Below are 72089 nucleotides of genomic sequence, written 5' to 3'. Positions count from 1 at the left end.
TCCTAAAGACAAAATTCCACATTGAATTATCCCACCCCTGCTCTACACTTGGCTAGACCTTACCATTTTCTCCTGTTTCTAAGTATTCCTCATCTCTTCAGCCAATCAGAAAAATCCCTCAGGATAAGGACCAGGATCCCACAACACCTAGTATAAGGACAGCTGCATCATAAGAATTAAAAATAAAACACAACAAAAAACACACGCAAACCCCCCAAAACCTCACTGCTTGATTGGCAGGTTGCTAACACATTAAATCATCAACATTAATTGTTGTTATTGTTTGTTTTCTCCTTGATGGCGGTACTCATGAGATGGTTCCTAGACCAGCAGCATCAACGATGCGAATGTGTTAGAAAAGTACAGACTCAGCCCTGCCCAGAGCCACCAGTTACTAACTGTGGGGGGAGGGCGGCCACCTGTATTTTAACAAGACCTTCAGGTGATTAGGAGGCACACTTGAGTTTGAGAACCATTGCTTTCTACAAGGCTTGAATCCCAAAGTAAGTCCAGCTGGCTTATAAAGGCTTGGAAACAGTACTGTGTATTATTTAAAATCTATTTTAAATTATAAAATTTCATCTTATAATTCTGTTTTATGCAATTAAATAAGATATATACTCTATCTAATATATATTATTAGATAATATATGTTAATTAGGTTTTATACAATACAATTCTATTTTAAATTAAAGATAATTTAAGTAGGAACAAAAGATAGCATTATGAGAAAGCAAGGATAGAACTTACCAGAGCCAGCCCTGTTCTTGCTCAGCAAAGCCAGTACCCCCTCACCCATCCTTTATGTGTGTTAGCAGTGAGCCACGGACGGAGCCCCCAGCCTGCTGTGTGCTGGGGTGCAGCCTCGCCCACCTGAAAGCCCTGGGTGGGGGAGATCTTATTTATTCCTGAATTCCTCCCCCCTCAACTTAGTGAATGTGAAGCTACAATGGTAATTAGACAGGCTGCCTTCACAATTTTTTGCAGAACAAAGTTCTCCAGAAAGAATCATTCTCTCACCCCACTGACGAGCTACCCTGCTTGCTACCGTCCTCCTTCTAAACCTATGTCCCAGTGTTGAAAGGCACGACACCTAAAACCCTAATCTTCAGATGACCTTTCCTTAACATTAGCCATAAAAATAATTAAGTGGTTTGCTTTTATTATTTGCTCTACTGAAGGGAAATTTAAATTTGAGGACTTCATATTCACACTTGGGATTGCAATGACAAATATATATTCAATGTGAAATGTAAGAAAGTCCTGTGAGAGGCTCCTAACTGATTTCTAACATTTTTCTCCAGCCACATCATTTACAGAATTCCATGGGAGAACAGGCAAATAGAACACAATTTTATTTTATTTTGTTTTGTTTTCATGTGGGGGTTTTTTGGTTTTATAAATAAATAAACTCTTTTGTCAAGAAAGCTTAAACCTTATAAAAAGTACTACGTAAGGGGCACCTGGGTGGCTCAGTGGCTTAAACCTTTGCCTTCGGCTCAGGTCATGATCTCAGGGTCCTGGGATCGAGCCCCGCTTCGGGCTCTCTGCTCAGCGGGGAGCCTGCTTCCTCCTCTCTCTCTCTCTCTGCCTGCCTCTCTGCCTGCCTCTCTGTCTGCCTCTCTGTCTGCCTCTCTGCCTACTTGTGATCTCTATCAAATAAATAAATAAAATCTTTAAAAAAAATAAAGTACTACGTAAGCTCCTAAATCCCAGGCCCAAGAGCAAAAATATCCATAGTTTTTTTTTTTCCCCTCCACAGAAATTATCCTGGAAAAAGAGGAATCAGGTGGAATCAAATGTTTTAGGCAGGAGGAAGCAAAGTTTCTCTTTTAAAGTTTGAAGGAAACTAAATAGTAAATACGTTAGGCTTGGAGGGTCTTATGGTCTTTGTGGCATCTACTCACCCCCGCCATTGCAGCAAGAGAGCAGACATAGGCGATATGTGAGCAAATGGGAATGGGTGCGTTCCCAAATAATTTTATTTACAAAACCAGGTGGCCAGAGTTTATGACTGCATGGTTTATGGAATCCTAGAACTGTCCTGATGCCTAGCAGGAAAGTACACCACAAGCACAACTGAGTAAGTGACCCAAGTTAGGAAATTCCTTCTTCACGAATCCCCCCGTGTCTTGTTAGAAACTAATCCCCGCCTTTGAAACAACAGAGCGAGACTGCGGAGAGCCGTTCTCAAGATATCATCAAGTACTGTCTGTCTAGTGATGGAATGAAGCCGGGATAAGAGGGTTAGGGAAGCCACCACATTCTCCCTGCCCCTCAGACCAGAACCCTCAGTCACGGTGAATGCCCAAGCCTCCACCTCCAAACAGCTACCCTCCAATGGTAGAACAAAAGGAGGTATTTGGCTTCTTGAGGACATCCCAAGTCAGTTAAATCCATCCTAGATGACCTACCTGTAGATTTCATGTCACGTCAGAAAAAATAAAATGCTTTCTGAAAGTCTAAGCCACCATTACTGCAAGTCTCCGTAGCCAGTCACCAAATGGAATCCCTACCTGCTACACAGTCTCTTTGCTCTCTTCTTGCTACTCAGTCTCTTCAGAATGTCCTTCTTTCCTCCACCTTCTATTAAATAACTATGTTTAAAAAATATATCTGGGGGCGCCTGGGTGGCTCATGGGTTAAAGCCTCTGCCTTCGGCTCAGGTCCTGATCTCAGAGTCCTGGGATCAAGCCCCACATCGTGCTCTCTGTCAGCGGGAAGCCTGCTTCCCCTCTCTCTCTCTCTCTCTCTGCCTGCCTCTCTGCCTACTTATGATCTCTGTCTCTGTCAAATAAGTAAACAATATATATATATATATGTATATATATATATATATATACATATATATATATGTATATATATATATATATACATATATATATATATATCTGTCAATCATAAAAATGAACAGTAAGTTACCCACTAATTCTAATGGGACAATAGGCATCTATCTACACATACAACACAAAAGAAAAACACCTGTTCGTGAGAGCTTGCCTCTCATTTATGGGACACATCAGGTCTTTGAGGATTCAGGTTAATAACCCTCAGCTTTTAATTTTACTTATGATTGTGGATTTCAAAGCCCTCAATATTTTTATGCTGTGAATGCTGCATTTTTTATCTTGTGCTTAATGACGTCAACATTGTATATTAGGCGGGAAAGAGATGCCTAACTAACAGAACAGGAACACCTGGAAAAGGACTGGTTCTTGGCCAAGGTTCCCACTTCACTAAATCCTTTGTTAAGACACGTAATTACTGACTACCCATATTGAAAGGCATTTTCACTCAAATTGCCACAACTGTGCTACAGCAATGATCGTCAGGAAAAGCCTGAAACCCTTACCTGGCTTTAGGCAATACCATTATTCAAGCCTCATCAGCCTCTCCCATCCACCATGGCCTACTCCCATCTAGTCACCAAATGACATTCCTACTAGAGCAAGGTTTGTCCCATTTGGGGTTTTTCAAACAATGAGACTAGCATGTTGATCATTCATGCAGTGCGTGGGCTGGCTACCTTGTTTTCCGTCTCCGAATCTCGAAGCACAGTCTTACAAAAGACTTTTTCAACAGATCCTAGAAGAAGAAAAGAAATTTAGCACATGAGACCCATGGGAGGAAACCAAACAGTGACATAGCCCCCTAGTCAATGAACAGAGTCCCCAACCGCCCCAAGAAGGCTGTAAATCATGCTCAACTCACAGAGAGGAAAGCCCAGCCTGGGAGGTTGTGATGCTTCTGTGGGTTTTGAACTTTCCGTCACCAGGAAAACCAGTGGGCTAACAAACACTCCAGCAATGACGAAGGCCTTCCCCCGGACGGAGGGCACCTTAGTCTGATAATAGTTTTCTGTTAGAGAGTGATGAACTGGCAGGCACCAACCACAAGACCCTATGGAAACAGCCCCATTCATGTCACAGCTTCCCCTTTATTACTTCTTGACAGGCCAAGACTAAAAGACTATCAGGTGAGGAAAGCAGCATGGTCATCGGTTGGATTCACTCATTGCATCTGAACAATTTTCAGCCATCATTTTTTTTTTCATTTTTTTAAAGATTTTTATTTATTTATTTGACAGACAGAGATCACAAGCAGGCAGAGAGGCAGGCAGAGAGAGAGGAGGAAGCAGGCTCCCCCCGCTGAGCAGAGAGCCAGATGTGGGGTTCGACCCCAGGACCCTGGGATCACCACCTGAGCCGAAGACAGAAGCTTAACCAACTGAACTACCCAGGCACCCCCAGGCATCATTTTTTTAACACTTGGAATCTATGGAAAAGAACCCGTGGCAGGTGAGGGCTTCAGACCCTTACACACTATCCACTGGAACTTCCATTTGGAAGCCCACAATATTGAGAAGACTTAAACTTGATCATTCTCCCTCTTTGATGAATTACTGACTTCAAAGTATCAAACCTTTATCTGCCTCTTCCCACCCTCCCTCACTCCTATCCAAAAAAAAAAATGTTTTCTTTGGCAATGACTTGGATTAAAACATTATTCAGAGATGGTAACATTAGGGAAAGTTGGTTGAACGGTATATGAGACGTTTGTACTTTTCAACTTTTTTGGAAATATAAAATTATTCCAAAACCAAAAGGGATTCAAAGAGGAATGGGTTAGGGGGCCACTGGGTGGCCCAGTCGGTTGAGTGTCTGACTCTTCATCTCAGCTCAGGTCTTGATTCTGGGGTCCTGAGTTCAAGTCCTGCACTGGGCTCCATGCTGGGCATGGGGCCTACTTAAAATAAATAAATAATAAAATAAAATAAAAGGGACTGGTTTAGATAAGGACAACAGTGGTAAACACAGCTGACTACATCTGGAGCAAGTAAAGTCAATTTTTCCAGGTTAACGGGAGCAATGAAGAGTGCAATTTTATCACCGTGAAAGAATAAGTAGTGACATCATCCGAAAATGCAAGCTGTTTCATTCCTATTTCTTATTTTTTTAATACTTTATTTATTTATTTGTCAGAGAGAGAGAGAACACGAGCAGGGGCAGAGGCAGAGGGAGAAGCAGGCTCCCCACTGAGCAAGGAGCTCAGTGTGGGTCTGGAGCCTGACCAGACCCACACTGATATGGGGCTTGATCCCAGGACCTGGAATCATGACCTGAGCCAAAGGAAGATGCTTAACCAAAAGAGCCACCCAGGCATCCCTCATGACTATTTCTTATGTAAATGTATTTAGTTTTGAAAACCCATAAGAAACCACATTGGATAATGTGCCCAGGATCCTAGCAAGAGACGGATTATAATGTCCAGCAGTTAAATGGACACATCCACCCCTATGCAAGGCCTTTTTGAGGTGCAGAGTATAGAATATGGAATGGGTTTGCTGTGTGGAGATGCGGGATTCTCTGCTGCTGGGACCCAAATGCAAGCAGAAGTAGTGGACAACACTGCCAAGTGAGATAAAGAGGAAAGGCCAAAACCCATGTGCGTGCCCATCCAATGGGGCTCCCACCTCCCTGGGGGCAGCCCCCACGTGCCTTAACCAGGACCACACTCCACAGCCAGACCTACAGGAGGGCAATACAGAAACCCAGTCTGGTGCTATAAGCTGAGAGAGAATGGAGAGTGGGTTTATTCCCTTGTCCACAGTATAAAAACCTACAGGTATATAAGATCAGAGAAAATTCAAGTACTACGAATACTCACCCTATAGAATGTCTTCCTTTCACCCTCATTATGATGAACGGACTTCTTCTCACAAAATTTGTATGCCAATTATTCTAAGCATTTAGAGAGAAAAATCCATTCTTGAGGTAGGCAGAATGCAAACCTCCTGCATTATTTTGCTTGAATAAAACCGCATCTAACGCAGTGCTTGGTACCTCAGAAGTATCCGATAAATGCTAATCTCCTCCTCCTAACTGGTCTCATACATATGGAATTACATATTAAAATCGAAATTGATATTTCTTTATGGTAGTGCATGTGATAAATGAGACAAGAAGAATCCTACATGTCTAAAATCAAAAATAAAGATAGAGAATGTAAATTAGGCAGGAGGTGGCAGAAGAGCATCCGGGGGGTCAAAGGGAGAGCGCATGTGTATAAACAGGTGAAACAATTATACTGAAGCCTGATGACATCAAAGGCATTTTTTTATATTGGTCTCTTTGGTCACGTCTCCAAGCATCAAGGAAGATCAGCCTACAAGGTTCTAGGCTGCAAGAGCTTGGGTGGCAGCAGATAGAAGTACTTACTAACTCCTCATCGCTTTTTAGAATAGTTTTAGATGTACAGAAAAGTCACAAAGGCAATAAAATAAAAAAGGAACTCTCTAGTTCCTATATCCCCTCCCCTTTGTTTTGCCTGTCAATGTCTTATATTACCATGGAATATTTGTCACTAGTAAGAAACCAACACTGGCAAATTATTATTAAATAAATTCCATACTTGATTCTGAGTTTAATAGTTTCTCCATTAAGGCCCTTTTTCTGTCGCAGGATCCCATCCAAGACACCACAGTACGTTCAGTCATCAGATCTCCTTAGGCTCCTCTCACCTGCGAAGGATCGAGGGATTCTCAGACTTCCCTTATTCATGACCTTGACAGTTTTAAGGACTACTGGTCAAGTATTTTGTAGAATGTTCATTGATTTGCGTTTATCTGATGTTTTCCTCACAGTTAACCTGAGTTTCTGGCTTTCAGAGAAGAAGACTATAGAGTTGCAGTGCCTTTTTTTTTTTTTTAAAGATTTATTTATTTATTTGAGGTGGAAGACGGGCAGAGGGAGAGCATCTTCAAGCGGATTCCTGCTAAGCACGGAGCCTAGTGCTTGGCTTGATCTCATGAAATCATGCCTGAGCTAAAATCAAGAGTCAGATGCTTAACTGTCTGAGCCACCCAGGCGCGCCAGTGAAGTGCCCTTCTTAAACACCTTGGACCACAGGCTATCACCATGACTTATCACTGATAATGCTGATCTTGACCACCTGGTCAAGGTTGAGCTTGCCAGTTCTGCTACTGTAAGGTTACTTTCCCCCGCCCCTTCCATACTCTGAAGTCACTAAGTATAGCCCAGTCTTGAATTGGGGGAGGGGAGCTTACTCTCCACCTGCATATTATATAAACTATTAATACCTAAATTATTTGAAATTCTTCTGTAAGGAAGATGTAATCTCTTCTCCACCACTGATTTATTTATTCATTCATTTCTATCAGCATGGACTCATGGTTATTTTATACTTTCAGTTCTAACTCGAGGTTATTGATTTTCATGCTCAAATTGTTCCTGCTTTGGTCAGCTCTGGTGGGATGGCTCCTGTATTCCTTTAAAGTGTCCACCCTTTTGTTTCTTGAACAATTCCTTACCCTCTGGTGCTGCAGGATGTTCCTGACCCCCCTTCCCTTCTGTGCCCCAGCCCTACAAACAGTCATCTCTCCATGGAGACTGGCTTCCTTTGATCAGAGAACGGTGTCAGACAAGAAGAGCCATGCACTGGGTTCCCCATTGGTTGGGTGCTCAGAGATCACACTCCAACTGTCTGTGACAGGCCTGGCCTCCCGTGGAGGCTTATCCTGGAGCATGGACTTGGTCCACCAGCATCTTCTTACTGAATTGTGGTAGTCCCATGTCTGGGACCTCACACTTCTGTGTGGTGGGACTTCAGTTTGAGGAATTTTTCTGCCCTGGACATGAGTACGAGCCAAGGTATATGGGCTTGCCTGGACCCTGAACCATTCATTCTACCACTCAGAGGCAGAATGAATTATCTGGTGATTTTGAAAGAGGGAACTAAGTTTCCTCAGCCCTGTCAGGGTTCTCTCTTTCTAACATGTCTGACAGAAGAGCAGAGGCAGCAGTCCCTGATGCCTTCAGGAGGGTGTAGGGTGGGAACAGCTGGTTTCAGGATGAGGAGGCGCACCCTGGCCATGCTGCTAAGTCGTGTCAATCATTCATTCATGCATTTGTTTGTTCCTTGGGTAACAAGTATGTATTTACCTCATATACAAGTTGTTCCAGGCACTGGTGATACAGCAGTGGAAAAACAGGCACACGAAGACTTCCTTCCTTCATCAAGCTAACATACTTGCAGGGGAATAAGGATCACAAGCAGGAACCAATATGTAAAGATTGGAGGGCTGGCCGTGCTAGAAACACACAAGGCAGTCTACGTAGAGAGAGCCAGCAAGGAGGGAAGGGGGTCCAGGAGAGGATGACCCTCTGAATGAGGGGACGCTCATTAGTGGGCTTTGAATGGAGGAATAGTTCCTCTCCTTTCTCTTTTTTCTTAGGGGCTACACTGTCTGTCAAGTTTAAAGTGGCCTATTGATAGGAGTCTTGGGCAGTAGGAAGATAAAGGGCAAAGCAGGAAGGCTAGCTGGGTGGCTCCCACAGTCACCGAGGCCAGAGATGATGATGGCTTGGACCAGAGTGGTGGCAGAAGGAGTCGCACACGGAAGAGAGAAGGACCCATGGATTCCCAGGTGTTTGGTCTGCACCACTGGCTCGCAGAATTGGACTTGACCGAGACGGGGACGGGTGCAGGATCAGTTGGGGTGGAGAGGATCAGTTCAATCAGAGACAGGATCCATTAGTAATGGTGAAGAAAGTATGAACGTCAATGTCAGAAAGCACCACACAGATCTGGCCCCCTCAGAACTACCTGACAAACAGCAACGATCAGTGGAAACTCCTTTCCCACTCCTGTGACTCTGCACCTGGATCAGACTGTAAGTCTCAGCCTGCACAGCTAGAATGACCTAAGTCACGTGTAGAAAGTGGAACTCTGGCTTCTGTGGGTCCAGGTGAGCCCCCACGCCCTGCTCGCATTCACGTCCATGTCAGCCTTACGCAAGTCCTGTGGGAGACAGGGCAGAGAGCAGTCCTTGGCCTGCTGCCGGCCTCTCGAGAACGTGGAGACGCTGTACCTCCTGTACCTCCCATTTTGTACCTTTCTGTAAAGCCCCCTAAATGCGATATGGGATTAAAGCCTATCTGCGTCTTGAGTCTGAGGCCAGCTCGTACCCATAACCACAGCTGCGCTACTGCATAATAAAGATGGTTTTTTCATCTCTCTCTGCCTGACTCCTGTCCTCCCATAATTGGGATGGGAAAAAAGCGGTGTTAATCATTGCCTCCCTGGATCTCTGACATCCCAGTGGGAGTTTCCTCGAGGTGGTGATATGTGCTAATCAGTCTTTATCATAGCTGAGAGGCCAAAAAGCAAACCACAGACCTGGAAATCTAATCCCCTACATCAATTAAATCTTCACCAGTTCTTGGAATGACAAAAATTCTCAAGAGCTGCTCCTCAGTGAAGAACAGATTGTTCCCCAGACAGGAAGGGGTGAGCTGCAGTTCTGTGACGCTGTCACTGAAAACTGAGTGAAATGGCCCCAGTCGGCCTCTGGGACCCAACACTCCCGGGTCACAAGAGTCATTCTACCTCTTCTTGAAGCATCTCCTGATACTGAGTAAATGCAGCCCTTTGGAGCCACAGAAAGACCAACCTGGAGAGGGGTCTTTGGCAAGGTTCTGATGGGCACACGGAGCAGCTGGTGAGCCTGTCCTTTGTTCCCTCGAGTGGTGGCAAGAGGAAGAAAAGCGACAGAGAGTATCCAAGCGATGCTGGTGGTGTTCAATGGTGATTCCCTAATAAGGAATTTCTGAAGGAAAGGTTTGGAAATCATTTTTGAGACCACAGAGTTAACGAGTGTTTCTCTGAACACTATGCTAACATGCAAGCAGTTTGCATGCCATGCACCCAGCTCCCCTTTCTTCACCCCTGCCTATCAGGTTTTCCATTCTAATTGGGTCTGGCACATGCAATTTCTCTCTTTATTCCCATCTGGCAGATTTGACCACTTGGCATATTCACTACTTGGCCATCTACCAACCGCATAAGCACTGGCGGGGCGGAGGGTCCTGGTGGAAAGTCTCTCCTCTGCTTCAGCCCCGCTGGGTCTGGAAATACTTTGAGATCTTCAGCAACAAAAGGACAGGGAAACAATTCAGCCGGTTGATGGGGGCACTGCTTTGTTCTTGTGTAAGAGAGAGAATTGTAGTTTGCAAGTTCACGTGTACACCGTGAAGTCATCGCACCCACGCCGACCTCACAAAATCTCTCTCATCTCTTAGATGCCCCAGGAACAAATGACCTCTTGGACCTATTTATTTATAATGAAGTGATCACAGTTCATCATTCCTTTCCTATGTAATGTCAGAGTTAGGGTCCGTGATCAAAGGAACGAGACTGATACAAAGCGAAGGTCAAACAAAACTTTATTTCGTGCCAAGCATCAAGAATCAAACTGACCGGTCAGGGCTATCTCTTACGAAAAGGCGATGATGATGATCCCAACAAGGTCACTCCCAAGAAGGCCGCTCCGGACGAGGCTGCTCCGCAGATGAGGCCGCTCCAGGATCGGAGCCGCTCCCAAGAAGAGGCCACTCCCAAGATGAGGCCGCTGCTCCATGAGGTTGCTCCCCAGACAAGGCCGTTCCCAAGAAGAGGCCATTCTGGACAAGACCGCTTCCCGGACGAGGCTGCTCCCGACGACAAAGAGGCAATGATGACAGCGACGATGACAAGGAGGACAACCCGGATGACAGAGACTCTGCTCCCCACGATGCCACTCTGACAAGGCTGCCACCCAGAGGAAGCCACCGCTGCGGACAAGGCCGCTCGTGGCTCGGGGTGGCAAGGCATTTTGCAGTGAGGCTGCTGGTGGCTAGGGGCCATTGGCATCTCAGGGCCACTGGCGTCTCAGGACCGCTGGCCTCTAGGGGCTGCAGGCGTCAGGACTGCTGACCACTGGACCACTGGTGTCTAGGGGCTGTAGGCGTTGGGACTGCTGACCACTGGACCACCGGTGTCTCTGGACCGTCATCAGCGCAACTGCTGGAGGCTGCAGCTCGGGGCTGCTGAAGGCGGGGCTCCTGGAAGCTGCAGGCGGCTGAGCATGCAGGCGGTGGTGGTTCGGGGCCACCAGAGGCAGGACCGCCGGAGGCGGGGCCGCAGGCGGCTGGAAGCTGCAGGTGGTGGCTCAGGGCCGTCGGAGGTGGGACTGCCAGAGGTGGACCGCAGGCGGCTGGCAGGTGGCTGGAGGCTGCAGGCGGCGTCTCAGGGTCGCTGGAGGCTGAAGACTTCTGGCGCAGGGACTGCCGGTGGCGGACCGCTGGCGGTGGTTATAGCTCTTACAAGAGTTGTTACAGCTCCTCCACTCCGCGGACTCTTCCCCCGCTCCCGTGGACTCTTCTGCTCCCAACCACTCTTTCTTCTGCTCCCAACCACTCTTTCTTCTGCTCCCACCACAGCTCTCCTCTTCCTCTGCTAGCCTCCTACAGCAACCTTTATGCGGTTGGTTGAGCCCCACCTCTATACAGGTGGCCAATTGGATCTCAATTCACCCTAGTGGATATACACCTGCTGCACCGATTGGACATCTCCACCTGGCCTGCCCCACCCCTACATCCGGGGTCCACAAGCAAGTTCCTCTGGGAGGGCAGGCCCTTACAGTCAGGACTCCGCAGAAAACATATTCTTCGCTAAATCCCTCAGACATATAATTTGGAAATAAGGAGCCACCTGAAATCTATGAGTACATGACACTTATATATTTTTTAAAGATTTTATTTATTTATTTGACAGACAGAGATTACAAGTAGGCAGAAAGGCAGAGAGAGGAGGAAGCAGCCTCCCTGCTGAACAGAGCGCCCCATGTGGGGCTCCATCCCAGGACCCTGGGATTATGACCTGAGCAGAAGGCAGAGGCTTTAACCCACTGAGCCACCCAGGTGCCCCAACGACACTTATATTCAAAGCAAACAGGTAACCTAACACACAATTTAGGAAAAGATAATGTAAGGGACTTCACCCCTTCCTCTCTACTGTCTAAAAAATGCAATGCCAACAGTTTCTGCTTCTTTTATTATGCATAGGGAAGCTTCCCTATGCAAATTTGGAAGGTTTTCACTTTCCACACCCTTTACATTTTTATAGGGGATGGACCCCCATGCCAGGCGCCCTGCTGGCAGACCCCAGACAGTGGCCCCAATTCATTAGCCCACTGGACCAGTTAATGTGACACACATAGGGATCAGGAAGCAAATTAGTGGATCTCAGGTTCCATCCGGCTCCTACTGATGAGGGAGCACAAACCAAAAAGTCTCCCAACTATCTTAATGTTAATGGCTGGTCTAAAGACAACATTGATCAAGCCGCAAGGGCAAAGCCTCCGGTAGGCCTGGGACATCCTGGCACCTTGTAGGCCCTCTTTAGCATATGAAAACTCCATTGAAACCTCCCTTCCCCTCACTTCCCCCAACCACAGGGTACATAACCTGCCATCCCTCACAACCCGGGGCAGCAGCAGCTCTTCCTGCCCACGGGTCCTGTCCCCGTGCTTTAATAAACCACCATTTTGTACCGAAGATGTCTCAAGAATTCTTTCTTGGTCATCGGCTCCGGACCTCAGCCCACCGAACCTCACCTAGGTTCTAGAACTTCATCACTACCACCCACCACTCACCTCAATCCAGTGTCTCAGGCAGAGTAAACCTGCTCGCCAGGCCTGGAAGCTAAAGCCATGCCCCCCTCAGCCCGCCCCTCCCTGAGCCCACTGTAGTTACATGTGTTTGGGGGCCCTGTCGCCTCCTGTGTAGACAGGGATGGAGAAAGCAAAGTCCAAAGGATGAGAAAAGGCAGAAGGGGTAGCTCTCTATTCCTCTACAGTTTAAAAACCTACAAATAGGCAGAGGAGAGGGATAAACAGAAAACACTTTGTCATGGAAATAAACACCCAAAGTATTTAGACAATGAAAGAAGCAAAGAGGATTGCCACACGAAGGGGTCAGCACACAAAGAACTCATCCAAAAGTTACAAACTTCAGACACCTGGTCTGAGCCCTGAGAGGCTTTCATCTCAAATTACTCTGCTTGCTGACTCCCCAACTATTTCCAAGACCTTCGCAAGAGAAAATAATATCCAACCCTCTTCCAAAGTTTGGCAGGATTTTAGGTCAGGAAACAAAACCAGGTTACACTTTTGCAAGTTGGGGTCTGGGAAGTTATCACTCCCCCACCCCCACCCCATACATTTTGGAGGCACCTGGATAGACTAAACAAAACAAAACAAAAACAAAAACAAAATAGCAACTTGACCCCTGAAAACATATTAGGGCAAAGTCAGTTTTATTTTCCTGTTAGAGATCTTCTCTCGAGAGTTCTGCACTGGGGCACCTGGGTGGCTCAGTCAGTTGAGTGTCTGCCTTTGGCTCAGATCATGATCCCTGGGTGCTGGGATCAAGTCCTGCATCGGGATCCTTGCTCATGGGAGAGCCTACTTCTCCCTCTCCCTCTGTTGCTCCCCCTTCTGTGCCTCTCTCTCTCTCTGAGACAAATAAATAAATAAACAATATCTTTTAAAGAGAGAGAGAGAGTTACACACTTCCAGCAAAAGCAAGCATGCACGCAGCTACTGACTGAGGCCGCTGAGGCCGCCTGTCTAGCAGGAAATCGCTCACCAATATGGGCAGCCTGCGTGTTGAAACAGCGTCATCCACTAGAGGTCAGGACGAGACTGTCGTGTTCAGTGTTGCTGAGGCCCCCCCTGAGATTCCAGGTGAGTACAGACTCAGGGAGAAATGAAGCCCAAGACGTCAGAGAGTGACACCCACAGCCATGGGTGACAGGTCTGCACAAGGCACTTCTGAATCCTCTTACAAAGAGTTTCCTTCCACGTCTAAATCAGGGAGCAAAGGAGACACTGACAGGACAGCACCTGTCAGCAAAAGTTGACACAGAATGAAGGACTCAGAAGGTAGCAGGACAGAGGACAGGTCTTTCCTGAACCGAAGGTCAGAAGGAAGGATGAGAGCAGGTAGGACCCCGGAGTTGGCAAGAGAGACGCCAAGATATGCCACGTGGCCAGTAGGGGTGACAGAAAAGGAGAACAAAGAAATGGGCAGGGAAAGTGCCTCTCTAGTTCTCAGACCCGGAGGTGGGCTGGGAACCAGCCCTAGCCTAGTACAATCATGGGGAACTGATTACAGATATCACCCAGGTGACGTGGAACACGGTAGAGCTGCCAAAGACTGAGCCATACCTGTCTGTTGGTATGGAAGGACCTCTAATATGTGTTTAAGTAAGAAATAGCAGAGAGTATGCTCTTTAATGGTGGAATTTGTGTACATGTGTTATGGATACACACACACACACACACACACACACACACACATACGTACCCACATGGATGCAGGAAAGTCTTCCAAAAAGATTCACACATACCCAACCAAAAAGAATGTTCCCAATCAGGGCCTTCGTGCTTGTGGTTGCCTTTGTTCAGCTCCTCCCCAGAGCCTCCTCTCAGTTCTACAGTCAATCCTCATCTCAGTAGGACACCCCTGGCCGCCATATTTAAAATCCCAACCCCTCCAGCACTCTCTATCCCCTTTTGCTGCTTTATTTTCCTCTCAAACACTTACTGTCAGCTGCCACATTTCATGGTTTACTTATTTGTGTGTGTTATTTTTGCCTCACTCCCTAGATTATCATCTTCATGAGGGGAGGGATGTTTTTATCTGTTTTGTTGTGTGTCCCCAGTGCCTGAGGCAGTGTCTGCTCATAACAAGGACTCAATGTTTGTTCCATGAATTAGTTAAGACGAAATGTTCCCCTTACTGATGTTCCCTGAAGTACAAAGACCTAGAAATTACTTAAGGGCCACCAAGGCAATGAGACAGGGACGAAGCTGCCCTGGACATGATCTCTAGCTGACTTCACACTAGAAGTGGGTCCAAGGAATCTGGGACTCCGTCCTTTAAGGCTTTCACTCTTTTCATGTTTGAGGCCAAGTTCTAATAGGGAAATGCAACTACTCATAGACTTTTGATAAAAGGATGTCCCTCCTTTTCCTAGAAGGTCATTGACTTCCATCAGTTGCACAGGTTTGGGACCATCCTGGTGAAGCTGGGGAAGAAAGACACCTACCCGCTGAAGTTAAACCAGCTAACTGTACCCTGACTTTGATGGGATGGCCACCGGCCTCAGGTCTCTGTCTGGAATGAGGTTCTTCTCCACATAGCGTACTTCCTTCAGCCTCAAACTGCACCAAAAACACGCAGCAGAATGCTAAGAAACGGCCCATTCAAGAGTCACAGCAGGGAAGAATGTATCTTCCTAGCATCGTATCTTGCTGAAATAATTGTAAATCATCATAGCTTGGGTATTCTCTTTGCAGAGGTCTTGCTAAGGGTCGTATTTGCTACCTCCAAATACTAATCAGATTCCAGGGCAACAGGGTGGGGGGCAATTCCTTAAGCAATCCAGCTCCATTTCATAATTTTAAAAAAACAGAATTCTAAGAATTGTTTTTGGAATAAAACGTGAGTTGTCATGTGGGCCAACATGTAGCAGTTGGGTAACTGTAGATATTAATGGGATCTTTTTTCTATTTCCTCATTCCTAACTACAAATTAGTTACCTCCTGAAGATCTAGCTCTACTTATTATGTAGATAGGGAAAATTACTTGGTACAATTTCATGCTTGGTTTGTGTTCTCTTCAATTCCATTTTTCAAGTGATTTGCATTCTATTTTAAATACTCTAGCTCCTAAATGCATGAATAAATATGGTAATATCTCTCTTCCCAGATTATCAGACCTCGGATTATTCTGGGCATCCGAAAGCCAGCCCAGGACATACACGGAGGAAGCTAAAATCACTCTGCTGCATAGAACCATGCACTTTGCTCCTTAGGTTTTCACTCAAAGCCTTATTAACTCTTATTTAATGCACAAGCTTAACAAGTATGTTTAATTAATTTCTAGATCTAAAGCAGATTGGAAGAAAAATAAGGCTAGGAAAAAGACATAATAGTAAGACTGTTAAAACGATTCAGTGGTGAGAAAGATGATAATAATAAAAGGGCAAACAGAACCATAGGTAATAATGAAGATTAATTGTCAAGTATTTAACTATGACCAGCATACGTTGAAATGACAGAGAGCTTTTGTAATGTATTTTAGAAAAATTTTAAACAGAAATTGCTTTAAAAAGAAGCAGTATTTAAAAGAGGAAGATATAGGGCGCCTGGGTGGCTCAGTGGGTTAAGCCGCTGCCTTCGGCTCAGGTCATGATCTCAGAGTCCTGGGATCGAGTCCAACATCGGGCTCCCTGCTCAGCAGAGAGCCTGCTTCCCTCTCTCTCTCTCTGCCTGCCTCTCCATCTACTTGTGATTTCTCTCTGTCAAATAAATAAATAAAAAATAAACTAAACTGCCTCTGACATTTATGTATTTAAAAAAATAAAAATAAAAAAAATAAATAAATAAAAGAGGAAGATATTGTTATCTGGATTATTTCTTCAAAGGACCCAACTTTTAATTCTTTAAGCTAGCAATGGAAATGTATATAGAGATGTATATGTATATATAGTCATGTGTGTATATATTACACATTTAACACATAGATATATTAGAGATGATAGATCACAGCAATCCACTAAAAATGAGGTCAGCTTTCCACAAACTTTACATTTATTTACTCAGTTATTTAATAAATAAATACTGAGCTTTTTTTAAATTATTTTTTTTCGAAGACTTTATTTATTTGACAGACAGAGATCACAAGTAGGCAGAGAGGCAGCGGAAGAGAGGGGAAAGCAGGCTCATGTTGAGCAGAGAGCCCGGTGTGCGGCTCTATCCCAGGACCCTGAGATCATGACCTGAGTGGAACACAGAGGCTTCAACCCACTAAGCCAGGCACCCAATTATTATCTAAATAGGCTCCACATGGAGCCCAGCACAGAGCCCAACACGGAGCTTGCACTCACGACCCTGAGTTCAAGACCTGAGTCCAAATCAAGAGTCAGATGCTTAATTGACTAAGCCACCCAGGCACTCCTTGTGCTCTTATGAAGTGCTAAGCACAGTGCTAGTTCCAAGTGAGGACAGACTTGACCTTGGCCTTGTAGACTCTCCTTACATTCTATTTCATTCTGTTTTAGATAAGTTCCTAGAAAGAAGAAAACTTCTTTCTAGGGTGCCTTGAGAGCAAAGAGACTAATAGACCTGATCTAGTCTGGGGGTGGTGGGGTGGGGAGCGGCCCTGGGGCTTTAAGCTCAGCTATAGAGTGGTCATCCCTTAAGTAGGTGAGTTGCTCCTGGTGCAGAGGGAAGTGGAAAGGCATAGGGGTGGAAGAGCACTGTGGCCAAGGGACTGAATGTACCGAGCACGCACTGTGGCTGCAGTGAAGAGGGCAAGAGGCAGGGATGGGGCCATGCTGAGCCCAGAGGATGTGTTAGCGAAGGTCACCTTCAATCTAAGGACAATAGTAGTCCATGGCAGAGTGACCTTTTAAGATGTTTGAAAAAAGAAATCACTCTGATGGCAGTAGGAGGAATAGATTGAAGTGAGAGTCAGAGTATTTATGGGGAACAAGGTAGGAGGTTACTATAGTCCTCCAGGGAGAGCAGAGGGTCAAAGTATGAGTGGAAGAACAATAGCCAGAATCAACAATATTCAGGAGGCAAAGACTCCCGGGATTTGGAAGGCACCACAATGGAGGGTAAAGAAAGGGGCGGAGTCAGGACGGCCGTCAGGGTTCTGACGTGGACAGCTGGGTGTGCAGGGGTGCCAGGCACTAATGGAAGACACTACAGAGGGGGAAGGTCTATTATGGGATGGGGAACAAGGACCCATAGATGTAGTTTTAGACTTGCCTACTATGGAACTCCAGTGAAACATTTGGGTGGCGTGTCAGTCAGGAGGATGTAGGCCCGTGTTTGGAGTCCAGAGACCAGATCTGAGGGTAAGATATAATGTTCAAGCCCTGTGCTTCCACTGGTTGTGGAACATAAGAGCTGAGGGGGACAACAGATTTTATTGGAAAGAACTAAAACTTCCCAAGGGAAAAATTTGGGGGGTTTTGATACATTTGATTTCAGGAATTAAATCACTTGCCCTCTCCAAAGACATTGGATGAAGAAAGAAAAATGGATTCTACATCAGGAAGCTCAAACCAACCATGGGAACATACAATCTAATGGAGAACAGTGGCTGCAGTTTAACATAAGGATATGTCAACATGGCACAACATACAACTGCTTTCATATCCAATTATATTCAACCTAAAGTTCATGGTCACATTCTAGGGGTGGTGTTCAGGACAACTAGAAACCAGAAGAGTTTACTGCTGGCTCCTTCACACAGGAGTTTAAAGCTGTGGTGGCATGGGCGTACACAGGAACCGGTTAAGAAATGTGGTGTTAATGACCTACAGGACTATAGAAAATCAGTCTGCAGAGAAAGTAGACTGGAGGGATTCAAAGCAAGAGTTCTCAGATGGGGCTGGACACTGGCTCCGCCATGTATTAACCAGGGGAACCTGGACGAGATCCTCACCTCCCTAATCTCAGTGACCTCTTCTGTAAAATGGACTGCTGGAAGGAATAAATGAAACACTGCATGAAACATGCTTAGCACATACAAAGTAAGTACTTTGTAAACATTCACTGTTTTCAGGAAGAGGAGGAGGACTGTTAAGATAGTTGTGGGGCTATTTTATAAAAGGGGTATAAACATATACTAAAAAGATAAAACAGTTCTAGAAGTTGGGATTTATCAAATACACATAGTATTAATATTACTTTTACTAATCCTATCTTACATGTACACAGCACTTGGTAATGTTCAAAGTACTTCCATACACTTCATTCAATTAACTTTTACAATAACCCTTTAAGTAGACAAGATAATTATCATACCCATTTTACAAGTGATGAAACTGACTCTCAGAGAGTTTTAGTAACTCAACCAAAGCCACTCAGTCAAGAAATGGCAGGGCCATAGTTCCTACTCAAGTCTTTGACTTCAAGCTTCTGTATTCCGGCACTGGTTCAAGGTCACAAAACAAGTGAGGAATTCTTTGGAGAAGTTTGCTTTAGGAGACAGCTCTACACAGTTTTGCCTCATAGCCAAATGTAGTAGGAAAGATGGATGAGGGCTCTTGCCATCTTGGAAGCAAAGCCAAGAAATGGAAAGAAGCTGAATGCTGATGTCGTTGTGTTGAATTGCTAGACAAAACCATAACAAATCTTCAAATAAGCAAACCATACATTTTTTGTTACCTCAGTAGTCTGAGCAGTGTCTCTATCGCTTGCAAATGAAATAATCCAAATATAGCCAGTGCATTAGAAAACTCACTGCTCCTTCAAAATAAATCCAAGTATCTTACATCTTTGACTACAGTCATGCTATTTCCACCAAATGATACTCCTTTTTTTCCTTTTCTTTTTTCTTTTTAGAGAGGGAGAGAAAAGGCAGGGCAGGGGCCTGAAGGAGAGAGAGAAAGAGCATCTTAAGCAGACTCTGCACAGGGGATGCAGGTTTCAATCTCACAATTCTGAGATCATGACCTGAACCAAAATCAAGAGTCAGACACTTAACTGACTGAACCACCCAGGCACCCATGGAATTCCTTTTCTTACCTGTTAAACTCCTACCCATCCTTCAAAACCTCACTTACCATCAACTAAATGAAGCCTTTTCTGATTCCACCAGCATAACAACTTCTCCTTTTGCTCTCCGAGCATTTTATTTGCACTTCTCTTAGAGAACTTCATATTCTACAGTAACTATATCTTCTTCCCTTCTGTGTCCATTATAACACCCTGTATCTTGCCATGGTAGATGGCCAATACATAACTGATTTTACCACATTGTATAAGCTATAGTATGAACTAATTTCTCAGAAGATTGCCCATATTGATACTTGCTATTTAAAATGATAATATTATGTGAGAGAAGGGAAGTCAAAGGGCTTCACATCTCCACATTTATGGCTGAACGTGCAATATTGGACCATTTCCTGATCTCTCCCATAGCTGACCATTCTGGATGTCATTTTGAGGGAAGTAGAACATAGCCTTCCTAAAAGTACAAAATTAAAAGGTACAAATCCATCACGTTTCATATTAAGCACATGGATTGGATTTTACCGGTGTCCTTTAGAATCTGCAGTGCTGGAAGTCATGCCACTCAGCTTCCCAGATCTTATAAGAATATTGTAAGCCTACTTTAATATGTATCTTCTCCCATTTCAGCTCAGCTGTATCTCAAAATAGCTTTCGAGTGTTCTATATTATTACTGTTTATAACCAATCATGTAACCTTGTTCCAAAAAAAAAAACACCCAAAAAAGAATGAATTTTAATAAGAATTTTTTTTAGCATAAAGATCTAGCAAATTGTGAATTCCTAATCTGAGTTGTTATTCTATGAAATGAAAATGCATTAATCATTTTCTGTCTACCCAGCCATCAAATTGGAGAGATAAATTCTATTTTCTAATGCTAGGTTATTAAAATGTATTTTACATCAAACGCATAAAAATATTTCCACACAAACTACTCGACAGCAGAATGAATAGAGTCATCCTGCTCATAAAAAATGCAGGCACCTGAGAGAGAGATCTCTTCAGCCAAAAAGAATGCTGTTGCTTTGCTCTTTCCAAATAACTATTTTCTGAGATTATTATTTAATTAGCTAATGGTTTTCATCTGCCAAAATAAAGCTAATATTTGCATAATATCTCGACAGTTTATACTTTGAGTTATCCCTGGTATAGACTGAGAGCTTGTGTCCCCCCAAAGTTCAGGTGTTGAGACCCACCTGCCATGTGATGGTATCAGGAAGTGGGCCTTTGAGAGGTCATTAGGGTTACATGAGGTCATGGGGGTCATTAGAGTTAGATGAGGTCATGCCGGGGCGGGGAGGGTTCATGTTGGGATTCGTGTCCTTAAAGGAGTCATGAGAGAGCTTGCTTCCCCTTTCTGCTTCTGCGATGTTGAGGACATAGCACAGATATAGGAGCAGACCCTCACTAGACACTGGATTTGCTGAAACCTTGGTCTTGGACTTCCCAGCCTCCAGGACCATGAGAGATAAATGCTTGTTGTTTAAACCCCACAGTCGACGGAATTTTTGTTACAGCAGCCCAAAGGGACCAAGACAATCCCCATTTTATGTCTATGGAAAATGAAGCGAAGAATTAATACATTAATACATCAAGCACATGATGAAGCCAGAAGCTTGTGGCTTATCCCCAGCGGCCACATGATAGGTGAGACAAGTGTCAACAAACGTGTGCTCATGAAACCCTTTCCCCAGCTTTGATTTTATACCATAGATGCCTTGAGGTTCTCTCTTCCAGATCTCCTCCAGAGCTGCCTGTTTGGCACAGCCTTGTCCTTGGGGATGGGGGCCCCCTCACCTTCTACAGCTGCATGCTATCACCCCCATCTCTCCACTCCTTGGTCTTTCTGTCCAGGCTGGCCCTTCTGGACCTGCCCTTCCCTTCTGAAGGTGTGATTACTGACTCTGATTCATATATTCTAGGCCCCTGAAAGGCAAAGAGGAGTTCCTCTGTTCTGAAGAGACATTCCTGATCTGTTCAACATGTGTAAGTAATAGAAATATGTCTCCAGCACATTGGCCTCTAGCTCTGGTGTACACAGTTGCTCATCACCATCATCTTGGAATAGAAAGGATTCTTTCAAACCAGTTATAGAAATACCTCTGGAAATAGGGTAAGGTTGAAGGCAGTATCTTTTCCATTTGTTCACGAGTTCCTTGTCTGGTGACCACTCAGGGCGCCTGTACTGATCTGCCGTCTATCCTAGAGGGCAGCAGTTGGTCAAACCAAGTGCTGCCACGGGCACCATGTGCATCTGTGGTGGGCCCATGGAAGACAATGACACCTGAACATCCATGAAAAGCAGCATTCTCCAAGGAGCCCTCTGCCACATCCATTGAAAGGCAGGCAACTTCAGGGTCCAAATAACTTTCAGGATGTTAGATCAAATTGCTTCTGAGTTATCAAAGAAGGACTGTTTTTAGTAGAACTCTGCATGCCTCTGTTCTGACCTCCTCTTGGCATTCCCCCCATAATAGTCCCTTCTACTCTCTCTCTCTCATGGCATGTTTCCATTCATTTTTGTGGTTAAGATCAGTTTGGGGGACCCTAAAGTGAACCCCACATTATCTGATTCCTTCCTCTTTCCACTGGAGCTGTGACTGGAGGTATACTGAGACCCCCAGGAAGTTTCTGGATGGGCTCTTCGCCTTTGGAACTGTCAGCCTTGAATTGCACTGTGATACCCTTGGTGGTCCTCAGAAAGGACTCTTCTGGTCCTCTGCACACCTTCCTGACTTTAGCCTGCAGGATGCACCCCCAGGGGCAGGGGAACCACTTAGCCCTATGATTCTTGACACTAGTATGTGGTCACTTGTGGGAGACAAGGCAATTTCTGAGAACCCTCTACACTGCCTGCCTAGAACATACCTTCTAGGTGTCCCTTTACTTTCTGCAGGTTCATCCAAACATTCCTCCTCTGAGCTATCAGTCAGTGGAGTCCAGAAGTAACTCTTTCTGGGTGAGCTCTGTCTGGTTTCCTCTAAAATCTTACTTCCTTCAGAACTGTCGCGGAGTTGTGGCCTCTCAGGAAATGTCTCATCCTCACTGCTCTCTGAATACGACTATTTCCCAGTCAATAGGGGTTACCTCTCCATCTGTCCCCATGTAGAACATCATCCCAGCTAACCATAGGAGCTCAAGATGCTGGGGTGTCATTGGAGAGGCATATCAATAGACTTCTGGAGAGATAATATCTCAGCTGAGACCTGAATTTCATACCAAGTTAGTCCAGCCAAGAGAATGGAGGAAAGAATGTTCCAAGCAGACAGAACAGCAGGTGGGGAGGCTTCCAGATAAGAGAAAATTTAGCCAGAAGACTCTTGGCCCAAGCAGAAGGCTGTAGAACCCCAGAAGTGGGGTGAATCAGTTACTACAAGTAGTTGAAGAATCTTTATGTGAGCTTATGTGACAATGGCCTGGGCAATAAACAAATGACCCTGGAATTCAGGGTCACATAAAAACAACTTCTGAGCCCAGAGAAGTATTTTGACATTGTGAATTTTCTCAATCATTATCCTAAAAGTATAATGACTGTCAGGTTGTTTTTGGAATAAAAAATTTCAGATTGGGACCAGGACCTTATATTCAAATAGTCATGTTCCATTGACCTGGACTTCACCTCTACCCTCCCCTTCTCCAATCCCATTAAGTGTCTGCAGGTTGATCTGACTCTCCACCCAATAGAAAATTAATCTTATAAATAAATGCATTCCCAGGTGTTACTAACTGAAAAATTATAGTGTCATACAAATAATGCTGATACTAAATAGTATTAAATGGACACTTTCTCTTAAACATGCAGGTATGCACTTTGAGAAATGATTCCTGAAGATACCATGTCTGTCCTGAAAGTAACAGATAGTTGCATCATGGAATTTTCTAAGGAAAAGGGACCCATCTATCTTAGGAGGCAAGGGAACCTCCCTACTGTTTTCCATAGTGGCTGCACAAATTTACATTCCCATGAGCAGTGCACAAAGGTTCTTTTTTCTTCACACCTTCTGTCTTTTGTTTTTTAATAACTGCCATCTGAACAGCTGTGAGATGTTATGTCTTGTGGTTTTGATATACATTTCCCTGATGATGAGTGGTGTTGAGCATCTTTTCATATATTGGCCATCATATGTCTTCTTTGAAGAGATGTCTATTCAGATCCTCTGTCCATTTTTTAAAAAATATTTTATTTATTTATTTGACAGAGATCACAAGTAGGCAGAGAGAGAGAGGAAGGGAAGCAGGCTTCCTGTCAAGCAGAGCCTGATGCGGGGCTTGATCCCAGGACCCTGGGATCATGACCTGAGTGGAAGGCAGAGGCTTTAACCCACTGAACCACCCAGGTGCCCCTTCTGTCCATTCTTAAGCAGGTTATTTTTATTTTATTTTTTGCTATTGACTTATATGAGTTCCTTACATATTTTGGATATTAACTTTAATCAGATACATGATCTGCAAATATTTTTTCCCACTGCATAGGTTCCCTTTTTGTTTTTTGTTTCCTCTCAAAAAAAAATAAAAGTAGAAGTGCTGTAGCTGTAGGTTCCAGTAATCCCACTTCTGGGTCTAAATCCAAAGGAAATGACATCAGTATCTTAAAAAAAAAAATCTGCGCTTTCATGTTCATTGCAGTATTATTCACAATAGCCAGGATATGGAAACAGCCTAGGTGTTGATGGATAAATGGATTAAAAAAAGGAATTTTAATATATATATAATTCCTATATATATTCATATAGTCACATATATATATATATATATATATATATATATATATATATATAATTCAGCCATAAAACGAAGATGGTCCTGCTATTTGCAACATGGATGAACCTAGAAGACATGATGTTGAGTGAAATAAGACAGACACAGAAAGACAGACACCAAATGAAATCACTTAGGCATGGGTTCCAAAAAAGTCAAATTTACAGAAAAAGAGAGGAGCTGTGGTTGCCAAGGGCTGGGAGGTAGGAAAATGGAGAGGCATTGGTCAAGGGGTAGAAACTTACAGCTATAAGATTAACAAATTCCAGAGATCTAAGTTATAGTACAGTGACTATAATTAATAATACTGAATTGTATACTTGCTACTTGCTAAGAATGTAGATCTTAAGTATTCTTACCACACACACATACAAAATAGTAACTATGTGAAGAGAAAAAAAGGTGATCATAAATAACAAAGAAATATTTTCCCACCCAGTGCCTTCCGTTACATTTCCTCCAGCCCCAGGGTGTCAGGGAAGATAAGAGTACAAGGTAGCAGGCTCAGGTGAAGCCAGTGGTTTGGCAGGACGGCGCACGCGTCATACACTTCAATTAGAGCAGTTCCATTGCCTCGGAAATAGTAAGACCGCCTTTCCGGAAAGGATTCTGCCTCTCAGAATGTTGGAAACTCACATTCTACAGCATTTGTACAGACGAGGAGACTGAAGAATGGAATAACTAAGCAACAAGGTCAAGGTCAGCTGGATCCAGATCCACCCTGGATCCTACAGGTGCAGGATCCACCGCACACAATGGTGTATAGTTGGAGGGGGGGGGGCACCATGAGGATCTCGCAGACGGCACACGGGCCCTCACCTGCCCCAGCAGGTCCAACGACTGTGATCACTTCTGCCCACTACACCGCTTCCTATCTGTTCTATTGCTTGGAAATGAATCACTTACTGCTTCTTTAACCACGCTTGCAGGAGTCACTTGAATTATTATTACTCAAATTATTTTACTTTTCACTAAAACATTTATTTTGAAACAACTGAAATTTCCAGAACAGTTGCTGGCACAGTAAAAACAGGGTGACCAATCATTTTCCTGGGACAGAGGGGTTTCCCAAACACAGGACTGTCAATGCCAAAACTGGGACTGTCCCAAGCACACCAGAGTGGCTGTTACTTCAAGTTCAAAGACACCTCCCCTCCCCCTGTAAGTTGCCCACCTGGTACTCCACCACCTCTGAATACTTTGGTGTAGATTTTCTATAAGAACATTTCCTTCATAACTTACGACCATCAAAAGCAGGAAAGTAACATTGACATCTTATGACTCTCATTTCCCAGACCCCATTCATGTGTAGTAACTGTCCCAAAAATGTCCTTTTTCTCTGGTCCACTTTAATCTGGAACAGTTCCTCAGTCTCTCCTTGGCTTCAGTGATGTTTTAAGATAGCCACAGGTGGTTTCTCTGACTGTAAGGGCCTACTTAGCCAGAGGGAGCCATTTTGTTGTTTATGCAGTAAACTTAGATTGACCCTGCCCCTCCCAGAGGAACTTACTTAAAAGCAAGTTGGGGAAACCAGTCCCAGGTAACACAGCCCAGATACAAGGGTGGGTCAGGCCAGGTGGAGACATCCAATCAGTGGGGCATGCATACTGTCTCCCTGGCTACCAAAGAGAGTAGGCCCCACCTTTTGGGCGCCAATTCTGACCAAGGTGATAGGCTAGTTCAAATATCTACGAGGGTAAATTGAAATTCAATTGGCCACACATGTGTGACCTAGCATGACTGTGCAGTTTTCTCTGTATGTTGCAATCTCATTGGCCACCTGTGTGTGGCCAGGCTCAACCACATGGCCTTTGCTCTATAAAAGTTAGTCTGTGAGGTTGGGAGGGGTCACCTCTTTGTAAGAGATGGCCCCGACTGGTCAGCTTGATTCTCAATGCTTGCCGTGAAATAAAGCATTGCTTGACCTTCACTTTATATCAGTCTCGTTCTTTTGATTACGGACCTAACACTGATAAGCTAGGGTCCAAGTTCCTTTGGGACACACATTGTATGCTAAAAGCATAGAGCACCAAGAAAATGTTTATCCTCATGGAAGTTGCCCATAAATAACTGGTCAACCAACAGGAGCGAGCAGGTAAAGGTAGCCATGATTCTACTGTGGTACTGAACTAGTTGTTCTTAGCAACAACCAAAAGTCCCCCAAACCCTGGTGGTCCCATGCTAGCAGAGCTGAAGAATGGAAAGACTCTGTCTCTCTCACAGTCCCTCACCCCTCTCCATTCTCTTTAGAAGTCAAGAACATACTCATTCTAGGCTGGCCCCACAAACACTAGCAGCACTGGACTAACCCAACAAGGAGTGAGATACTGGGACTATGGAAATGAGCCTGTGTATTGCCTTACATTGACCTTGTTTTTGTGGTGATGCACATTGAGCATTATTAGGGCCACAGTGGGGTAAGAGGACTTGGCTCTTGCCTAGGCCAATGGTGCCTGTTGCTTGTTAGAGATGGACACTCAGATCTGGAGAGAGGAGGACCACAGCTATGCCCACAGGCAGTAGTGGGTGAGTTTTAAGGGAACCTGTAGATTCTGGAAGCCCAGTGCTCTTTCCACAGGTTTTTGACCATAAATAACGATGGCATGAGCACAACTATCAGGAAATTATATGTTGATTATATTAGAAATCCCAAATCCAGTAACTTAAAAGTAAAAACAAACAAACAAAACCCCAAACCCTTAGATGTGTGGGCTATCTCTATACCTATATCATGATCAATGATATAGGTATAGAGACCACCATGTAATCACAATAACAATAATTGCTAACACAGGGCACTTAATGCTTTAAAAATAGAGGCACAAAGAAGCCAAGTAAATTGCCCAAGGTCACACTGCTCATAAGTGGAAGGGTCAGAGTTCTTGCTCTTAACTCTTGGATAATAACTTAATTATTTAGTTGGCCCAAGCACTGACATAACCAATGAATAGCTCAAAATGACAAGTGACTAATTTAAATACAAACAGGACGGCCTGCCCACTGAAAAGAAAACATCTGAAGCCAAATTGAAAAAAAAAAAAAAAACCAACAAATGTTTTAAAATCAAAGCCGGCAATGACTTCAGAACAGGGTGCAGAACTCGGCAGTGGCAGTCTCCACAGATAACAGATGTCTACTTAATAGGTCTGTTTCTCATTCCTTGGTAAATGTCAAGCTTTCTTTCAAGACCCCAGTGCGTCATTGTTTCAATCCTGTTTCTTGCAATCCACTGAAATCTTCCAAGAGCTCAGCCCTTGGAAGCCCAGCCCCTCCACGGACTGCAGTCTGCAGTCTGCACATGCCATCTACAGGCATAAGAGGATGCTGGTTTTATCCAAGGCAGCCAACAGGATTGCTTAATGGATTGCCATCCCCAAAGCCCCAGGAGGCAGAGCGGAAGGAAGTCAAGGTAAGGCAACAGCAGGGAGGAGATGGTTGGCACAAAAACTAGCAACATTAAGAGAGCCGGCAGAGGGGAATAAAGGAAATGGCAATCAAATGGGAGAGAAGAAAACAAAAATGTTAACCATATTAAATGAACAGCTGGGAAAAGTAGAAAGGGTATCAGTTACAGACCCGAAATGGAATTTGACTTCACCTCAACCCAAACCATGAGTACCCCGATAAATGATTAGAACACACAAGAGAATCTTCTAGGAAGATAAAGCTGGAAACACAACACAAACTTTAAAGGCACTATAGACTCCACAGCAAACTGTATCCCCCACAAATCCATCAGAACCCACTGCTCCGTTCTGTGCTTACACAATATCTTCTTAGTTTAAAACAAAACAAAATAATCTGCAATTTCATCTCAGGCCAGCCTGTGATGGAAGGAGCTGATAGAGAAAATGAGAAAACGCTTCTATTCCCAGCCCCCATTTTCATGTGGAAGCTGAAGGATTCTCTAAGCCAGGACCCAAGTGAAACAACAGTAAAGGAAAGGCTCTCTTGGCCACAGCACGTTTGCTCTTATGTACATGTTTTCCCTCTCAGCATTCATGTGCTTATTGACTGGCTAAAGAAAAATACAATCACAGTCCAATTTTCACTTTTCAGTTGTCACTTAGAAAAAAAATTCTACCTTCTCCTTAGCCACTACCACATCATTCTAGATGTTCCAGCAGGCAATGTGGTATGTGGGAAAATTGTGGATTTGGGATTCTGGCAAAAAATCCATACTTTAAATTCTAGCCCCACAAGTGATCAGTGCTTCTTAGCCCTAGTTACTTCATTCATTTAAAAAAAAAAAAAAAAAAAAGGTAGAAAAACAGTTCCCTCCCTATCTCATGGTGTAGAAATAAATGGGGATATTTACTCCAGATTCCTGGGCCAGAAGAGGTAATTTTAAAGCTCAGTTGTGTTTCCTGTTCCTCTTAATTTATACAAGTGCAAAAACTCTGAAGCACTTGTTCTCTTTTGTTTTTTGTTTTTTTTTCATTTGTCAAATGTTCCTGGGAGACTTCTGTAGGACAGAATGGATGTGGTTGTCTCTGTCCCCATAGAACTACAGTGAAGGGGTGGAGACAACAATGAAACAGCTCACTGTTGAATGAGTGGATGAGTTTGCTTAAATTAATGAGGGGGTGGGGCTTGAATAAAGCTCCATTATGAACAAAGAAAATGAGCTTAAATTTAGAATACTGAGTGTGAGCTCATAAGCCAGACCCCGAGTGGATTTAATTCTGGACTCCACCACTGGGCAAGTTTCTGAAATTCTCTGTGCCTCCCTTTTGTTGCAGGGTTCTGGTCTCATGGAGTTAAAGAATGATTCTCAGGGGGAAAAAAGAATGAAGTGAAGTGAAAGTTTACTAAGTGAAGATAAGAACTCAAAGGAAAGGAGCTCTCTAGAGTGAGCGGAATCCTGAATGGGTTGCCCCTAAGGGTTTTTATGGTCAGTCTTTTGTAGAAAATGGACCAGGGAACTTGGTATATATTTTGTCTATAACATTAAGGACCAAAAAAGTAGATGTTAAGTTCCCTTCTCTCTGGTTAATATCTTGTCTACAACATTTCTCCAAATCTGGGATTTCTGTGAGCCAGGTTACTTACCCTCTGCTTGACCCTAGTCACCTAGTCCTGCCTGTCCCTTATTCTCATCTTTGCTAAGCCGGAGATAATAATTCCCCACTAGGTTACTCAGAAAAGGAAAAAGCAACACTTTTTCCTAGAGTTCCCCACTTCTCCTCTGAGGCACTTACTCTATAAATCTACTGGTTTTGTGAGATGCCTAGATTTCCATGTAGTCTCCAGGCATCTCAGACTGCCCTAAAGAAGCATTTCAGAAGTGGTCCAATGGTTTTTATCAATAACCAAAAATAAGAGATGACACCCAACCCAGCCCCCAGCTGGAAGGTAGGACCCACTAGCTAAAATGCACATAACAGCAAGCTACTTTGGCAGATTTTAAGGGTTTGCTCAAGCCTAAAGGTTGACAACAGAAAACCCAGCAGTTTTTGAGGCTATGGCCCTCTTCTAAAGGAAACTGACTGGAATGAGCTGGGGCTCATTGATTAGAATTACCAGGCTCAACCCAGATGTATCTGATCGCACAGTTTTCATTCCCACTTTACCCCCTGAGAACCTGACCTCCATCTGGTTCAGCTGAAGCAGCAGCCCTTGAAAAGAAAGGCAGGACTGAAAGGGACAAAAAGTCCAGGTTCTGGAAATCTCCTTGGTGTGGCCGCTTACTGGCACAAATGCATAAGCCACAGGCCTGAGTGCCCTCGTGCATCACAGGAAGACCATGCAAAGGTAAATCGCTAAGGCAAGTAGAAATCCCAGATTCTCACAGCCGGGGTAGGGGGGTGGGGGGGTGGTGTGTGTGTCAGTCTGTCCCAAGCATTTGAACTGAAGGTAAAAATGCTACATAAAGCTACTAGGAAAGCGTGTATTCCTCTTCAACCCCAACAAAAACAAAAACAAAAACAAAACTCTTAAAGCTTATTTTAAATAAGGCACAAAAATACTCAAATCAATAATAATAGTAGTGGCAATAATAATAAGATGCTTCTTAGCCTGACTGTCCTGGACCCGACTCTCCTCCGTAGTGTGGTGGGCGCTGGGCCAGACAGGTGAACCCGGCTGGGTCTTAAGCAAGCAGCACGCGGCGCGGTTTGGGTCGCCATGGAAACCGCCGGCGGAGGGGCTGATCCGCTGCAGGTGGGAGGGTCGGGCAGTGGCTGCCAGGAGCCGCCAAGAGAATAAAGCTACTGACTTCCTTTGACCCTCAAGAGCTGGGCCTTTCCCGGGGACCGGAAACAGAAAGTTGCTTCTCAACTCAGAATCACACTGGTTGGAAACCCAGACCCCAGGCCTCCACTCCCGACCTGCTGAATCAAAATCTCCGCAGCGAGGACCCGGAATCTGGATTTAACCAGGTGCTACATAGGGTAGGGAGGTTGGGGGAACACCGGGTTCGCTTGTTCTTTTTTAACTCAACGCCCCCCCCCCCCAACACACCGCCTCGTAGTGGTAGAAGACTCTGCACCCACTTTCCTCACCAGTGGCTCTCTAGCTTGGGGGAGTCCTTGGAGCTGGAAAGGCAGGAACACTTCAGTTCCTTAACCTGAAGTGTAAACCGACTGGAAGCGTCGCTGCTCTTTGTGGGTTCCCCACTAGGGGGCAGCCTCGTCCTTTGCTCCTGTTCGTTCCGCCAAACGGGTCCACGTGTTTTTAAATCCAGTTTATTTCTGCCGCAGTCTGGTTAATATCAGCTGTTCTAGAAAGCGGAGTTTGGATGCAGAGAGAAATGTCTCCTTAGGAGGAATGGGGCAGTAATGGAGCTCCCTAGAGTGGGATCATCTATGGGTCTCTAGTACCCCGTGCATTTACCATGCCTTATGATGGTAACCTGTTTCTAGATCGGACTTCCGTGTCATATGCATGGCATGTAAAGGCAGATGTTCTATATTAGCTTAGAATGTACTTCCTCCAATTCAAACTTCTTCCAAATCGGAACTATTGCTAAGTGAGTGCGAGGGAGTTGAAATGAGTAAGGCCAACAAAAGCTGTTTTACACAAGGGGCTTTCCTGAGCTAGTGTGTATTGTAATTTCTCAAGATAAAGCTACAACAATGAGCATTTATTTCCCATGGCACCTTCTTTCTGAGAGTGACTCACAGACCAAACTATGGTCACAGAACCCCCTTTGGGAAACACTCAGCTAGGGAAATAGTGTGACCTCCCCCATGAAGTTTGCGTAAGGTGGATGGTACAGAGCTGTTGGGGCTTCTGGTTTCTCAGCATGGCGATGGCAAAATCGATTAGGTCCGCCTTCCAGGAGAGGGATGGAAGAGGTCATTTGAAAAAAGGGGATGGGGTGCCTGAATGGCTCAGTGGGTTAAAGCCTCTGCCTTCAGGCCAGGTCATGATCCCAGGGTCCTGGAATTGAGAGTCCTGGAACTGAGCCCGGCATCCGGCTCTCTGCTCAGCAGGAAGTCGACTTCCTTCTCTCTCTCTCCGCCTGTCTCTCTGCCTATTTGTGATCTGTCTGTCAAATAAATACATAAATCTTTAAAGAAAGTGGGATAAAGAATTCAATTGCTGGGGGATATGTTAATGGGTATGTTTCAGGCGCTTGGTATTTTTTACCCCTTGGAACCACCCTCTGAGATATCAGTCTATCCCCATTTTAGAGAGAAATTGAAAACAAGTTATTCCAAAACCATATCCAGCCTTGAGTAGGCAGAAAATGACAGGGCTGATATTCAAAGTCAGAGCTTCCTTAGTACAAGGCAGAACCCAGCCCAGCACCACGGGAGCCCGCAGGACTTGGGCAGAACACAGGTTTTATTTCCAGGGTCAGCTGAGTAATAATGGTGAAACAGTAGTCCGCTCTCAAATAGTGAGCCCCCCAGTGTCAGCTTTTGATGGCGGGCAGGAAATTATTCTTTTTCAAGATCTATATGGTTAGGAAAAATTAGAAAATTTGCTGGAACAGCATCAAAGCAGTGACTTCATGACTGACAATTTCCATAGCGTCTGAGTGGAGAGTCAAGTTTGACTTTGAGTTTCCTGGTTTCACCGAGTACCTTCAGGAGAAGGTACTGCCATTAGGCTTAGCAATGAAAGCACAAGGATTTTTTATTATTAATTTTTTTTTCATTTTTCAAAATTTACGTATATTTAGGGTTAGATAGAGAGACAGGGAGATAGAGAATGCACAGCGGGTGGGAAGGGGCAGAGGGAGAGGAGAGAGAGAATCCCATGCTGATTCCTACCCCAGCGTGGAGCCTGACTCAGGGTTGATCTCAGGACCATAAGATCATGACCTGAATGGAAACCAAGAGCCCAGCGCTTAACCGACTGAACCTCCCAGGTGCCCCTGGCTTTGCTGTTTCAATTTTATTTTATTGGAAAGAAAATAAGTTAGCCTCAGCTAGAATGAAACCAAACCCAAAAAAGCTATGGGATATTTGGGTGGACCAAACACAGGTGTGAAATTGGATCCTGATTCTGAATTATACTGATTGGGATCCCCGGTGCTACTGAAAATTATTGGCATAATAGTGTCAGCTACAGAGAAAATGTTCGGGGGTGGGGGGGATAGAGAGGACAGGCGTGTTTCAGGACACTTGAGGAAAGGGAGATTTTGAAGATGACTCTGATGGGTCTTTGAACTTTTTCTCAGTTTCCGATCTTTTCTGCCACAGCCTACACAGACACAGCAAAAAGCTAGTTTATCTGCAAAATAGAGAATCTAAATGGCAGAAATACAGAGGGATTTCTATCGAAGACTCAGTTTCTGGAAAGCATTATGACTTTTCAGAAGCCTTATCAGAAGTCTCTCTCATGTTTCAAGTTCACAGTCAAAGAAAGGCTGAATCACTGAAGGGAATGAATCATTAGTTAAAAATAACATAAAAGTCTGTCCATTGAGGCTCCTCTTAAATGCTTGCTAACATGTGTGTTCCCGCAGGGCTCCTATGGAAGGCCCATTTAAGTACAACTGAGAGGCTTTCTGGAGCTGGGGCGGGCTGGGGGGTGGGGGGGGGTTGGGCCGAGGGCGGGGGGAGGAGGGCTCCTCCTATCCTCGGGCTCTTCCAGAATGTCTCTCAGTCTGCAGAGTTAGCCAGACTCAAAGCACACATGTCCAGGGAGAGAGTGAGTTAGCCCGCATCCGTGTCACTGTGTGAAACCGAGTGGGAAGTACAGCTGAAACGGAAGGATCAAAGATGAGAAGGTGGCCAAGGCTCACAGCCTCCACTGCTGAAAGAGCGAGCCTGGGGCTTGCTGCTTTCCTGCGTGCTTACAATGATTAACTAGCAGATATCAGAAAAGACTTGCTCGCTCTTAGGATTCAACAACTCTTTGGTGAGAGACAGGACCCCATGTTAAAAAAAAAAAAAAAAAAAAAAAGCTTATTCCTGAAGTCATTTGTATGTCCGTTGCTTGAACCTGAAAATTCTTGATTCTCAGGATGGGTCCTCTAAACTCTTTACCTCTGTAGGCATTCACTCCTTCTGTGATCACCCAGCAGATATTTAGTAAGCTCCTACTGTGTGTCATGTAGAGTGTGAAATCTACAGCAGTGAACAAGAAGACGAAAACCCTAGCTGTCATGGAGCTTATGTTCTAATGGGAGGGGCAGACAAATAATATATAAGAAAATCATGCTGTATATGAAATAGTGGCCAATACAGAAGAGAAAAGGAAAGCAGGGATGAGGGATAAAGAAGTGTTGGGGCATGTGGTCTCCTTGCAAAGGGGACATTCAAGCACAGACCTCAGCAACTGGAGAAGTTAATTGTGCAGTAGTATGTGGAGGATTGTCTTCCAGGGCTGAGGGGAAAGCAAGTGCAAAGGCCCTGTGGTGGGAGTGAGCTGGCAGGTTTGGAGAGCAGAAAGGAGGCAGTGTGGCTGGAGCTGACTGAGCAGGCAGGAGAGTGATAGGAGGTGAGGTCAGAGAAGCAGGGCTTTACAGACCCTTGTATTCCTTTGACTTTTTCTCTGAGATATGAGCCTGCTGAAGGAGAATGTTATGATCGGCTCCTTAAAATATTGAGATCTAATTCACATATTATTAAATTCACCCATTCAAAGTATACAGTTCAGTGGTTTTAGTCTACTTAGAGTTGTGCACTATATAATTCCAAAACATTCTCATCCAACCAAAAAAAGCTCTAGTACTTGTTAGCAGTTACTCCCCATTCTTCCCTCCCCCGAGTCCTGGGAAATGACTAACCTGTTTTCATCTCTGTGAACTTGGCAATTCTGGACATCTCACAAAATTAATTCCTATATTGTATGGATTCTTGGGACTGGTTTTTGTTTCCCTTGGCATATTTTGAGGATTCATTCTTGTTGTACCCTGCATCAGTACCTTAGTCTTTTTCACATCTGAATGATACTACTTCATATGGCTATACCACATCTGTTTCTCCATTCCTCAGTTGATGAACATTTGAGTACTTTGCACTTTAGAACTGTTACAAATAATACTATCATAAATACTCCTATGCAAATGAATCGATTCTTGTGTGTGTGAACTTGTTTTTAATCTCTTGGGTATGGATCTAGGAGTGCAATTGCTGGGTTATGTGGTAACTGTGTGTTTAACTTTCTGAGGAACTTGCCCAACTTTTTCCAAGCAGCGTACATCGGCAATGCAAAAGGGTTCCAATTTCTCCATATCCTGCCATCTGCTTTTTTTTTTTAATACCATCCTGGTGGGTGTGAGGTGGTATTTAATTGTGGTTTTGATTTGCATTTCCCAAAGACTAACAATACTGAGCATCTTCTCATGTGCTTATTAGATATTTGCACTACTTCTTTGGAAAAATAGATCTGTTATCTTAAAATGGGGTTATTTGTGTGTTTATTGTTGAGGTGAAATGCTTCTTCATATATTTTAGATACTATATTCTTATCACTTCGATGATTTGAAAATATTTTCTCCCATTCTATGGATTATCTCTTTTTTTACTTTCTTGAGGGTGTCCTTTGAAGCATGGAAGTATTTAATTTTGATAAGTTCCAATTTATGTATTTTTATTTTATTGGTAATGCATTTAGTGTTATGTTTAAAAACCAATGCCTAATTTAAGGTCACTAAGATTTATGCATTTTTTTAAGAGTTTTATGGTTTTGGCTCTTACATCTAGGCCTTTGATCCATTTTGACTCATTTTTAATTTTTGTTTTAAGCACTGTGAGGAATGGGTCCAGCTTCATTATTTTGTATTCGGATAGCCAGTGGTCCTAGGACCATTTGTCAAAGACTGTTCTTTCCCCCTTTGAATTGTCTGGGTACCCTTTTTGAAAATCTTTGTCCATAAGTGTGTGGGTTTACCTCTGGAGCCCTGATTATATTCTGTAGATCAATTCATCTTATGCCAATGCACAATGTCTGGATTACTGTAGCTTTTTGTATTAAGTTTTGAAACCTGAAAGTGTGAGAATCCAACATTGTTCTTTGTTTTCAAGATTGCTCTGGCCATTCTGAGTCACTTGCATTTTCATATGAAATTTCAGGAACACTTGCCAACTTCTGCAAAACAGGCAGCTGAGATTTTGATAGAGATTGCCTTGAATACAGAAGTCAATTTGGGGAGTCTTGTCATCTTAATACTAAATTTTCCAGTCTAAGAACATGCAATGTCTTTCCCTTTACTTAGGTCTTATTTGATTTCTTGTAATGATGTTTTGTTATTTTCAGCATACAAGACTTATACTTCTTTTTTTTTCATTTTTAATTTTTTATTAACATATAATGTATTATTAGCCCCAGGGGTACAGGTCTATGAATTGCCAGGTTTATACACTTCACAGCACTTACCATAGCACATACCTTCCCCAATGTCCATCACCCAACCACCCTCTCCCTTTACCCCCGCCCCGGGCAACACTCAGTTTGTTTTTTGAGATTAAGAGTCTCTTACAGACTTGTACTTTTGTTAAATTTATTACTGGATATTTTACTCTTGTGTATTGTAAGTAGAACAAGGTTTTCTTGATTTCATTTGTGGATGTTCATTGCTAGTATGTAGAAATATAAAAAATTTTGTATATTGATCTTGTATCCTATAACTTTGTTGAACTCCTTTATTAGCTCTAATAATTTTTTATGTATTTGGTAGGATTTTCTATAAACAAGAGCATATCATATGAAAATGGAGATAGTTTTAATTCTTTCCAGTTTATATGCCTATTACTTTATTTCCTTGCTCAGTTTTCCTGGCTAGAACCTCCAGCACAATGTTTAATAAAAATGGCAAGAGAGAAGACATTCTTGTTTCTGATCTTTGGGGCAGGGAAAACTTTCAGTTCTTGCTGATTCAGTATGAAGTTAACTGCCAGTTTTTCTTAGATGCTCTTGACAAAGTTAAAAAAAAAAATTTATTTTCCTAGTGGTTGTGTGTTTCTGTCATAAAAAGATGTTGCACTTTGTCAGATACTTTATTAAAATGATCATATGAGTTTTTTCATCCTGTATTTTATTAATATTTTGTATTGCATAGATTTTTTTTTCATATGTTAAAGCAACATTGCATTTCTGGGATAAATCCTACTTGGTCATAGAGTATAACCCCTACTCTATGTTGCTGGAGTCTGTTTATATTTTATTGAGGATTTTGTATCTATATTCCTAAGTGATATTGACCTATAATTTTCTTGTGAGATCTTTATCTGTTTTTGTATCAGGGAAATGAGTTGGGAAGTGTGCCTCCCTCAGACATGTTTTGCAGGAGTTTTTAAGGATTGGTGTTAACTCTTTTTTAGTGTTTGAAAGAATTCACCAGTGAAGACATCTGGGCTTAGACTTTTCTTTGTTGGAGGTTTTTTTGATGACTGATTCAATCTCTTTATTTGTCATAGGTATATTCACATATTCTGTTTCTTCTTTTTTTTTAATTTTTAATTTTTTATAAACATATATTTTTATCCCCAGGGGTACAGGTCTGTGAATCGCCAGGTTTACACACTTCACAGCACTCACCAAAGCACATACCCTTCCCAATGTCCATAACCCCACACCCCTTCTCCCAACCCCCCTCCCCGCCAGCAACCCTCAGTTGTTTTGTGAGATTAAGAGTCACTTATGGTTTGTCTCTCTCCCAATCTCATCTTGTTTCATTTATTCTTCTCCTACCCCCTTGTCCCCCCATGTTGCATCTCCACTTCCTCATATCAGGGAGATCATATGATATCTGTCTTTCTCCAATTGACATTTCGCTAAGCATGATACCCTCTAGTTCCATCCACATTATCGCAAATGGCAAGGTTTCATTTTTTGATGGCTGCATAGTATTCCATTGGGTATATATACCACTTCTTCTTTATCCAGTCATCTGTTGATGGACATCTAGGTTCTTTCCATAGTTTGGCTATCGTAGACATTGCTGCTATAAACATTCGGGTGCACATGCCACTTCGGATCACTACGTTTGTATCTTTAGGGTAAATACCCAGTAGTGCAATTGCTGGGTCATAGGGTAGTTCTATTTTCAACATTTTAAGGAACCTCCATGCTGTCTTCCAGAGTCCACCAACAGTGTAGGAGGGTTCCCCTTTCTCCGCATCCTCGCCAGCATCTGTCATTTCCTGACTTGTTAATTTTAGCCATTCTGACTGGTGTGAGGTGATATCTCCTTGTGGTTTTGATTTGTCTTTCCCTGATGCCGAGTGATATGGAGCACTTTTTCATGTGTCTGTTGGCCATCTGGATGTCTTCTTTGCAGAAATGTCTGTTCATGTCTTCTGCCCATTTCTTGATTGGATTATTTGTTCTTTGGGTGTTGAGTTTGCTAAGTTCTTTATAGATTTTGGACACTAGCCCTTTATCTAATATGTCATTTGCAAATATCTTCTCCCATTCTGTCAATTGTGTTTTGGTTTTGTTAACAGTTTCCTTTGCTGTGCAAAAGATTTTGATCTTAATAAAATCCCAATAGTTCATTTTTTCCCTTGCTTCCCTTGCTTTTCGCGATGTTCCTAGGAAGATGTTGCTGTGGGTGAGGTGGAAGAGGTTGCTGCCTGTGTTCTCATCAAGGATTTTGATGGATTCCTTTCTCACATTGAGGTCTTTCATCCATTTTGAGTCTATTTTTGTGTGTGGTGTAAGGAAATGGTCCAATTTCATTCTTCTGCATGTAGCTGTCCAATTTTCTCAACACCATTTATTGAAGAGGCTGTCTTTTTCCCATTGGACGTTCTTTCCTGCTTTGTCGAAGATTAGTTGACCATAGAGTTGAGGGTCTATTTCTGGGCTCTCTATTCTGTTCCATTGATCTATGTGTCTGTTTTTGTGCCAGTACCATACTGTCTTGATGATGACAGCTTTGTAATAGAGCTTGAAGTCTGGAATTGTGATGCCACGAACTTTGGCTTTCTTTTTCAATATTCCTTTGGCTATTCGAGGTCTTTTCTGATTCCACATAAATTTTTTGTCAATATGATTATTTTTATCCTAACAAATAGGATTATTTGTTCCATTTCTTTGGAAAAAATGGATGGTATTTTGATAGGAATTGCATTAAATGTGTAGGTTGCTTTAGGTAGCATAGACATTTTCACAATATTTATTCTTCCAATTCAGGCGCATGGAACATTTTTCCATTTCTTTGTGTCTTTCTCAATTTCTTTCATGAGTACTTTATAGTTTTCTGAGTATAGATTCTTAGGCTCTTTGGTTAGGTTTATTCCTAGGTATCTTATAGTTTGGGGTGCAATTGTAAATGGGATGGACTCCTTAATTTCTCTTTCTTCTGTCTTGTTAGTGTAGAGAAATACAACTGATTTCTGTGCATTGATTTTATATCCTGACACTTTACTGAATTCTTGTACAAGTTCTAGCAGTTTTGGAGTGAAGTCTTTTGGGTTTTCCACATGTAGTATCATATCTGCAAAGAGTGATAGTTTGACTACTTCTTTGCCAATTTGGATGCCTTTAATTTCCTTTTGTTGTCTGATGGCTGAGGCTAGGACTTCTAGTACTATGTTGAATAGCAGTGGTGATAATGGACATCCCTGCCGTGTTCCTGACCTTAGCGAAAAAGCTTTCAGTTTTTCTCCATTGAGAATGACATTTTGTGGTGGGTGCCTTCAGGATTTTCTCTTTGTCACTAAGACTTGTAAATTTTACTATTAGGTGACAGGGTGTGGACCTATTCTTGTTGATTTTGAGGGGGGTTCTCTGCACCTCCTAGATTTTGATGCTTGTTCCCTTTGTCATATTAGGGAAATTCTCTCCAATAATTCTCTCTAATATACCTTCTGCTCCCCTCTCTCTTCTTCTTCTGGAATCCCAATTATTCTAATGTTGTTTCATCTTATGGTATCACTTATCTCTCGAATTCTCCTCTCGTGGTCCAGTAGCTGTTTGTCCCTCTTTTGCTCAGCTTCTTTATTCTGTCATTTGGTCTTCTATATCACTAATTCTTTCTTCTGCCTCATTTATCCTAGCAGTGAGAGCCTCCATTTTTGATTGCACCTCATTGATAGTTTTTTTTTTTTTTTATTTCAACATGGTTAGATTTTAGGTCTTTTATTTCTCCAGAAAGAACTTTTATGTCTCCCGAGAGGGTTTCTCTTATATCTTCCATGCCTTTTTCAACCCCCACTAGAACCTTGAGAATCGTCATTCTGAACTCTAGATCTGACATATTACCAATGTCTGTATTGATTAGGTCCCTAGCCTTCGGTACTGCCCTTTGTTCTTTTTTTGTGGTGAATTTTTCCACCTGTCATTTTGTCCAGATAAGAGTATATGAAGGAGCAAGTAAAATACTAAAAGGGTGGCAAAGACCCCAGGAAAATATGCTTTAACCAAATCAAAAGAGACCCCAAATCATGGGTGGGGAGGGAGAAAGGGGATTAAAAAGAGATTCAGAAAAAAAAATTTTAAAAAGAAAATGAATAAAGAAAAAATATAAAAAAGAAAATATATATACATATTAGATAAACTAGTTAAAAATGTTTAAAAAGAAAAGGGTAAAAGTTAAAAAAAATTAGTAGAAGAAAAAAAAATGAAAAAGAAAAAAAATTAAATTAACTGCAAGACTAAAGAATCATGGGGAGAAAGCCATGAGTTCTGTGCTTTGTTTTCTCCTCCTCTGGAATTCTGCTGCTCTCCTTGGTATTGAAACCGCACTCCTTGGTAGGTGAACTTGGTCCTGGCCGGATTTCTTGTTGATCTTCTGGGGGAGGGGCCTGTTGTAGTGATTCTCAAGTGTCTTTGCCCCAGGTGGAATTGCACCACCCTTACCAGGGCCTGGGCTGAGTAATCCGCTCGGGTTTGCTTTCCCGGAAGCTTTTGTTCCCTTAGAGCTCTCTGTACAGTTCCAGAGGACGGGAATGAAAATGGTGGCCTCCCAGTCTCCAGCCCGGAGGAGCCGAGAGCTTGGGCCCCACTCTTCAGTGTGCCCTCAGAGAATAGCGCCCAATTACTCCCTGGCCTCTGGCCGCACTCCGAGCTCACGGAGCCTGCGACCAGTTCAAGGTAACCCCGATCTGAGAGCTCACTTATCAGCTCTGTCTCTGTAGCCAGCTTCCCGGTTCTAATACCTGTGAGTTCTGCAACACTCAGACACCCTTGATCCTTCTGTGACCCTGCGGTACCTGAGGCCACGCTGACCCCACGTGGGCTTCACCCTGGTTTAGCCTCTGGAGTGATGTCCCTCAGCGGAACAGACTTTTAAAAGCCCTGATTTTGTGCTCTGTTGCTCCCCCGCTTGCCAGGAGCCAGCCCCTCCCCCGGCAGTCTATCTTCCCATTGCTTTGAATTCACTTCTCCACCAATCCTACCTTTCAGAAAGTGGTTGATTTTCTGTTTCTAGAATTGCTGTTCTTCTCTTTGATCTCCCCTTGGATTTGTAGGTGTTTTCAATCTTTAGATAAGCTATCTAACTGATCTCCTGCTACCTGATGTAGTCTCAGCCTGCTACTTCTCAGCCATCTTGACTCCTCCCTTATTCTGTTTCTTCTTGATTCAGTTTTGGTACTTTGTGTCTTTCTAGAAATTTATCCACTTCATCTACATTATCTACTCTGATAGTTCATGATATTCACTTCCAGTCCTTTTTATTTTTTTGAGGTTAGAAGTAGTTATCTTTCACACCTAATTTTAGGAACTTGAGTTTTTCTGTTTTTTCTTATGTATGTCTAGCTAAACTGTTTGGAAGTTTTCCTTCCATTTTTATTTTTTCAAACTCATTTTATGAGGCCCACATCACCTTGACCCCAGCATCATCCTGACCCCCAAACCAGAAAAGACCCCACCAAAAAGGAGAAGTACCGACCAATATCCTTGATGAACACAGATGCAAAAACTCTCACCAAAATACTAGCCAGCAGGATCCAACAGTACATTAAAAGGATGATTCACCATGACCAAGTGGATTTATTCCTGGACTGCAAGGTTGGTTCAACATCTGCAAATCAATCAATGTGTTATAATACATTAATAAAAGAAAGAACAAGAGGGACGCCTGGGTGGCTCAGTAGGTTAAAGCCTCTGCCTTTGGCTCAGGTCATGATCCCAGGGTCCTGGGATCAAGCCCCACACTGGGCTCTCTGCTTAGCAGGGAGCCTGTTTCTGTCTCTCTCTCTCTGCCTGCCTCTCTGCCTACTTGTGATCTGTCAAATAAATAATAAATAAAATCTTAAAAAAAAAAAGAAAGAACAAGAACCATATGATACTCTCAATAGATGCTGAACAAGAATTTGACAAAGTACAGTATCCTTTCTTGATGAAAACTCTTCACAGTGTAGGCATAGAGGGTACATACCTCAATATCATGAAAGCTATCTATGAAAAACCCACAGCAAATATCATTCTCAATGGGGAAAAACTGAGAGCTTTTCCGCTAAGGTCAGGAACATGGCAGAGCTTTCCACTATCACCACTGCTATCCTGCATAGTACATAGTACTGGAATCCTAGCCTCAGCTGAATGAAATAAAAGAAATAAAGAATATAGAAGAAATTAAATAAAAGGCATCCAAATCGGCAAAAAAAAAAAACCAAAATCACTTTATCTTTTCAAAGAAGCAAGTTTTGATTTTGATTTTTTTCTTTACTAATTATCCATTTATTTCTGCTCTAATATTTATTACATACTCAATTCTGTCTGCTTTGGGTTTAATTCTACTTTTTTTAGTTTAAGGTGAAAGGTTATTGATTTGAGATCTTTTTTAATATAAGCATTTATAACTCTAAATTTCTCTCTGAGCCCTGTTTTTGTTGCATCCATGAACTTTGATATGTTGTTTTTGTTTATAGTCATCCCAATGTTTTTTCTCATTTTCCACTCTCTCCCCACTTTTTAAATATAATAGAACCTTTGCTAGCATGTTTCAAGTTTCATATTAGTTGGTTTCATCTATATTTTTCCAGAATTTAAATATTAGTATATGTATCTATTATTATGGATCTAATTTTTCCATCTATTTGGAGTAATTCAAAGAGAAATGCCTATCCCTCTTTCCACACTGAATAGCACTATAGTACCAGCAAGGTGTGTTTTCACCTGGTCATTCTCTAGGTAGCCTATGCCACCATTCATACCAGAATGCAGTTCTACCAGGGACTTGAATGAAGCCAGGGAGGAAAAATGATTGGTTTAGGCAATAATCTCATCCTTGACATCCATTGAAAGTAGATGTTCAAATCAAGGTCAAGATCACAATTTTAACTATTCTCATCATATATTAGCAATCCAAAGAAGAGATAAAATTGCTGAAATGCCCACCATTTTCTAAATATGGAATGGTATATGTTTCATAGTCCATTATTAATCTAAAAGAAACATTTTTTTAAGATTTTATTTATTTATTTGACAGGCAGAGATCACAAGTAGGCAGAGAGGTAGGCAGAGAGAGAGAAGGGGAAGCAGGCTCCCTGCCGAGCGGAGAACCCAATGCAGGGCTTGATCCCAGGATCCCGGGATCATGACCTGAGCCAAAGGCAAAGGCTTTAACCCACTGAGCCACTAAAAGAAAGGAGCCCCTAAAAGAAACTTGGCCTTACTTCTTGATCATGGCATCCCCTGGGTAATTTGCCCTGTCACTTATTTATCATGGAAGAAGAGCTATAATAAGAGGCCATGTAAGAAAGGGCTCAGTCATTAAGTGTCTGCCTTCAGCTCAGGTCATGATCCCAGGGTCCTGGGATGGAGTCTCACATTGGGTGTCCTGCTCTGTGGGAAGCCTGCTTGTCCCTTTCCTACCCCCCCTGCTTGCGTTCCCTCTCTCACTGTGTCTCTCTGTCAAAAAATAAATAAATAAAATCTGTTTTAAAAAGTCATGTAAGAAATAATCAATACTTAAGTAGGTCACACACAGCTGGCCAGAATCATGTTTTATTGTTATATGAGCACTCCTAACTAGTAATTAATCTATTAAGATCTTTTATTTCTTCATGATTCAGTCTTGGTAGGTTGTAGACTTCTAGGAATTTATCTATTTCTTTTAGGTTGTCCAAATTGTTCACGTAGATCTCCTTTAGTTCCCAATTTGGGATTATCTAGGATTCCTGGGTCTGGGTGCTTATTTCCTTTCCTAGGTTAAGAAAGTTTCCAGCCATTATTTCTTCAAGCAAGTTTTCTGCCCCCTTTTCTCTCTCTTCTGCTGGGAGTCCTATAATGCAAATAATTGTCTGTTTCATATTGTACTTTAAGTTCCTTAGCCTACCTTCTGTCTTGTTCATTCTTTTTTTTTTTTTTTCTTTTTCTGCTCTCATTGGGTGAATTCCCCTGCTGCCTTCTCGAGTTCATGGAATTTTTCTTCTGCTTCATCTCCTCCACTGTTGAACCCCTCTATCATATTTTTCATTTCAGTTGTTATATTCTTCATCTCTGTAACTGCTCTTTGGTACTGTCTTATATTTTTCTATCTCTTTGTTGAACTTCTCACTGGATGAACCATTCTTCTCCTGGGCTTGGTGAGCATCTTTATGGCCATTAACTTGAATTCTGTATAGGCAAATCATAAGATCTTTCTCTTTCATTTGGGACATAGTCCGCTTTCTTCATTTTCCTTGACTCTCTGTGTTGGTTTCTACGCATTATAGAAATAGCCACCCTGGGGTGCCTGGGTGACTCAGTGGGCTAAAGCCTTTGTCTTCAGCTCAGGTCATGATCCCAGATCCTGAGATTGAGCCCAGGGTCTGGGGATAGAGCCCCACATCGGACTCTCTTCTCAGCAGAGAGCCTGCTTCCCCATCTCTCTCTCTGCCTGCCTCTCTGCCTACTTGTGATCTGTCAAATTAAAAAATAAATAAAATCTTTAAAAAAGAAAGAAAGAAAGAGCCACCTTTTCCAGTCTTGAGGGAGTGGCCTAGTGTTGGAGATAAACCTTAGCATTCAACCCTTCCCTAACTCTTGGTTGTCTCTCAAAACTTTTTGATTGTCAAAGCAGCCTTCTTTATTCTTAGTGGCTCCCAGTAGTTGATTAGTTGATGGGGGTGCCTAGGCTTGTCAGGGTCCCAAGGGGAGTATCTCAGTCAGCACCTAAATTCGGCAGCTGGGAAGCCATACCCTGATGCAGAAAGTTTTAAAGTATGCAAATATACTTCCTGCAGGAGAAGAATGGAAAATGGGTGTTTCTGTGTGCTCCCTCTGCACTGAGCCGTGGGGCAATGGCTAGTTAAGTACTGTTTCTTTGAAAAATACCAGTAGAATTTTTATAGGAATGGCATTAAAGTACAGATTTTCCTAGGCAATATAGACATTTTAACAATGTTTATTCTTCCGATCCAAGAGCATGTAATGGTCTTCCATCTTTTTGTGTCTTCTTCAATTTCTTTCATGAGTGTTCTGTAGTTCCTCAAGTACAGATCCTTGACCTCTTTGAGCTGGAGCAAATAATCCTAAAATTTGTATGGAATCAGAAGAGACCCCAAATTGCTAAGGAAATGTTGAAAAAGAAAAACAAAACTGGGGACATCACATTTCAAGCTTTACTACAAACCTGTGATCACCAAGACAGCATGGTACTGGCATAAAAACAGACACATAGACCAGTCGAACAGAGTAGAGAGCCCAGATAAAGACCCTCAACTCTATGATCAGAAAATCTTTGACAAAACAGGAAAAATTATACAGTGAAAAAAAGACAGTTTCTTCAATAAATGGTGCTGGGAACATTGGGCAGCTATATATAGAAGAATGAAACTTGACCATTCTTTTACACCATACACAAAGATAAACTCGAAATGGATAAAAGACCTCGATATGAGACAGGAATCCATCAGAATCCTAGAGGAGAACATAGGCAGTAACCTTTTCGAAATCAGCCACAGCAACTTCTTTCAAGATATGTCTCCAAAGGTAAAGGAAACAAAAGTGAAAATGAACTTTGGGGACTTCATTAAGATCAAAAGCTTTTGCACAGCAAAGGAAACAGTCAAAAAAAAAAAAAAAACCAAAAAAAAAAAACAAAGAGGCAACCCACGGAATGGGTGAAGGTATTTGCAAATGATAGTACAGACAAAAGGTTGATATCCAGGATCTATAAAGAACTTCTCAAACTCAACACACACAAAACAGATAATCATGTCAAAAAATGGGCAGAAGACATAAACAGACACTTCTCCAATGAAGACCTACAAATGGCTATCAGACACATGAAAAAATGTTCATCATCACTAGCCATAAGGGAGATTCAAATCAAAACCACATTGAGATGCCACCTTATACCAGTTAGAATGGCCAAAATTAGCAAGACAGGAAACAACGTGCATTGGAGAGGATGTGGAGAAAGGGGAACCCTCTTCCACTGTTGGTAGGAATGCAATTTGGTGCAGCCTCTTTGGAGAACAGTGTGGAGATTCCTCAAGAAATTAAAAATAGAACTTCCCTCTGACCCTGCCATTGCACTACTGGGTATTTACCCCAAAGAAACAGATGTAGTGAAAAGAAGGGCCATCTGTACCCCAATGTTTATAGCAGCAATGGCCACGGTCGCCAAACTGTGGAAGGAACCAAGATGCCCTTCAACGGACAAATGGATAAGGAAGATGTGGTCCATATACACTATGGAGTATTATGCCTCCATCGGAAAGGATGAATACTCAACTTTTGTAGCAACATGGACGGGGCTGGAAGAGCTAATGCTGAGTGAAATAAGTCAAGCAGAGAGAGTCAATTATCATATTGTTTCACTTATTCGTGGAGCATAACAAATAACATGGAGGACATGGGGAGATGGAGAGGAGAAGGGAATTGAAGGAAACTGGAAGGGGAGGTGAACCATGAGAGACTATGGACTCTGAAAAACAACCTGAGGGTCTTGAAGGGGCTGGGGTTGGAGGTTGGGGGAACAAGGTAGTGGGTATTAGGGAGGGCACATATTGCATGGAGCACTGGGTATGGTGGATAAACAATGAATGATGTTACACTGAAAAGAAAAAAAAAAAAAAAACTGTTTCTTTGCTACTGTCTGGTTGAACCTGTGAACACAAGCCCTGCTAGCTCCCAGAGCCTGGCAATCAAAGGGTGGCCCTTGGGTGGCAGCCTCAAAAACTGTGGCAGGAGGGATGCCTGGGTGGCTCAGTGGTTAAGCCTCTACCTTTGGATCAAGTCATGATCTCAGGGTCCTGGGATCAAGCCCTGCATTGGGCTCTCTGCTCAGCAGGGAGCCTGCTTCCCCCCCTTTCTCTCTGCCTGCGTCTCTGCTTATTTGTGATCTCTGTCTCAAATAAATAAATAATCTTTTAAAAATAAATAAATAAATAAAGCTGTGGCAGCAGACATGTGCACACTTTTTTTCCTAGGAGATACCAACAACATGGAGTAAGGCAGAGGGAGAGTCTAAAGGCAGCACCCATTCTCTCTCAAGCAACAGCTATGCTCATAAACTAATAACCTCTCTCCTACAGAGACTTGGGGTGGTTCAGTTTGTTCCCGTCTGCTGTGCTCTGGGGTATAGCTTGTTGAGAACTCTCCATTAGTTCTAGTCCCTAGGGGACCCATAAACCTAAGCCTACCGACTTATATGTCCATGAGCAGCAGCTGCAAAAGCCTGCATGATTTCTTTTTTGAAATTATAAGCCCCTTGGGATTTCTTGTTTGACCCAATATTTATTTAAAAATGTGTTTCATTTCTACATTATTGTGATTTTCTCATATTCCCTTCAATAATTGATTTATAGTTGTGATTAAAGAACAAATTTTGTGGGGCACTTGGGTAGCTCAGTGGGTTAAAGCCTCTGCCTTTGGTTCAGGTCATGATCCTGGGATCCTGAGATCGAGCCCCATTTCGGGCTCTCTGCTCAGCGGGGAGCCTGCTTCCCCCCCCCCCTTCTCTCTGCCTACTTGTGATCTCTGTCAAATAAATAAAATCTTAAAAAAAATTTTGTATAAATTTTGTTGCCTTAAATGTACTGAGACGTGTTTTATGGACTAACATATGATCTGTCCTGGAGGATGATCTCCATCTATTTTTTTGGAAGAAAAGATATTGCTGTCATTGGTTATAGGCTTCTCCAAATGTCTTATGGTCTAACTGGTTGATAATGGAATTCACATATTTATTTCCTTCTTGATCTTCTGTTAGGGGCTTAGCCATTATTACAGTTAGGGATATTGAGGTCCCCAGTTAGTCTCTGAATTGTCTGTTTCTCTTTCAGATCTGACAGTTTTTGCTTCATGTGTTTTGAGGCTTTATTGGTAAATATGTGTACATTTATAAATGCTGTACCTTCTAATGGATGGATTATCTTATCCTTATAAAACATTCTTTGTCTCTATTAACAATTAGTGTAGCCACTGATATCAGACAAAATAAAAACTAATAGAAGTTGTCAGCAGGAGGGGGAACTGTGTGCATACAAAGGGCAGAGAAACAGGCCATGGCACCACGGAGCTCACACAAGGGACACTACTCCCCATAACATTTGGCTTTTAAAACCAGAGGTCATCCTGGGTGGCTCAGTCCATTTGGCATCTGCCTTTGGCTTAGGTCGTGGTCCCTGGGTCCTGGGATTGAGCCCTGTGTTGGGTTCCCTGCCCAGCGGGGAGTATGCTTCTCCCTCTCCCTCTGCTGCTCCCCCTGCTTGTGCTCCCTTGCTCTCTCTGTCAAATAAATAAATAGAATCTTAAAAATACATTAAAAACATACATACATAGCAGAGGGGCTGAATTCCACGAGTTTGGGACAGAATTTCACGAGTTTTTTTAAGTAGTGGGACATGGAACTTGGAGCTTTAAAAGTCAGGAAAAGTGACTCAGACACAAGAGTAGAGTATAAGCAACAAACACAAGATACTCACCTGAAGGGCCAGGTTCTGGTGAATAGGGGACACTGTACCTACTTTGTTGAGGGTTTTTATTGGGAATAGATGTTGCACTTTGTCAAACGCTTTTTCTGCAACTATTGAGAGGATCATATGGTTCTTTTCCTTTCTTTTTTTAATGCAGTATGCCATGTTGATTGATTTGTGAGTATTGAACCACTCATGCAATCCAGGGATAAATCCCATTTGATTGTGGTGAATGATTCTTTTAATGCACCACTGGATTTTATTGAGAATTTTAGCATCCATGTTCATCAGGTATATTGGCCTGTAGTTTTTTCTTTTTAGTAGAATCTTTATCTGGTTTTGGTATCAGGGTAATGCTGGACCCATAGAATGAATTTGGAAGTTTTCCGTCTTTTTCTATTTTTTGGAATAGTTTGAGAAGAATAGGTATTTACTCTTCTTTTATTAATTCATTATTAGTGTATAGTTGCAACATATTTTTATGTATTAAGTATGTATCCTGCTTCTTTACTGAATTCTATTCTAATAGTTTTTCATGGCATCTTTAGGGTTTTCTAATATAGTATGTCATCTGAAAATAATCACTTTTTAACTTTTACAATTTGAGTGTCTTTTTTTTTTCTTTTTTTGGGGGGCATCTGATTGTTGTGGCTAGGACTTCCAGTACTATATAAATAAAAGTGTCAAGAGTGGCCTTGTCTTTTTCCTGATATTAGAAAAACTTTGAGTTTGGTTTTTTTTAACATCATATTCCTACCATTGAGTATGATGTTAGCTGTGGGTTTGTCTTTATGGCTTTTATTATGTTTAGGTATGTTCCCTCTCTATGCCATGTTGAAAGTTTTTATCATAAATGGATATCAAATTATATGCTTTTTCTGCATCTATTGAGATGATTATATTACTTTTATTTATTTATTTATTTATTTATTTTAGTGTGGTAGATCATTTTGATTGATTCATGGATATTGAACTCTCCTTGCATCCCTGGAATAAATCCCACTTGGTCATAATAGATGATCCTTTTAATGTATTGTTGAATCCGGTTTGCTAATATTTTGTTGAAGTTTTGTGTAAGTGTTCATTAGGGCTATTTTTCTATAATATTATTTTGTTGTAGTGTCTGTGTATATTTTTGGCATCAGGGTAATGCCTCGAAGAATGAAATTGGAAGCATTCTGGGCTCTTCAATTTCTGGAACAGTTTCAGAAGTATAGTTACTAATTCATCTTTAAATGTTTGGTAGAATTTATCTGTGAAGCTATCTGCTTCTAGGCTCTTATTTGTTGGGAATTTTTTTATTACTGTCTCAATTTCATGATTGGTATTTTTTTCAATTTTCTATTTCTTTTTGACTCACTCCTGGAAGATTGTACGTTTCCAGTAATTTGTCTAATTCCTTTAAGTGGTCCTATTTGTTGGCATATATCTGTTTCCTAGTAGTCTCATGATCTTTTGTATTTCTGGATTGTCAGTTGTAACTTCTCCTCTTTCATTTCTGATTTTATTTTATGTTTTTAGAATGAGCCTAGATAAAGGTTTATTATTGTATCTTATCCAAGTACCAGCTATTAGTTTCATTGATTTTTTTTTTCATTGTTACTTAGACTTTATTTCATTTATTTCTACTCTCGTGTTTATGATTTTCTTCCTTCGACCAATGTTGGGCTTGATTTGGTCTTTTTCTCTAGGTCCTTTAGGTGTATATTTAGATTTTTTTTTTTAATGTATTTTTTCTGTTTGTTTCTTCAGGTGGACCCATATCACCAAAAACTTAAAACTGCTTTTGCTTCATCCATTACATTTTGGACTCTTTGTTTTCCCTTAACTTTGTCTCAAGATATTTTTTTTAAATTTCCTTTGTTTTCATCATTGACTCATTGATGGTTTAGTAGAATGTTGATTAGCCTCCAAATGTTCATGCTTTTTTTCCCTTATAAGTGAGTTTTCATCTTATTGTGGTCAAATATTGTCTAACATGTTGTTAAAATACACCATTTCCTTTTGATTTTCTGAATGGATCTATCCTTTGATATATATAGGTTATTAAATTTCCTATTTTATTACTGTCAATTTCATCTTTGTGCTTGTTCATATTTATTTTATGTGTTTAAGTGCTCCAATGTTGCATGAATCAATATTTACACTTGTTTATCTTCTTGTTTGATTGATCTGTTTTACCATTATGTAATCCCTTCTTTGTCTTGTGTTTATAATAAAGTCCCTTTTGTCTGATATAAGTACCATTACCTCAGCGCCCCCTCCCCCACACTTCTATTAACATGGAATATCTTTTTCCATCTTTTCACTTTCAGGCTGTATGTATGTATCTTTGGGTCTGAATTGAGTCTCTTATAGGCAGCATACAGATGGGTCTTGTTTTATTTTTTATTCATTTTATCACCGTATGTCTTCTGATTAGAGCATTTACACTATTTACATTTAATGTAAGTATTGATAGGTATGTACTTATTGCCATTTTATTTATTTTTTAATTTTGTTTATTTTAAAAATTTTTTTAAAATATTTTATTTACTTGACAGAGAGACAGGAAGAGAGGGAACATAAGCAGGGGAAGTGGGAGAGGGAGAAACAGGCCCCCCATCGAACAACGAGCCAGAGGTGGGGCAACATTCCAGGACTCTGGGATCATGACATGAGCCAAAGGCAGATGCTTAACAACTGAGTCATCCAGGAACCCTGAAACTGATCATTATTTTTTAAAAAAACACAACCTCCCCAAATTCACCTCAGTAGGGAGAGAGAGTCTAAACAAACAAATTAAAGTGGAACAAAGAAATTAAAGAGCCCCTCTAACCAAAATGGCACATACAGCTTTTCAGGGTATTTCCATCAAACTGTTAAAGAGAAAATAATGCCAATTTTTTTTTATTTCTTTTCAGTGTAACAGTATTCATTGTTTTTGCACCACACCCAGTGCTCCATGCAATTTTATTTATTATTTCTTGGTTTTTCGTCATTCTTTTCTTTTTTCTTTTGTTCTTTTCCTTGTGAATTATGATTTTTCTTTAGTGTTCAGCTTACCTTTTCCTTTATCCTGTGTCTATTACAAATTTTTAGTTTATATGGGGTTAATAGACAGCATCCTAAATATATCGTAGTGTGTGTGTGTGTATATATATATATTCATGTATATTAAGTTTGAACTTAAAAATAGTCTAAAAATATTTATTTTCACTTCCCTGGTACCCCCACACATTTTGTGTATATGTTGTCATATTTTGCATCTTTTCATTTGTGAGTCTCCTGAACTAATTTTTTAGATCTATTTTACTACTTTTAACTTCTAACTTTCATATTAACTTTAAAGTGTTGATCAACTCTATTGTATGTTTGCTTTTACTCATGAAATTTTTCTTTCATAGTTTTGTCCTAATTATAACCATTTCTTTTCCACTTAAAGAAGTCCCTTTCATATTCTTTTAAGCCCAATTTAGTGGTGATGAACTCCATTAATGTTTGTTTGGAGAATTGTATATCTCTCCTTCAATTCTGAATAATAAACTTGTTGGATAGAGTATTCTTAGTTGTAGATTTTTTTTTTCCTTTCAGCATTTTGAGTATATCATACCATTCCCTCGTGGCCTTCCAGGTTTCTGCCAGAAAAAAAAAAAATCAGCTTATAACATTATGGGGTTTCCCTTGTTTATAACTAGACACTTCTCTTGTTGCCTTCTAAAGTTCTGTCTTCATCTTTCATCTTCGACATTTTAATTTTTTTTTTAGATTTTATTTATTTATTTGACAGAGAGAGATCACAGTAGACAGAGAGGCAGGCAGAGAGAGAGAGAGAGGAGGAAGCAGGCTCCCCGCTGAGCAGAGAGCCGGATGCGGGACTCGATCCCAGGACCCTGAGATCATGACCTGAGCCGAAGGCAGCGGCTTAACCCACTGAGCCACCCAGGCACCCGACATTTTAATTTTTATGTGTCAGAGTGTGCACCTCCTTGGGTTGATCTTGTTTGGAACACTCTGTGCTTTCTGAATTTTGATGTTTGTTTCCTGGGAAGTTTTCAGCTATTTTTTCTTCACATACGTTTTCTGCCCATTTCTCTCTTCTCCTTCTGGGACCTTGAACTGTGGTAGTTTGTTCATTTAATGTTGTCTAAGAAGTCACTTAAACCTGTACTCCTTTTTTTAAATTCTTTTTTTCCTTTTTGCTGTTCAGAGTTAGTGCTTTCCATTACCTTGTCTTTCAGGTCACTGATCTGTTCTTCTGCATCCTCTAATCTGTTGATTTCCTCTGATGTAGTTTTCATTTCAGTTATTCTTCAACTTGGGTTCTTTTTTTTTCTATTTTCTCCTTATGTTTAAGTTCTCACTGAGTTGATACACAGCTCCCTCTATCCCAGTGAGCATCTCTCTGCCCATTACTTTGAGCTCTTTATCAGGCAGATTGTTTATCTCTGTTTTATTTAGTTTTTTTTGTGTTTTTGTCTCATTCTTTGTTTGGAATGTATTCTGTCTCCTCATTTTGCATGACTTTCTGTGTTTGTTTCTATGTATTAGGCAGAACAACTAATTATCCTAAACTTGAGGGAATGGTCCTGTGGATGGGCATCCTCTCTGTAAACTCTTTGTGCCTGGTGACTTTAGAGGGCTAGCTGGAGTTATGGCTGTTGTGTGCTGGTTTTTCCTTGGCACTCCATGCTGGAGCCATCCTGGTGGATGGTTAGAGCTGAAATAAGCATAAACTGGGGCAATCTCAGGCCTTGCTGTGCAGAGGGTGCCTTAAGAAGACAGATGAAGCAACAGTGAGCACAGCCCACTGTGCTGTCATTCTCCATTCTAAGCATACTCTGGCAGGATAAAACTAAAGCTTTTTTGTGTGCAGCTTGGGCAGCCCAAAGGATCTCTGTGCAAGGGGCATGCTGGCAGGATGATTGAACCTGAAGTGGGTGGAAACTGGAGTGTCCCAGGGAGCTCCCCAGATGGGCAGGCTGTCAGGTCAGCTGGAGGAGAGGCTTGCATGGACCCTGTGGCTCTGGAGCAGTTTGCTCGGGGGATGCTTTTGTAGGGCAGCTAGAGCCGAGGTAGAGCCCAATGCAATGGTTTAGGGTGTTATACACAGGGTGATCCTCATGGGATGGCTGGAGTAAAGGCAGGTGCAGTCCAGGGTGTTCTAGGGGCACACATTCTGGCAGTACAGTCTTTGTTTTGATGTCTATTTTGTCTGATATATAAGTATTGCTACTTCAGCTTTCTTTTAATTTCCATGGAATATCTTTTCCATCCCTTTGCTTTTAGTGTGTATGTCTTTAGATCTGAAATGAGTCTCTAGTAGGTAGCCTATATGAGTCTTGTTTTTTTTAATCCATTCAGATACCTTATTTTTTGATTGGAGCATTTAGTTCATTTATATTTAAAGTAATTGTTGATCTGTACTAATTGCCCCTGTAATTTGGTGACTCTCTTTAGGGCTATGTTTGCATCCCTTTGGTTTTTTTGTGTATCTATTATACATATTTGTTCTGTGATATCATGATGATCACATATAATATCCAATGAGTATATATATGGGTAGCTGTCTATTTTATTGTTGATGGTTACTTAAGTTCAAGTGTGTTCTAAAAGCACAACATTCTTATTCCCTGCCACTTCTTTTTAAGTTTTTGATGTCCTATTTCTTGACATCCTATTTTACAACTTGTTTTGTGTATTCCTTTACAAATTATTTTAGGTTTAGAAGATTTTTTACTACTTTTGTCTTTTAGCCTTTATATTAGCTATACAGATGGTTTATCTACTACCTTTCCTATATGTTTACATTTTCCAGGTTTTAAAATTTTCTTGTTTCTAATAATGGCCTTTTTTTTCCAATTTAAAGAAGTTCCTTTAACATTTCTTGTAAGGCTTATTTGGTGTTGATGAACTTTTTAAGCTTTTGCATATCCAGAAAACTTCCTAGTAGAGCATGTTTGGTTGTAAGTTCTTTCCTTTTATCACTTTGAATATATTTTGCCACTCCCTTTTGGCCTGTGAAGATTCTGCTGAAAAATCAGTTGATAATCTTATGGGTGTTTCCTTTTATGAAACTAGTTATTTTTCTCTTGCTGCTTTTTCTCTAACTGCTGACACTTTGTTCATAATGTGTCTTGGTATGGGACTCCTGGTTTATCTTCTTGGAGACTCCCTAGTGTGATTCCTGGACTTGGATGTCTGTTTCCTTTACCAGGTTAGGGGAGATTATTATTCCTTCAATATTATTTCTTCAAATAGGTTTTCTCTTCCTTTATCTCTTTTTCTTTCTGAGGCCCCTAAAATATGAATGTTAAGTTGATACTGTCCCAGAGGCCTTTAAATTTATCCTCATTTGTTCATTCTTCTTTTTGCTGTTCTGATTGGCTAATTCCTACTACCCTGTCTTCTAATTTCTAATTTCTACTACCCTGTCTTCCAGATTGCTGATTTGTTCTCTGCATCATCTAATCTGCTATTCATTCCCTCTAGTGTATCTTTCATCTATTATCATATTTTTCAGCTTTAAAGATTCTCTATTATAATTTCTATCTCTTTGTTGATGTTCTGTGTTCACCCATTCTTCTCCTAAGTTTGATGAGCATTTTAATGACCATTACTTTGAACTCATTATTGGTGGGCTGCTTAGCTCTATTTCATTTCATTTTTTCCCCTGAGGTTTGTCTTATTCTTTAGTTTGGAACATATTTCCACATTTTTTACAAGTCCCTCTTTCTACATATTGGGTAGGTGAGTTATGTTTCCTTAAAAGCTTAAAAGCTTTTTGATAAGCCTAGTTCTTGCCACAGTGGCAAGAACAATTGAGTTTAATTGTGTTAGACAAGTGTTCTGGAAAAGAGACTTTTCTTACTCAGGGAAAACTCTGAGTGAGGGCAAATCAAAACAGCATTTCAAGTGGAGTCTTCCAGAGAACCACTAGATAGGTCACATAATGACAATTCTTTGAGACTAAGGCTTGGAAGAAGGTCTACCCATGTTCTGCCCTCCTATGGCTTCCAGACTGCTGGTTTTCATCATAATTTAAAGCTTTTTTAAGACCATCATGGAACTGGAAAAAGAAAGATGGGAGTAGTGGGAGTTAAAATGCCACAAAACTTTTTATTCTCACCTAAATACTGTTGTTTTTGTTAAATAAATGCTCCCCAAATTGCTGCAAATCTTTGATCACTTTCCAGAGTTCTGGAAGAGTCAATTCTAACAATTTTTGCTGATTTTTTTTTTGTTGGTTTTTATGGAGGAGAGAATTTTAAGAGGTCATTATTCCACCAATGTTACCTGATCATTTAGAAGTTTCTTTTTAGCTTTTCTTTGAAGAATGGACAGCAAATGGGCCAGAGTGGAAGCAGGGAGACCAATTAGGTTATTGCAGTAATTCAGATTATGTGATGGTTTGGGTTACTGTGGTAGCAGTGCAGATGGTTAGTAATGATTAGACTCTAAACATATTTGAAGGTACCTGGTTTTGCTGATGAATTGGATATGGCACGTGAAAGTCTCTGAGCAGCATTTGAACAACTGGAAGGATAGACTGCCCAAAAGAGAAGACTTGAGAATAACAGTATTTTACCTAAGTTGTTGGTATATATTGTTAATTAGAAAACTTGACAAATGGGCCCAACACTGCACTTTTAGGAAATATTTTGAGTTGCCACTTTGAAGGCAAGGAGCTCACCTGTCTTGGGGGAAAGAGAACCAAGGTCTCCTTGAGCTCCAGTCGGTCCAAATCTGCCTTTCTGGGGTGATGGACAGCTCATATGGGATGTGGACTTGTGGATGGAAAATAATGGATGGATTCGCAAGTAGCTGCTCAGGGGAGTCATCCAAAGGAGCTCTTTAGAAGGTAGAGTCAGGGCTGTAGCCCTTGATGGTGGATCAGGAGCCCAAACCAACCAACTTATAGACACCCACAGAAGGAAGAGGGATGGAGCCATATTGTGAGTGAGAAACAGGATATAGTTTCTTGATGATTGCTTCTTTCATTATTTTACCCCAGATATGTGGGATGTAGACATGTTGCCCCAGTGGTACAGGGTCAGGAAAAGTACAAGCTACTTGATGCCTTTTTCTTCCATAACACTTAACACAGGAAAGTGTCCTTACTACTTTCCTTATATATGTTTTTAACCAGACAGTGGGCTTTTGAAGGGAGACACTGTACAGTAGTCTTCTCTCCATCCCCAGTGCCTGGTAGAATGCCTAGAACATAGTAGGACTAATATATATTTGTCAAATAATTGAATGGTGGCTATCCTGTGTTTTGGAACAGAGGCTAAGGAGAATAGGCAAAACAGGCAGAAATCTGAGGGTCTGGGTGAGGGTTCAGGAGAAGGTCGGGTGCTGAGGTCTCTTCCTTGAGTACATTACAAGAAGTTAGAACAACCAGAGCTTCATAGTTTTGCTCTTCCTAACAGCTTCCAAAGAAGACACCAAATTTGGGATTTTCTCAAAGTGCTACTTTTGATAACCAACAAATAGTTTTGTTGTTGTTGTTGTTGTTGTTTTTCCCCCTTTCCCTTTCCTTCTTTTTTCTGCCTGGGTTCTATTTAGGTCATAGATAATAATGAAACATCTTTGTACGTATGAAGGGGGAAATACCTCAACTTTCTGAGAAAAAAATGGAGAGTCAGAATCTTGTGGGTTGGGTCTTGGAGAGAAACATGGAATGAAGAGCAGGATAGAACCAGGGCAGTGACAGGAGGGGTTGTGTGGTATGTGGGAAGCTACAGTAGCTAGGTAGGTCCTCCAGTTACAGACTGAGGGACAGGCGGAGTGTGTGTGTAGGGGGAGATACAGAGCAGTCTTGGGCCATCCAGTTTTTAGATCCATGACCTGAGTCACAGCTGCAGACCTTAGCTTGCTTCTGGCCCCAGAACTGAGGAGCAGAGAACAGGTAGAATAAGGGTAGCAGAGCCATCTGAAGGCAGGGGAGGAAAGGCTAAGCTAGGGCAACCACATCCAGCAAGAACACCCCCAACGGCCCCTATTCCATTACACCACACTGCTGAGAGGGGGGCCAGGATTGTTCCTAGAAGGCTAATGCTGGTCCCAGAGCTTCAATCCATAATTGGATCAGGAGAGACATTGTGTATAGGTCTCTCTGCTTCCAACGAGGAGCCTGGTAAAAGATATTCTTAAGAGGAGGAAGCAGGGGGTGCCTGGGTGGCTCTGTGGGTTAAAGTCTCTGCCTTCGGCTTAGGTCATGGTCCCAGGGTCCTGGGTTCGAGCCCCACATCGGGCTCTCTGCTCAGCAGGGAGCCTGCTTCTCTTCCTCTCTCTCTGCCTGCCTCTCTGCCTACTTGTGATCCCTGTCTGTAAAATAAATAAATGAAATCTTTAAAAAAAAGAAGAAGAGGAAGCAGCCTTGGATATAAGGGACTATAGAGAAGGAGGGAATTTAGGGGGATTAAAAACTACATAGTCAAATTTTAGCTTCTGTACGTTGGGTGTGTGAGTTGGTTCCCATAAGTTGGAGAAGTTACCTAGAAAATCCTAGAATCTGTAGCTGTTGCCGCCTCTAAGTACTTCTCCCTCTAGGGAGGAGGGTCCAGCTGGCCCCCAAACTTCCTTTCTCTTTCCTTGGGGCAATTTCTTTGAGCTCTGCTATATCTTCCCGAAATACCCATATTATTACTCAAAAATAACCCTGCTACATGGGAATATACAATATTAACTTTAGATTTTTTATTTTTTCAGAGTTGGAGGAATGCTAAATCCTTCAATTGGAGCAAACGGACTGAGCAGAGGGTCTTTCAGAGTTTCCGACTTCATGGTTTTCTAACAATAAAAATCTACCCATCTGCCTTTCTTTTAATAAAGCTTTTTTTAAAGATTTTATTTATTTATTTGACAGAGAGATCACAAGTAGGCAGAGAGAGAGGGGGAAGCAGACTCCCCACTGAGCAGAGAGCTCGATGCAGGGCTCCATCCCAGGACCCCGAGATCATGATCTGAGCCAAAGGCAGAGGCCCCAACTCACTTAGCCACCCAGGCACCCCCCCCAACTGCCTTTATTCTAGGCTTTTGACCTCTTCCATCTGTCCAATCCTACCCTTCCCCACGGCAGCACTAGTCTTTCATCTTGGGTATCTTTTCCCTGCCTGCATGACTTCTCTCCCTTCTATTCTTGAATACCACCTAGTTGGCTCCAAGAATCTAGTTCTTCTGATACACAGCTTTGCACGTAGTCCTGCCCCTGGCCAGCTGCTGGCCATCCCAGAGGCCCTTTGGCATAGTGCTTTGCTTCGGCCCAACAACATTAAATGTCAGTCATCTTTTCAACCACATTCATTTTTGGCTTCTCTAAACAGCATGGCTAGGAGATCTCTGGGCTCCAGCCCACAAGTCCTGCCAGAGGATTAAGTTTCCAGAAGTTTGGCCCCTAATATCCAGATCAAATTTAAATTGGGTGCAAACTGCTCCTTTTGCTGGAGCCCTCATGGGCTGCCCCGGCTCCTCCCCAAAAGTAGATCTCTAATCGTGGTTAAATATTTCACAGACAGGCTAATTCTAGCTCAAAGGAAAGAGTGTGTGTTCTTCCAGGGGAGAATTCTGTAAATAGTACCATCATCTGCTCCAAAGATCAGAGGAAGGCAGGCATTCTATACTCTTCTCAGACGTTCCCTTCCATATATACAGGACGGGGCTTCCTTTGATCTCTGCCTCTTTGTTTGATGAAGGTTTCCCTTTATTTGCAATTCAGCTTCTAGCAAATTAATTTCCCAGTTTTTCCTGGCCATATGACTTTTGAAGAAGGATTACCTCCTGTCTATCAGAAGCTGACACTTCACACTTTCTTCTGCTATTCAAGGGCTAACTGCTCTCTACTCCCACTTTTCACCATTACTCAAGTGACCATAAAAAATAAAACCTCTTATTCTCCCCACCCTCTTGCTGGCTTCCCTGGTGCTGGGTCTGGGTCTTACAGGTACTAAGGGTAATCTGGCTCCAAATAGCCCTATCACTTCCTGCCTACATGAGCTTGGATGTGATATTTGTGTAATTCATGTGTATTGGTTTTTGTTTATAACACAGAACAAAATACCAGATAGGATAGTGTTGCACAGAAATAGAAATCCAGTAGATCTCTAGAGCTCTGCTCTAGTATGCAGCAGAGTAATGATCAACACATTATGTGAGGAAGCTACTTAATAACCAAGAAGAATTGCCCAAAATAACTAGAAGAAATAGTGTCTGGCACTCACATAGAATAGGGAATACAGCACCCAAGAAAGTAAAATTCATAGTGTTATCCAATTAAAGATTACCATATAAAAAGTTACCATGCATATAAAGAAACAAGAAAATATGACACATAAGGTACTAAGGGTAATCTGGCTCCAAATAGCCCTATCACTTCTTGCCTACATGAAGAAAAATAAAACCCAGAACTGGCAAAGGTATTGTAATTAAAAGCTAGGAACGTGGGGTGCCTAGGTGGCTCAGTCAGTTAAGTGTCTGCCTTCAGCTCAGTTCATGATCCCGGGGTCCTGGGATGGAGCCCTATATCTTCTCCCTCTCCCTCTGCATGCTACTCCCCTGCTTGTGCTCTCTCTGGCTGTCAAATAAAGTCTTAAAAAAAAAGCTAAGAACATTAAATGTGTTTTAATATGTTCAAAGATTAAGTAGAGATATGAAAGATAAATTTTTAAAAATTTCTAGGGGTTCTGAGTGGCTCAGTCAGTTAAGGATCTGACTCTAATTTTTTCACTCAGGTCATGATCTAAGGGTCATGAGATTGAGCCCTGCATCAGGCTCCGCACTCCGCAGGGAGTCTGCTTGATACTCTCTCTCCCTCTCTCTCTGCTCCTCCTTCCTGCTTGCATGCTCATTCTCTCTATATAATAAGTATATCTTTAAAATAATAAAATTTCTAGAGATGAAAATTACATTGTATAAGATAAAAATCGATATACTCTTGGTAAGACTAATAGCCATCATGTTATAGAACACAAATTAGTGAATTTGAAGACCAAACAATAGAAACTCTCCCAAAGGAAACCCAAAGAGAAAAAAAGAACTTAAATAAACGAAAAGAGCATAAGCATCCTACTATACTTGCAACTGAAGTCCTCAACAAGAGGAAAGACAATAGGAAAAGTGGACCTCAGAGGTAGATATAAAACCCAAAACTATAAAATATCTAAATGGAAACATAGGAGCAGATCTTTCTGCCCTTCAGTTAGGTGAAGACCTCTTTGCTATAACACTAAAAGTGTGAGGCATAAAAGAAAAAAAAAAATCAATAGAATGTGCTTCACTAAAATTAAAAACTTAGACTTTTCAAAAGGTACTGTTAAGAGAGCAAAAAGATAAGCCACAGACTGGGAGAAAATATTTGCAACGTGTATATGATAAGTAATTCTACCTGGATGATATGAAGAACTCTCAAAATTCCATAGTAAGAAAACAACCTAGTAAAAATTGGATGAAAAAGTTGAAAGTTCACCAGAAAAGATGTATGAATGGCAAGCAAACACATAAAAATATCCTCAATATCGTTAATCATAAGGAAAATGAAAAATGAAGGTGGCTCAGTTAGTTGGACGTCCGACTATTGACTTTTGGTTCGGGTCATGATCTCAGAGTCATGGGATCAAGCCCCGAGCTGGGGTCCCTGCTGAGCATGGAGCCTGCTGGGAATTCTTTCCCTTTGCTTCCTGGCCCCACTTGCATGTGTTCTCTCTCTCTCTCTTTCTCGCTAAACAACAAAAAAATTATTTAAGAAAACGAAAAATGACATCACTGTGAGATACCACTGCCCACTATTAAAATGACTACAATTGGAAGGACAGACTATACCAGCTGGTGTCTAGGATATTGAGAAATTGGAACTTTTACAGGTTACTCTTTCTTCTTTTTCTCTTCCTCCTCCTCTTTTCTCTCTCTCCCCCCTTCCTTTTTTTAATGGGCTGAGTTTATTTCACTTCTGATTATAATCAGGAAGTGTATATACACATCTGTCCAAGCAATTTTGCATGGTGTGGATTTTACAATAGGTATCATGCACAAGATTAAAATAAGACCCCAAAATGGAACTTTTAAAAGAGGACCCATCAGGGAACTGAGGTCCTGGGACCTGGAATATGGAGATAGAGAGGAATCTGGAGTCACAGCTAGAATCTGTTGTGCCTAGAACAAAAGCGACCAGAGTCATAAACCCATAGGAATGGTTATTTTGACAACTTGCCAGATGCTCAGTGTGGACAAAATGAGTATGAAGAACTCCAGGTTTTGCCTAGGGGTAGTTCTCATGTTTTTGTGGGCTTTCCCTCCAGAAATGCCATCAGGTCCTTATGATGAACCTAGAAAGGTCTCTAGTGATAGTGGAAGAGTCACCACTGGGAAATCTATCTGAAGCATTCTTTATAGTGAAGGCTTACTCTGGTGGGAAAGAAAGACTTTATCAGAGCTTTTCCCAGGTGGTGAAAAGCATTCCTCCCACTTCACCCCCTCTAGCTTTCCTGTCTCATGTAAGGAAGAAAAGAGCTAAGGAAGGTCACAGCCCAGGGACAAAAAAACCCCTGAGATTTAACCATAATATTGGAATGCTCCTCCACTATACCGTACCACCACACAGACAGGACCCCAGTATCATAATAGTGAATTACAGCAGCAAGAGAGACATGGTCTCTCTTTGAAGTGAGGTACTTAAGGCAACCCGCTATAAACCGGGCAGGTGAAAACAAGAACCCTGGAGGAAGTGGAATCTTCTGGCACTTATAGCTACAGCAAACATCAAACCCTGCCCAACTGTCAGGCAGATCACCGTAAAAACTCATGCTAAAGATCCACCAGCAGCATTTATCTGATATGTCATATCTGACTTTCATCTGTACCCCAATGTTTATAGCAGTGATGGCCACGGTCGCCAAACTGTGGAAAGAACCAAGATGCCCTTCAACGGACGAATGGATAAGGAAGATATGTGGCCCATATACACTACGGAGTATTATGCCTCCATCAGAAAGGACGAATATCCAACTTTTGTAGCAACATGGATGAGACTGGAAGAGATTATGCTGAGTGAAATAATTCAAGCAGAGAGTGTCCTATGGTTATCACTTAATTATCATATGGTTTCACTTCTTTCTGGAGCATAACAAATAACATGGAGGACATGGGGAAATGGAGAAGAGAAGGGAGTTGAGGGAAATTGTAGGGGGAGATGAACCATGAGAGACTATGGACTCTGAAAAACAATCTGGGCGTTTTGAAGGGGGCGGCAGGAAATTGGGGGAGCCAAGTGGTGGGTATTAAGGAGGGTACGTATTGCATGGAGCACTGGGTGTGGTACAAAAAAAAATGAAAAATTCTGTTACGCTGAAAAGAAAAAACAAACAAATTTAAAGCCTGATAAAAATGCAATAAAAAAAATAATACTCTGAGGAGCCTGAAGTATAACCTAAAGCAGGCATTAGAATCTGACGAAGATACACACTCGTGTTAGAATAATTGGACCGGGAGTTTAATTGCTTTATGTGATGAGGCTCTGTGGTCAGCAGGGAGCCTGCTCCAGATTCTCTCTCCTTCCCTTTCCCCTGCCCCTCCCCCCACTCGCACACATGCTTGTGCTCTCACTCTAAAATAAATAAAATCTTTAAAAACAAAATCTTAAAAAAAAATTCTGTAGTTCAGACTAGTAGGATCTGAGCTTATGTGACCCAGAGAAAAAGTATACATTTCTACAGTTTCATTTCTGAAAATTTTCCATTTGACCATTCTGTTACTTAGATTTTAGCTTTTGCTTCCTGTCTTGTCTTTTATCTTTCATAAAAATAGAACAAAACAAAACAAAAAAGCGTATTTTGCTTCTCTTATTTTTCACTTTTCTTTCTGGTTCATAGAGATTCTGCATCAAGTCCCTCTGACTTCTCTCTTTACCCTCTCTGAGTTTCTCTACTCCCACCTCTAACTCTATCACCTTCCGCTTTACTCTGCAGGGTAGTTGAGATCTGACCCAGTTTCTACCCCAAACTTCGGGCAAACAGAAACCAAGAATTCTAGCAGCTGGACAGCCTCTTCCTTAAGAGGCCACTTATACTTCCATTTGTAACTTGACCTTTTATATACTCCCTGCCCCAAAACAACTTGTCCAAGCATTTCTTTATGAATATAGTTTTCTTCCTGAAAGGAATTTTGATGTATTACATTTTCTCCATCTTGTGCCTTAAAATTCCACAGGAATCCATAATGTGGAAGAGTCTCTCTTATTCTTGACATATTCCATACCTAAATTGCAAGTATACCGTGCTTTTGGACCATGTGGCTATGGACACATTCTTAGCACTTGAACTTTGAGAAGAATTAAAACTCTTTTGGATGCATCTGCATCCAGTGTGACTTTACAGATCACAAAATGTTTGGTTTATAGGTGGAGATAGAAGAAAAAGAAGAAAAAAGAAGAAAAAGAGATGTTTGTTTTTAAAAAGCAAATTCTGATTCTTTATGGTTAATATCTTTTTCTGAAACTTCCAGATCCAATTTTGTTATTTTTGTTTCAGAGATGCTGTTGCTTTGGTAGAACAGAAGGTTCTAGATAACTGACCAGGTTACCATGAGTCTGCAATGCCCTGGGGGTGCAGGACTGTACGCCCCACCTGCTAACACTTCTAAAGCAGTTACTCTTCCAGCTCTCTTCCAAAGGATTTACAAATAAGAACTCACTTAAACTTCACAACTCTGAGAGAAGTGCTATAAATCATGTCATTTTAAAGGTGAGGAGATCAAGACAGAAAGACAAAACCACCTGCCCAAGGTCACACCTTAGAACAGCAAAGCTGGGCTTAGAGCCCAGGCCATCTGTCTCAGAGCCCAAGCTCTTCATCATCCTACTACAACGGTTTCTTCTCCAGGTATACCAGATGCTTTCATTATGCCTTTTAGGGACCACTTTGGTGCTCTGGCTTTTTGTCATTATTATAAAAGCACTAAACCATCACTATCCTCATTAAAGTTTTTTTTTAATTAAAAATGCAGTATTTCTTAATATATGTTTTTATTTAAATCCCAGTTAACATACCATGTAGTGTCAGTGTCAAGTAAGTGTACAGTATAGTGATTCAACACTTCCATACAACACCCAGTGCTCCTCACAGCAAGCACACACCTTAATCTCCAGCCCCCCCACCCACCTCCCCTTTGGTAACCGTCACTTTGTTCTCTATAGTTAAGAGTCTGTTTCTTGGTTTGCCGCTTTCTATTTTTTTCTCCCCTTTGCTTGTTTTTTTTTTCTTAGATTCTACATATGGGTGAAATCATACAGTATTTGTCTTTCTCTGACTTATTTCACTTAGAATTATGCTAACTCCATCTATGTCCTTGCAAATGGCAAGATTTCATTTTTTTATGCCTGAGTTATATTCTACTGCATATGTCTGTCCATATGCATGTATGTATATACATACATATATATATACACACACCATATATACATACACACCACATCTTTATCCGTTCATCAGTAAGTGGGCCCTTGGGCTGTTTCCATAATTTGGCTATTGTAGTTAATGCTGCTGTAAACATTAGAGTGCATGTGCTCCTTTAAATCAGAATTTTTGTATCCTTTGGGTCAATACCCAGTAGTGCAATTGCTGGGTCATAGGGTAGCTCTATTTTAACTCTTTGAGGAACCTCCGTACTGTTTTCCAGAGTGGCTGCACCAGCTTGCATTCCCACCAACAGTGTAAGAGGGCTCCCCTTTCTCCGCATCCTCACCAACACCTGTTGTTTCTTGTGTTGTCAATTTTAGTCATTCTGACACGTATGCGGTGATGTCTAATTGTAGTTCTGATTCACATTTTCCTGATGAGTGATGCTGAGCATCCTTTCATGTGTCTGTTGGTCACCTGTATGTCTTCCTTGAAAAAAATGTCTATTCATATCTTCTGTCCCTATTTATTTATTTATTTTTTTAAGGTTTTATTTATTTATTTGACAGAGAGATCACAAGTAGGCAGAGAGTCAGGGGGAAGCAGGCTCCCTGCTGAGCAGAGAGCCTCATGCGGGGCTCAATCCCAAGACCCTGAGATCATGACCTGAGCCGAAAGCAGCAGCTTAATCCACTGAGCCACCCAGGTGCCCCTTCTGCCCCTTTTTAATCAGATAATTCATTTTTAGGGTATTGAGTTTTACAAGTTTCTATATGTTTTACATACTAACCCCTTTATCCAATATGTCATTTGAAAATATTTTCTCCCATTCTGTAAGTTGCCTTTTAGTTTTGTTGATTGTTTCCTTCACTGTGCAGAACCGTTTTATTTGGATAAAATAGTTCATTTTTGCTTTTGTTTCCCTTGCCTCAGGAGACCTATCTAGTAAGAAGTTGTTATAGCCAATGTCAAAGAATTTACTGACTGTGTTCTCCTCTAGAATTTTTATGGTTTCAAACCTACATTTGGGTTGTTTTTTTTTTAAGATTTTATTTATTTATTTGACAGAGATCATAAGTAGGCAGAGAGGCAGGCAAAGAGGGGCGGGGAGCAGGCTCCCCGCCGAGCAGAGAGCCCAATGTGGGGCTCAATCCCAGGACCCTGGGATCATGACCTGAGCCAAAGGCAGAGGCTCAATCCACTGAGCCACCCAGGCGCCCCTACATTAAGGTTTTAAAACCATTTTGAATTAATTTTTGTGTATGGTGTAAGAAAGTGGTCCATTTTCATTCTTTTGCATGTTCAGGTCCAATTTTCCCAACACCATTTGTTGAAGTCTCTTTTTTTCCCCCCATATTCTTTCTTCTTTGTTGAAGATTAGTTGACCATATAGTTGTGGGTCCATTTCAGAGTTTTCTCTTGTTCTATGTGTCTGTTTTTGTGCCAGTACCATCATGTTTTGACCACTATATATAGCTTTGTAATATAACTTGAATCCAAAATTGTGATGCCTCCAACTTTGCTTTGCTTTTTCAAAGGTTGCTTTGCAGTTCAGGTCTTTTGTGGTTCCATACAAATTTGAGGATAGTTTTTTCTAGCTCTGTGAAAAATGCTTTTGGTATTTTGATAGGGATTGTCTTAAGTGTGTGAATTGTTTTGGGTAGTATAGACATTTTAACAACATTTGGTGTTCCAATCCATAAGCATGGAATGTGTTTCCATTTTTTTGTGTGGTCTTCAGTTTCTTTCATGAGTGTTTTCCAGTTTGCAGAGAACAGGTCTTTCACCTCTTTAATTAGGTTTATTCCCGGTGTCTTATATTTTTGGTGCAATTATAAATGGGATGGATTCCTTGATTTCTCTTTCTACTGCTTCATTACTAGTGCATAGAAATGCAAAATATTTCTGTACATTGATTTTGTATCCTGTGACTTTACTGAATTCATTTATCAGTTCTACAGGGTTTTGGTAGGGCTTTCAGATTTCCTATATATAATATCATGTCATCTGCAAATAGTGAAATTTCAACTTACTCCTTACTGATTTGGATACCTTTTATTTCCTTTTGTTGTCCGATTGCTGTGACTAAGACTTCCAGTACTGAGTTAATAACAGTCGTAAAAGTGGACACCCCTGTGTTCCTGACCATAGAGGAAAAAACGTTTGGTTTTTCCCCTTTATCATCCATTGTGGATGATATTAGCTGCAGGTTTCTCGTAGAAGGCCTTTATTATGTTGAGGTGTATCCCCTCTGTCCCTACTTTTTTGTGGATTTTTCTCATGAATAGGTATTGTATTTTATCAAATGCCTTTTTGTATCTATTGAAATGGTCACATGGTTCTTACCCTTTCTTTTACTAATATGGAATATCACATTGATTCATTTGTGAATATTGAACCACACTTGCAACCCAGAAGTAAATCCCACTTGATTGTGTTGAATGGTTTTTTTAAAGCATTATTGGGTTTTATCTGTGAGTATTTTATTGAGAATTGTTGCATCCATGTTCATCAGGGATATTCTAAGTAATTATTAAAATAGCTTAATAATAAAAAGAAAATTTTATTAGAAATTTATCTCTTAATGTTACAAATGAGATTATTCTTTATTCTTTATCCATGGAGAAATACTAGTACTGCTAAAGCACATCTGGGTTCAGTACCAACATATTTCTCATTGTGATAGAATTAAGTGCTGAGAAGACTTGATGACAAGTAGATGGAAATGGAAAGATGTGTTTATAGCAGAGCCACTCAATTCATGAACCCTTTACAAAATATTACAAAAATAACATAAGGAACTATAAACAAATGTAATTTTTGTAACAACTTTATTGAGATACAATAAACACACCATTAAATCACCAATTTAACGTGTATGATCCACTGATCTTTAGTCTATTCACAGTTATAAAACTCTCCCCATCACCAGTACCTAATTCCAGAACATTTTCATCACCTAAAAACTATACCTGTTAGCAGTCACTCCCCCTCCTCCCTGCTCCTACCCTGAGAAACCAGTAATCTTTCCTTTTTTTTTTTTAAATTTATTTTTTATTTATTTTCAGCATAACAGTATTCATTATTTTTTGCACCACACCCAGTGCTCCATGCAATCCGTGCCCTCTATAATACCCACCACCTGGTACCCTGACCTCCCACCCCCCACCCCTTCAAAACCCACAGATTGTTTTTCAGAGTCCATAGTCTCTCATGGTTCATCCCCACTTCCAATTTCCCCCAACTCCCTTCTCCTCTCTAACTCCCCATGTCCTCCATGCTATTTGTTATGCTCCACAAATAAGTGAAACCATATGATAATTGACTCTCTCTGCTTGACTTATTTCACTCAGCATAATCTCTTCCAGTCCTGTCCATGTTGCTACAAAAGTTGGGTATTCGTCCTTTCTGATGAAGGCATAATACTCCATAGTGTATATGGACCACATCTTCCTTATCCATTCGTCCGTTGAAGGGCATCTTGGTTCTTTCCACAGTTTGGAGACCGTGGGCATTGCTGCTATAAACATTGGGGTGCAGATGGCCCTTCTTTTCACTACATCTGTATCTTTGGGGTAAATACCCAAAACCGCTAAGGAAATGTCGAAAAACAAAAATAAAATGGGGGGCATCATGTTACCTGATTTCAAGCTTTACTACAAAGCTGTGTTCATCAAGACAGCATGGTACTGGCATAAAAACAGACACATAGACCAGTGTAACAGAGTAGAGAGCCCAGATATGGACCCTCAACTCTATGGTCAAATAATCTTTGACAAAACAGGAAAAAATATATAGTGGAAAAAAGACAATCTCTTCAATAAATGGTGCTGGGAAAACTGGACAGCTATATGTAGAAGAATGAAACTCGACCATTCTCTTACACCGTACACAAAGATAAACTCAAAATGGATAAAAGACCTCAACATGAGACAAGAATCCATCAGAATCCTACAGGAGAACATAGGCAGTAATCTCTTCGATATCAGCCACAGCAACTTCTTTCAAGATATGCCTCCAGAAGATGGCGGAGAAGTAGCAAGCTGAGACTGCTTCAGCTAGCCGGAGATCAGCTAGATAGCTTATCTAAAGATTGCAAACACCATCAAATCCATCGGCAGATCGAAGAGAAGAAGAACAGCAATTCTGGAAACAGAAAAACAACCACTTTCTGAAAGGTAGGACCGGCGGAGAAGTGAATCCAAAGCGACGGGAAGATAGACCCCGGGGGGAGGGGCCGGCTCCCGGCAAGCGGCGGAGCAACCGCGCACAAAATCAGGACTTTTAAAAGTCTGTTCCGCTGAGGGACATCGCTCCAGAGGCTAAACCGGGGCGAAGCCCACGCGGGGTCAGCGTGGCCTCAGGTCCCGCAGGGTCACAGAAGGATCGGGGGTGTCTGAGTGTCGCAGAGCTTGCGGGTATTGGAACGGGAAAGCCGGCTACAGAGACAGAACTGACAGTAAGCAAGCAGCTTGGGGTGACCTTGGGGTGAGCTCGGAGCGCGGCCGGAGGTCAGGCAGACGGGAGTAACTGGGCGCTGTTCTCTGAGGGCGCACTGAGGAGTGGGGCCCTGGGCTCTCGGCTCCTCCGGGCCGGAGACCAGGAGGCCGCCATTTGTATTCCCGTCCTCTGGAACTCTACGGTAAGCGCTCAGGGAACAAAAGCTCCTGAAAGCAAACCCGAGCGGATTACTCACCCCGGCCCCGGGTAAGGGCGGTGTAATTCCGCCTGGGGCAAAGACACTTGAGAATCACTACACAGGCCCCTCCCCCAGAAGATCAACAAGAAATCCAGCCGAGACCAAGTTCACCTACCAAGGAGTGCGGTTTCAATACCAAGGAGAGCAGCAAAATTCCAGAGGAGGAGAAAGCCAAGCACGGAACTCATGGCTTTTTTCCTGTGATTTTTTTTAGACTTGCAGTTAATTTAATTTTTTCTTTTTCTTTTTTTTTTTTTCGCCTTCGGGTAAAATTTTTTTTTTAACTGTTACCCTTTTCTTTTTTAACGATTTTTTACTAGTTTATCTAATATATATATATATATTTTTTTTTACATTTTTCTTAGGTGTTTTCTTTTTTTAAAAATATTCTTTTCTTTTTTTTTTTTTTTTCTTTTTTCTTTCTTCCTTTTTGAACCTCTTTTTATCCCCTTTCTCCCCACTCACGATTTTGGATCTCTTCTAATTTGGTTAAAGCATATTTTCCTGGGGTTGTTGCCACCCTTTTAGTATTTTACTTGCCCCTTCATTTACTCTTATCTGGACAAAATGACAAGACGTAAAAATTCAACACAAAAAAAAGAACAAGAGGCAGTACTGAAGGCTAGGGACCTAATCAATACAGACATCGGTAATATGTCAGATCTAGAGTTCAGAATGACAATTCTCAAGTTTCTAGCCGGGCTCGAAAAAGGCATGGACGATATTAGAGAAACCCTCTCGAGAGATATAAAAGCCCTTTCTGGAGAAATAAAAGAACTAAAATCTAACCAAGGTGAAATCAAAAAAGCTATTAATGAGGTGCAATCAAAAATGGAGGCTCTAACTGCTAGGATAAATGAGGCAGAAGAAAGAATTAGTGATATAGAAGACCAAATGACAGAGAATAAAGAAGCTGAGCAAAAGAGGGACAAACAGCTACTGGACCACGAGGGGAGAATTCGAGAGATAAGTGACACCATAAGACGAAACAACATTAGAATAATTGGGATTCCAGAAGAAGAAGAAAGTGAGAGGGGAGCAGAAGGTATACTGGAGAGAATTATTGGGGAGAATTTCCCCAATATGGCAAAGGGAACGAGCATCAAAATTCAGGAGGTTCAGAGAATGCCCCTCAAAATCAATAAGAATAGGCCCACACCCCGTCACCTAATAGTAAAATTTACAAGTCTCAATGACAAAGAAAAAATCCTGAAAGCAGCCCGGGAAAAGAAGTCTGTAACATACAATGGTAAAAATATTAGATTGGCAGCTGACTTATCCACAGAGACCTGGCAGGCCAGAAAGAGCTGGCATGATATTTTCAGAGCACTAAACGAGAAAAACATGCAGCCAAGAATACTATATCCAGCTAGGCTATCATTGAAAATAGAAGGAGAGATTAAAAGCTTCCAGGACAAACAACAACTGAAAGAATTTGCAAATACCAAACCAGCTCTACAGGAAATATTGAAAGGGGTCCTCTAAGCAAAGAGAGAGCCTACAAGTGGTAGATCAGAAAGGAACAGAGACCATATACAGTAACAGTCACCTTACAGGCAATACAATGGCACTAAATTCATATCTCTCAATAGTTACCCTGAATGTGAATGGGCTAAATGCCCCTGTCAAAAGACACAGGGTATCAGAATGGATAAAAAAACAAAACCCATCTATATGTTGCCTCCAAGAAACACATTTTAAGCCCGAAGACACCTCCAGATTTAAAGTGAGGGGGTGGAAAAGAATTTACCATGCTAATGGACATCAGAAGAAAGCAGGAGTGGCAATCCTTATATCAGATCAATTAGATTTTAAGCCAAAGACTATAATAAGAGATGAGGAAGGACACTATATCATACTCAAAGGGTCTGTCCAACAAGAAGATTTAACAATTTTAAATATCTATGCCCCCAATGTGGGAGCAGCCAACTATATAAACCAATTAATAACAAAATCAAAGAAACACATCAACAATAATACAATAATAGTAGGGGACTTTAACACTCCCCTCACTGAAATGGACAGGTCATCCAAGCAAAAGATCAGCAAGGAAATAAAGGCCTTAAATGACACACTGGACCAGATGGACATCACAGATATATTCAGAATATTTCATCCCAAAGCAACAGAATACACATTCTTCTCTAGTGCACATGGAACATTCTCCAGAATAGATCACATCCTCGGTCCTAAATCAGGACTCAACCGGTATCAAAAGATTGGGATCATTCCCTGCATATTTTCAGACCACAATGCTCTAAAGCTAGAACTCAACCACAAAAGGAAGTTTGGAAAGAACCCAAATACATGGAGACTAAACAGTATCCTTCTAAAGAATGAATGGGTCAACCGGGAAATTAAAGAAGAATTGAAAAAAATCATGGAAACAAATGATAATGAAAATACAACGGTTCAAAATCTGTGGGACACAACAAAGGCAGTCCTGAGAGGAAAATATATAGCGGTACAAGCCTTTCTCAAGAAACAAGAAAGGTCTCAGGTACACAACCTAACCCTACACCTAAAGGAGCTGGAGAAAGAACAAGAAAGAAACCCTAAGCCCAGCAGGAGAAGAGAAATCATAAAGATCAGAGCAGAAATCAATGAAATAGAAACCAAAAAAACAATA

Source organism: Mustela lutreola, chromosome 12 (genome assembly GCF_030435805.1).
Source record: "Mustela lutreola isolate mMusLut2 chromosome 12, mMusLut2.pri, whole genome shotgun sequence".
NCBI lineage: Eukaryota > Metazoa > Chordata > Mammalia > Carnivora > Mustelidae > Mustela > Mustela lutreola.
This window is presented reverse-complemented; position numbering follows the sequence as displayed.